The following is a 72,089-nucleotide window of genomic DNA, read 5'->3' as shown; positions in this document are numbered from 1 at the left end:
AATTTAAAAATTAAAAATTTTTTAAAAATTTTTTTTTAAAAAAAAAAAAAAACAAGGAAAAAAGGGGGTTTTTTTTTTAAAAAACCCAAACCTTTTGTTTTTTTGGGCCCCGGGGAAAAAATTAAAAAAAAAAAAATTAAAAAAAAAAATTTAAAAAAGATAACCCCGGGAAAAAAATGGTTTTTAAAAAAAAATTTTGGGGAAATTTTAAAATTTTTTTTTTTGTTTAAAAAAATTTTTTTTTTTTAAAAAAAAAGGCTTTAAAAAAAAAAAAAAAAAATTTTAAAAAAAAAAAAAGGGGGGGAAAAAAAAAAAAAATTTTAAAAAAAAGGAAAAGGGGGGGTTTACTTTTAAAAATTTCCCTGGGGAAAAAAAATTTTTTTTTTCCCCCCCCTTTTTTTTAATTTTTAAAAAAAAGGGGGGGGCCCCCAAAAATTGGGGGGAAAAAAAAGGGGGGAAAAAAGGGGGGGGGGGGGGGGCCCCCCCCCTTTTTTTCCCAAAAAAACCGGGGGCCGGGAAAAAGGGGGGGGGTTTTTTAAAAAAGGGGGGGGGAAAAAAAGGGGGGGGGGGTTTTGGGGGGGGGGGAAAAAAAAGGGGGGGGCCCCCCCGGGGGGGAAAAAGGGGTTGGGGGAAAAATTTTTGGGGTTTTTTTTGGGGGGGTTTGGGGGGGGGAAAAGGGGGGGGAAATTTTTGGGGGGGGGGGGGAAAAAAAAAGGGGGGGGGGGGGGGGAAAGGGGGGGGGGGCCCAAAAAAAAGGGTTTTAAAAAAAACCCCAAAATTTTTGGGGGGGGGGGGGGGAAAAAAAAAGGGGGGGGGGGGGGTTTTTTTAAAAAAAATTTTTTTTTTTGGGGGGGGGGGGGGGCTTGGGGGGGTTTTTTTAAAAAAAAAACCCCCGGGGGGGGGGGGGTTTTTTAAAAAAGGGGGGGGAAAAAAAATTGGGGAAAGGTTTTTTGGTTTTTTTGGGGGTTTTTTTTTTTTGGGGGGGGGGGGGGGAGGTTTTTTTGGGGGGGGGGGGGGTTTTTTTTAAAAAAAAAAAAAAAGGGGGGGGGGAAAAAAAGGGGGGGGGGGGAGGGGGAAAAAGGGGGGTGGGGGGTTTTTTTTTTTTGGGGGGGGGAACCCCCTTTTTTCCCTTTTGTAATTTTTTTTCCCCCGGGGGGTTTTTTTTTTTTCCCTTCCCCCCCAAACCCCTTTTTTTTCGGGGTTTTTTTTTTTTTCCCCTTTTAAAAAAAACCCCCCTTTTTCCCGGGGGGGGGGCGGCCCCAAAAAGGGGTTTCCCCGGGAAAAATTGGGGGGCCCCCCGGGGGGGGCTTAAAATTTTTAATTTCCTTTTTTTAAAAAAGGGGGGGGGCCGGGGGTTTTGGGGGGGGGGGGGATTTAAAGGAAACCCCCCGGGGGGGGGGAAAAAGGGGGGGGAAAAAGGTTTAAAAACCCTTTGGGATTTGGGGGGAAAAAGGGGGGGGGGGGTTTTTTTGGGGGGGGGGGTTTTTGAATATGCAAATAAAACTGACCTATGTATATGAGCATGTCTTATTTGGACTCAAGCCTGACTAAGGTATATTGTCAACTTACAAAGGAATTTCTTTCAGTAACACAATTCTGGACATATATACTCTCGCCTGTATTTCTATCCACGTATATCACAATGATAACAATAGCCGAAGAGCTGAGTGAATAAGTATCTTAGCTGATACTATTATAGTATTATGATAAAAACATATAGCTAGGATTTATTGGTGAGATTGGTTTTGGTTACTTGTACATGTTCTTGTTATCTATTATCTACATGTGAGAGGCTTACAACATGGAGGTTTTTTTCCCTACGATATCAAATCTCCTTTTTATCATACAAATGCCAAAACAAAGGTTACAAAGGTTTTGTGGTACAATTACATTTGTATATCGAATTCTTTCTATCAGCATGTTTTAATCATAGAGAGGCAATGATGTGGACTATTTTTTGCGAAAATTACATCAGTTGAAAGGTTGCGAAAGTTTATACGTTTGTGTATATTCACATGTATGTATATTTCTATCCTACAACATTCCGCAACCCGGATATTACTTTTTTTTATTCCTTACAGAGAATACTTGCAGGTGACGCTTAGATGTCAAGGTAAGATTTTTTCTAAAATTAGATTTCCTATTAAAATGCAATCTTAGTGCAAACATCATTCTGCCTTGCAGACGTTAAATATGTAGAATGCTAACTATAGTAAGAGCTATGATTGTAGCATGTATTAGAAACTGTTGCCGGCGGTCGGGCTTTACTTCGACACCTACCTTCGGTAGTAGTCAGTTTGTGGATATCAAAGCTGGCTATGTGAGAAGGAACCGGTGCTTGGGACTGTTGATGACGGTAGGATTTAAATCTGTACAGCTCGTCAACACACGAGTTCGGCAAACGAGAGGTGTCTGGCAATCGGTGCTACTCCCATATCCGAATGAGCTGGGCATTGATGAGCGCGGATACGATTCTGGTAGCGTTTGCACTGTCGATAACCTCTGGGGTTGTGAGGTGGTCATTGTTATCGAGCATATGCCGAGTATGGACCGGACGGTCTGCACTGATTACCATTCGTTAGTTGTAAGGCCGATGTTGAAATTGTTCAGAAGTTTGTCGTGGAACATTCCAAGTGTGTCATTGCTGATGCGGGGGCCAACTGCCTTTCAACTTATTCGCTCTTTAGGGTGGTGTTGCCCGCGTACTTTGCACTGAATGTTGGCGAGCTCAGTTAGGGTTAGGATTAAAACTTCTTTAACAACACATGGATAAGGAAATTTATTTGAATTACTGTTGTGCTTGTTTTATCGCAAAGTAAACAGCCCTGGTCATTTTGAGGCGGAATCCTCAGGCAGTAGTTGGTGACTACTTCACTGAACAAAATACAGGAGGACTGTCTTTGGCCAACTATATCAATAAGTGATCAAATGTCTTGCCGGCCAATGACACATCCAATGGCAAAATTTATTTCCTTTCAAAAAAATCCAGAGCCATTTCTGGAACTAGCATCATTTTAGAAATAAAACAAGTTGTTTATCCATTTGTCTGAAAGGAACTGCTATCAATATTTACCTGAGTATTGATTATAAATATCCAAAAAATAATTGACACATGTACCCACCCCCTTAAATGGTCTATTGTTACATAGGGTAGGTGAGTTTGCAACACTGAAAGTTAAATTCTAAGATGTATTTTTAGAATACAAGCAGAGTACATTTGTAAATGTCGTCTGGTTATCCATAAAAAAAGTATAATTTCGTACTTGTTACCCGTTTTGAGATAGATTTAAAAAAAAAAAAGGTTTCTACTTATTCTCGCTGTAAACGAACCAACCGGTTTGGTTTATTAGGAAGAGTTGGTAGGCTTTTGTGAATACAAGAGTGTTCCATTTTCAAAAGAAATACAGGTAAAACCATAGCAAATCTCGGAAACACTCTGGTGTTTGTACAAACTATTTCAATAGCAAGTAATATTTACTCAAAGTCTGGCCATGAACCTAAGAGCAGCGTCTGATACCAAGGTGATCACACCCGCTATTGATTTGGATCAGAAAACAGCGTACCCTTGTTTGAACGGTATTCACGCAAACAGTCTGTGATTGAACAACAAAATCATCAAATTATATTCAGTAATGGTGACATAACCGAGAAACCAACACATGAACATATCACCAAAGAGTATCCGATATAAGTTCGCGTTTCTTTTTCCCGTATTTATTTAGTTTATGTAAAGCAACCAAAACAATTATAGCTTTTCCTTACACCCAATGGAAGTCTTAAATATGAAAGTGTGCGCCAAGGTCATGTCATAAGTCCTTCACTTTTGAACTTTTAACAGAGGGAAATTGTGCATTGGACATGTTGGACATGCTAAAAAAATGCTAACTGACTGGTTTTGACATTTTCTCTAATTGATTCTGTAAAAAGAATATGTATATTGAAAGTGTTAAAAGAAGTGAAAAATATAGACTGAGATTAAAACTTTTTTAGTTCAGGTTGACAAGGTTTGATGCATTTTAGTGTTTGTGATATTTCTAAATGAATCACTGTGAAATTGGACATAATGCAAAATACTTGTCCCTTAAGTGAAATTCTTTTCATCTTAAGGTAAATAAAACTGACCATATGTTCATAAAGTCACTCTGTCCTCCTATCCACCCCATGGTATAATGGAATGAACCCTCCCCTTCGACCTGTCTCCAAACCGGTTTTATACCACATTTGTATATCCACAACCATAACTTGAAGATACTTTTTTTATCATCATGAAAGTAAAGTGAAACAGATATCAATATAGGTTATGTTTCATTTCCATTCAGTTTTATTTTCTCCAAGGTCAAAAAAACATTTATTTCCATTATGTTTTATTTCACTTAGGGTTTATTTCCATTATGTTCTATTTTCATTATGTTTTATTTCACTTATGATTTATACCTTTAGTGTAAACCTTTTGCTTATACATACTAATAACTATGAACAGATTTTTTCCTAAAATACTGAAATATTGGAATTAATTAGAAATCATGTTTAAGAAACGCTTTCATTTTTAATTTCTAAAAGTAAATAAAATAAAATAACCGATTTTGACAAAGAAGATGTTGTTAAAACCATTAAACACTAATCCAATGCTATGTCAACTAAGAACCAGCGTGAGTAAACTTTAACTTTGACACTCAGCAGCAGCGTTTGCATTATGTTTTATTTCACTTAAGTGAAAAAGATTTTCCCTTAAGATGAATAAAATTTATTTCACTTAAGTGAAATTCTTTTTCACTTAAGTGAAATAAAACATACTGCAAAATAAAGTCTTTTAACCTTAAGGTAAAAAGTATTTCACTTAAGTGAAATAAATTTGAAGCATATTTTACCTTAAGAGGAAATAGGATTAAATGTTAAAACGGCTTGCCATAATGCAGGTTGTCCCCATTGACCACTGCAGGGGTTGGAATGACCAGCAACGCCTGAATAGGGAACGACATTGGATCAACCAACTACAAACCGGCTACCCACTCGGCATGAATGAGAGATAATCCTCCACATGTTACGTAGTTGAGGGACTCTCACAATAGAAACTCCTCACTATATGTCAAAACTGCAGATTTATTCGCCTCTCTCATTCACTTGGAGTTAAAATGACGGAATAAATATCTATTCTCGCCACACACAACAAATATTGTGCACAGATTCATAGCATATAGGAGCACATGTGTTATCAAAGGACCTTACAACGGACGGGGAAACCCCCATCTGGGGAATTCCCGCCTTTTTTCCACCTGTAGTCCTACGCCATCCTATTTTTAGTATGTTCTTCAAACCTTATTCCTATAATCTCTATTCTCGCTTATAGGAAGTACCCAATCCATATTTTAATTGATCAGACCAACCCCTACAGGCCCCACAGACACACCTTCCTTAGGGACTTGGTTTACATGAAACAGCAGCTGATTGGCTGAATAAGTTGGGCGAGTACATGTTGTCGGTTTGTGACGAGTCGTCCTGACATTCGGTTTTCGTCACGATAATAGGATCTTTCGACCACCTTTTTGTTTGGTTTCTATTGTCTAAATTTTACCTTTCTACACAATTACATCTATATGTTTTGAATACTTGTTCCATTTCATTTAAACGAACTAATTTTAATATGGGATTGGCCACCCGATATTGTCACTGCAACCCGCTGTTTGGGCCGAGTTTTGCGGGACGAAATGTACATATCGAGGGAGGGGAAAAAACAATAACAAAAACATTCATGACATAACACGCGCTGCCATCACATCGAATCGACCCGCGATGCTTTTCTGTTAAACCTTTAAGTTATATCATTTATCTATTTACTTATTTATTTGTTCATTCATTCATTCATTCATTTACTTTTAGCATCTGTACACCACCAACGATGTTTCCTTATTAATCATAATAGGCCCTCGGCGAATTTAGTATCGGCCGAGGGGGATCATTTTTACAACATTATGATACTTTTTGTTGTTTATACCTACTATATTTGTGTAACTGTTCCATGTTCTATGTCTGTATGTGATCGTATGTAATTTACCTGTGTCTTGATAAAGGGGCGGGTTGCCTCGAAAATTATATATATATTCCTTTTAACTTATTAATATCGGTTTAATCATACAGTCACAATTTTCTTTTAAAATAATGTTTGATTTTAACAGGAATATTTATAATTGCGAAAACGGCATGATGTTCACTTATAGTTCGCTCAATGTCAATAAAATCGGAAACAATTACATTTACAGTATCACTAACAATGATAAGAATGTCGTAAATGATTAGTAAAAGTATTACGTAATTTAATTTGAAACCATATCATTTCATCATGACCAATTCCGAGATCAATTCTCCGTTTAGCTACAAGTGTTTCAGAAAAGTATAGGGCAACACCTCCCCCAAACATGTTACGATCTTTGCGAAAGGGTTCCGTGAACCCATCGATTTGTATTGCAGAGTTGGGGATAGAATTGTCGAGATGGGTCTCAGTTATACATACTATATCAATATCGTCTATCAAAGAGCTCAAATGTTGAACCTTGTTACGCAAACTTCGAATGTTTAGATGGAGCAAACTAAGGACACTGGAAACCAAACTTTCAGAATTGGGTCCTGGGTTTGGGTGGATATCCCCAGCTATCAATAAAATTATCAAGGTTGCGTTAAATGGAAGATGGATGTAGTGGGACAACTGCAGTAATAAAATATAGATCCTATGAAGACAGTTGAGATTGCAGATAGCTCTCTTAAAAACTCTGAAGAAGTCATTGTTGAAAATAAAGGTGACTGGAATACAAGACAGCTTACAATAGAAGCATCCTATGGCAGCCCTTCAAGCGCAAACATCATTACCCTTCATGGAGGGTCAAAGGTGAAAATCTCAAAGAAGATAAGGAGGTCTGCCGTAGATGATAGCTGGTGTGCGCACATACATTTTGGGAGGGAAGGGGAGTCGGGAAAGGAGAAGATATAGAGGAGAAAGAACATAATGAATGCTTTAAAAAGAGGAAAACAGAAAACAGGATAAAATGATACAGGTAAATTACAGCTTGTTATCTGCATATACTCGATTGAGTATCGGAATTGAGTGGTGGGTATTTATATTATATGTATTGATACAGATGTAATATGGATATTGTAGATTAGTTTATTATGTTCTGAGGCATTTCTAGAACACTAGTGGCTCCCGACAGATAACCGTACATCGTTTACTTTCTTTACTTTTATTTCCTTAGACGATGCCGCCATGTGCGTGCGGTAAAAAACTACAACATACAAAACATAAACCTTACATATAGGTCTATGACATCGAAAACATACCTTAGCATGCACAGATTGCTTCAACGTAGCACGTCCACACATTTTAACGTATTATCACTAGGGATTAGAAAAGTGGAAATTCGCTCGCCAAAGTGGAAATTCCTACCACTTTTGGCTTAACCTACCAGAGGTTTTTAGTAGTTTCCACTGTATTTTTTATATTTCCGCAAAATGTTTCCTATTACCACTGCTTTAATAGTCTTTCCACGGATTTATCACTCTTACCACTAGCTGTTTATTCTTTCCAGTACAATTTAGTAATTACCACTAATTATATATAATTTGGTTTAATTGGTAAAAGTAGACCGCTAGTAACTATAAATCGTTCATCTGTTTCAGAATACTTGCCGATGGCCTCGTCACGGCTGAGCGCGTTCACCTGTGTGTCAAACGTGCCCCGTGACGATGGCAAGTAAAGGCTTCATACAGTGAACGCGCTGTAAGTTTAGCTGAACCATAGCTCTTGACGACCATGGAATTATTAAATGTATATGAACCAACTGATTTATGGTTGTTTTGTTTTCATTTCCATCCACTATTTTTACAGTTGAAATCAAAATCCTTTGATGATACAGCGCTGCGTACATATCTGACGGTAGGTATCTAGATGTGCTGCTAAGTGAATCAAAATTACCATGTAAAACCATATGACTATCTTCTGAGAGATGTATTTACCGAAATTATTAAAATGTCCCACACAAAGTTGTATTACGGTGTTTGTTTTCACTTCCAACGGAGAGATCTCGACATATGTGTCTGTGTGTTGATAGCAGATCGAGAGCACCAACACTGTTACGTAGGTGTGACACGTGGGAACACACTAAGTTTAGCTGAGCCATAGCTCTTGACGACCATGGAATTATTAAATGTATATGAACCAACTGATTTATGGTTGTTTTGTTTTCATTTCCATCCATTATTTTTTTAGTTGAAATCAAAATCCTTTGATGTGCAGCCGGGGACGTCGTCCCCGATTCAGCGCTGCGTTTGCTGTGGGTACATATCGGTAGGTATCTAGATGTGCTGCTAAGTGAATTAAAATCACCTTGTAAAACCGTATGATTATCTTCTGAGAGATGTATTTACCGGAATTATTAAAATGTCCCACACAAAGTTTTATTACGGTTTTTGTTTTCACTTACAACGGAGAAATCTCGGCATATGTGTCTGTGTATTGATAGCAGATCGAGAGCACCAAAACTGTTACGTAGGTGTGACACGTGAATCTCGGCCGAGTTGTGTGCGCTAGACTTTATATTTTGCTGAAACTGTAATAGATTCTACTGGATTATTCGATTTTAAACGACAATACATTGTAGATATCATTTTACTGTTTTGCATGACTTCTGCATGTACGGACTATCCGCGTTGTCTTGGATGACCTTTCACCTTCAATAGATGGCGCTGTGATTGGGAACGTTTGTGTGCTTTTTTCTCGAGTTATATTTTGTGAAATAGTGCGGTAGCGCGATATTGTATTGACATTTGTTTGGTACAACAATCAGACTACTACATTAACGGTATTGTAAAGAATTCCATGATAAAAGTGAACTAAATTCTACGTCCCGGATTGAGGTAAATGTGGTTAGCAGTAACTACAGATTGGTACTTTTATTGTAGGTTAGTCTACATCATCCTCTCGGATACAATGAAGTGTACGGGTAATAGGATTATCTGCGACGGACATGCAATCCAATGATTATTGATAGTTTCTTATTATTATTTTGAATGAAATATGCCACCGGGGAAAAAAAGGTATGGTTGATAATCAGAAGTGTCATAGATTTTACTTCAGGAACTGGAAATTGGATGACGACGGGTCCATAGTTTCATTTTATTTTGGTATGTCCATTATATACAGATCTGAGGGTAAAATATATAAAGCAATGTTACTACAAAAGACCACCGGTTTTATTAATTAATCCAACTCTTATCTGTTAATAATGTTAGAGAGTTGTCAAAAGGTAAATATCTCTACTTGGCTAGCAAAAGACAAAATTGATTAGTGTTGATTATATATCGAACAATTTTCATGTACATGTATGCAACACTCTCCTGTACACCTCAGTATTTGTTTAATGTTATATATCTTGTATACCTGAAGGCCTTGGGGCTTTTGGTAAATAAAAAAAACGGGACGGCACCATCCGCATTCATAAAGACAATTGTTTTATAGATCATTCGATTGGGAATTTTAACTGGTCGGATTGGGAAAAATATCCAATTTTACCATGGGAAATGGGGCCAAAATTCTACCCCAAATCGGCCCCCAAAAACATGTTAGTGTGTTACTGTCGTGGGAGGGCGATCAGGGCTAAGAAGATCAACAAGATGTAGTATAGAAATATATTTTGTGCATATTAAAAAAAAATAAAAGGAGTGAGAGAAAAAAAATTGTGTAAACAGTTTAATTTCTGTTGGTGTATGTGTTGATATGTGTTCCTATGGTTGTCCGTTTACTGCCCCGGGTCTAAGAAACCGGTTACACTGGACAGACAGTAAAGGATGTCACTGTTCCCACGAGGTACAGTATACAGTATTTGTAAGGTTTTGTCGGAAGATTTGACCGTCCGGGGAGTCTCTATGGTGTGTGCTACTTCATGTATTGTCCAATAGTGTACATGCACACACAGTGATAGAGATTGAAAAACCAAAAATACAACAACAAAAAAAAAAAAAAAATATTCACAAGATGTTATGTCAGATATAGATTAATTTGCAAAAGAAGTTGCCAAAATTCAGGTTTTGTAATAAGTATGCGTTAATAGGTATCAAGATTCTAGTTAAAATATCTTCATTAAGAGAAAAACACTTTCCCTTTCGACTTTTATGCTAAGTTATCGTGTGAATAAAATCAATGGATCCCATTTTGCCACTATTTTCAATCAGGGTACAGTGGACCCGCGATAATCCGGACGCCGATAGTCTGGAAAACTCACAGTCCGGACGGAATAGCACGGGAACGGATTTCCGTAACGTTATTTGTACTCACCAGTCTGGAAATTCGGATTCCGTTTCCGGAACCCTACTTTGGGAATGGAACGTACTTTTCATTAGTAAATTCACCCAGTAATCCGGACGATGCCCGGTTAAGTCAACCGTGTCGACAGCTGTACAGACTATCGCTTGACACTGTGCGTAGTCATAGCGACCGCTGCCAGGTCATAGCCCCGAAGCCCCGTTCGATTTGCACTCTTCTGATTCTAGAAGATATCTTCCGGTCACTCGATTTGAAGCTCTTCTGCTTCTGGAAGATCTTCTACTCTTCCGTCTCAAAGCTGGAAGATTTATCTTCCAAGATGGCGGCGACCATGTTTTAAGTGTGCGAGTGATGAGTTTCACTAGAGAAGGATTTATAACACATACATGCACATGTTTGTGTCATCGTGTTTGAGAAAACTTAAAAACTTGCTTATTTTTTGTTTTATTCTCCCGGTTTACTCGATTTACATATAACGGAATACGATCTTCTTAGAAGGCTTCTCTTCTTAGAAGAGTGCAAATCGAACGGGGCTCGGGTGTTTACCTGTGTGACAATGTTAGCTTCTTTACCGGGTCTTTTATTTCAGGTTTTTAACTTACGTAAGAATCATAAAATCATGGACTGATCGTAAGTAAACTAATGTAAACAAAATCAACAACAACAAAACGAGAAAAAAAACACGGACTGATTCGGTGACATTACATCAGAGACGCCATATAGGAAAATATAGAAACGCGTGAACACGTACCTGCAATAAATGCGAAATAGACAACAATAATGTAAGTGCTGAATAAACTTTTGTGAATTAACAAGTGCTACCGAAACCAGGGACATATATAAGTTTCTATTATAACGGGCCATATTAATATAACATGTAACATCTTACTAATATTCTATTATAACGGGCCAAATACAACGAGTATCATCTTACTAATTTCTTATCATAACAGGTTGTTTATAACTTGTAACATTTGATTCTACTATGTTTGCTATGCAACGCCAGTTTTGATTCGTTTAAAACCATGTATTATTTTCAACTAATACAAGCTCGAAAGTCAAGGCTGTAATATTCACCCAATATTGGTAATACGGTTACTTTAGCTGAGTGTGCTAACGGGTTAGTCTCTCAATGACTTTTTATCAGGAAGTGTATGATAGATGTTCTTGATCATGGTACTGTAGTGTCTGTACAAAGACATGCATATTTTATAAAAAAAAAAAAAAAAAAAAAATTCGTTTGATTTCATCAACCTGAATTCCCTATAGTATAAACGCAATTCTTAACAGAATTCAAGTTAAATTTACGCACAACCTGTATAAGCATATTTTCGGAATTTTTTGAAGTGCACGGAAACCAAACGCGTCAACTTAAAAGTAATTATCGGCGCGTGCCAATTAGAACGCCAGAAATCACAGACACCTGTGGTGTAAGAGACAGGTGTGACGAGCGTAATCTCACACCTGGCAATTGTTTCTCTGAGCATGTTTGTTTATTTATTAAAGTCTGTTGACTTGCGACACACGAATTGAAAGTAAAATTACAAGGATCTCAATCAATTCACGATTATTACACAATTACAAAAAGTCATACACTTTAACCATTGCGAATTCATAGATTATATCTTTCTCAAGCATTTAATCGTCGATAATCCATGAGACCGTGACATGTAAAATAAGGGATAAAATCTGTATAATTATTTAGAAGTGTGTTGGAGGCTTCAACACGGGTTTTCATTCGGGAGAGATTTAGTCTATTGTAGATCATGATCTATACAATGTATTACTCTCTGAATGAAGTATCCTTCATGACTAAAAGAGGGTTTTGTATAGAATACAACGCATAAGTTTACTGTATCTTTGTATTTCGTCTTTTCTCACAAACCAGAGTATCCAGAACTGTTGTATTTTTGTGGTATGCTTATTTGAATATTAATTTGCGAATAAAATAGCACATTATTTTATTAAAAGAAATATTGATGCCGTGTTCCTTTTATAGTAACGAGGAAGAAATGGTAAACACATAACTAATATACCTTTATTGGTGATTGACCGATTATTGGGTCGTGCATGGCATCTGTTTGCCCCTGGTATAATACATTATTCTTTGTTACCCAAGCGGTCATTTTGAGAGTCGATTTCACTAAAATCTTCTTTTTTTTGAACGCTCAAACTGATATTGCTGGATTTCGACTTCTTGTCGCAATATTCGCCGAAATCATCAACCTCAAATCTCATGTCCAGATCGTATTCAGACATGCTGTGTTGTTTCTGTTCACACTGTCGTCTATACTGCTGGCCACCATTTCAGTTACTGTTAAACCTGTGGCGTCATAGACTTCAAAATCAGCGTGACTGACCGATACGCTGATTAGCAGTCGACCGACAGCGCTGTAATAAACAAATGAACTAACAACCGAAGGCAATCGTCATTTTAATGGCCACGTGTTTCATTGACAATCATTCATCCTTATGATATCAACCTAGGAGGTTCTTAAAAGTTTTTTTTTCTTTCTCAAATCAATCCACCGCAACTGAGGGACCTACATAAGTTGCGATGTCGTAGCTCAAGACGACGGGTGCATGCTTAGTGCAAGGATATAAGTACTTCAATGTAATTTGGCTATCTAGGATATGAATCATTTGATAAATCTTTCTGCCATTATCGCATCACAATGAATGGTACAATATATTAAAATTGCGAAATGCGCTGATGAATGATCTACACGTGACGTTATGGACACATTTACGTTTCTGGGCATGACGATATGACAACTGATTGTAGTTTTTTAATATATGCTGGAGTATTAATCACGTACCCGTCCTTCTAGTACATGTTTTGTTTTAAGTACAGCAATTTAAATATTGCTACAGAATGACAGTTTAGAACAAAAAAATACTGATAAACACATGGGACCAATTCAAATCCGATCACTCAAGCCTTTCCAATAGAAACAATATAGGTCAAATCATCTTACCTTAGTTGGTCACCGAACAATTCTTTGCTTGCAATAATTGATAAAAGTGGGTACCAATGATAATAAGCCTCTTGATTATCCCATTTTGATTGCGGACTCTGTCTTTCGTTGTAATTCATTGTGATTAGACGGTTCTTCTGGAGATCTTTTTTATTAACAGGTGACGGTGGGTCCACGCGAGATTTGTATACTGGTCATAGTATAAGTTGTTGAAATCGACAGGCGTTAAACAAGTGAATACATTTCTACGTCTATGGACCTGGTACAAATGATGGTGTTTACTTTTAAAGTTAAATGAATGTTAATAAAACCAAAAATATCAATTCCAGCGGTATTTACAAATCAGTGTCACTTCAGTTCATTTAATTTCGTAGACCTATCTGCCCACAAGTCGCTACCAGACATCTTGTGAAAACAGAAAGGTAAGAACTCATTGTTATCTTTCGTGGGATGATGAAAATGACTGACGTCGCCATTTTTTTGTACCCTATAATGGTAAGTAATAACATCATGAAATTACTAGAAAAGTTCCGTTGCGTTAATTATAATAGGTCGTTTATGTATACCCTGGTACCAGGGACCTATATATTTAGTATATAGGTCTCTGCTGGTACTGTACATTAAATCCAATGGAGAGATCATTTTTAAACCAATGATAAAATTTAAGACGATGCATTTTGAAAATTAGAAAAAAAAAAAAAAATGAAATCCACTAAAGCAGCCGACTATTTTTTAATGGCGGGAACCTTGCAATATAACGTGGACAACAGAATGCATGTGTTTGGATATCTGATTTCCTAGGTATGTCCGATAATTATTAAACCCGTATTCACTTAACAATGTGACGCTTAGTTAAGTATCAGACGACTTTTGACTAATTTGTGTGTAATCAACCCAGTTCTTGTGATCACTGCTTAATACGTAAATTTGTATGTAATTAATAACATGCATCTTTCAATGAGTCGTCGTTTCACGTAACGGTGTTACAAAGCCGATATCCGTGTTTAATTTCCGATCATAAATTTATTACATGTATTTGAGATTAATCAATTATCGTATCACGTAATGTATGATTGTGCATAAATTCTGTAACATTTAGGTCGTAGAGAAAAAGCAATGTACCGTTATAAAAACAAAAGCTACACATTGTAGCACAGGTAAACACCCGGGGCTATGACCTGGCAGCGGTCGCTATGACTACGCACAGTGTCAAGCGATAGTTTGTACAGCTGTCGACACGGGTGACTTGGCCCGACATTTTTTTCTCCTCATGGTGAAAAAATCGTCCGGATTATTGAGGGAAATTTACTAATGAAAAGTACGTTCCCTTCCCACTGGTGAGTACAAATAACGTTACGGAAATCCGTTCCCGTGCATTTCCGTCCGGGCTGTGAGTTTTCCGGACTATCGGCGTCCGGATTATCGCGGGTCCACTGTAATGTGATTTAAATCGTGTTTTTATTTTTTGACGAGTTTATGGTCACTGGTTACTTCGGTGAATCCAAATTTCAACAATCAAATTATTTTGTCACATGTAAACAGATTGCAATAATACTATCTTTGAAAATATGTCTGTCAACCCACCGTAATAGTTAATTTGGTAGACTTACGAATCTTGGTTCATAACGGACTATCACACGTTTATCAGTTAACTTGATTGACAGCTGACACTTTTATAAGACGAGTCCGTACCCGACCGAGCAAGATACGTGTGTAATAGGACTATAGCAGGGTTATACCAGGGACATAGATATAGAATACTTCTGGAGAAAACTTGCTAAAAACCGACTATACATTATTTGATACACAATTTATTTCAAATATTTAATGAGTGAATGAGGAATGTATTCCGCTTTTTACATAGTTAAAACGCTAAAAGAGAACAAACAAAAACAATAATCGTTTTGTTATTAAAACAAAAAATTTCTTGATAATAACTTATAACCCATCTTGAAAATCGAGTCGCCGCGGGTAAACTTTCAGACGCCTACTTTTACCAAAATCATCACATGTGATATAGGACCTATATACACTTTAGGTCCGACACCCATATGATCTACGAAATGACTTAACCCATGGATGTAATGAAGACTAACTATTGTTTTCACTTATTTGACCATCGACGTGCATATATCAGTTAATCACGTGTAATAACAGGTCTCTGGTTTGACGATCCTTCTGAAATGAATTGAGAACAAATATCGTAAGATATCCCATCCTCGCTGTCGCTGGCCGTATTTTTCAAGGACTAAATACCAAGTCCGTGGTTGGAGGCCTAGCAGTCGAATTGCTGTAATCTACAAATATCAAAAAACAAAATCTTGCCTTATAAACGTGACCGTTGTGTAGACTTCCTGAAGTTATTAAACAGCGCCGTCTATTGAAGGTGAAAGGTCATCAAAGACAACGCGGATAGTCCGTACATGCAGAAGTCATGCAAAACGGTAAAAACATATCTACAATGTATTGTCGTTTAAAATCGAATAATCCAGTAGAATCTATTACAGTTTCAGCAAAATATAAAGTCTAGCGCACACAACTCGGCCGAGATTCACGTGTCACACCTACGTAACAGTTTTGGTGCTCTCGATCTGCTATCAATACACAGACACATATGTCGAGATTTCTCCGTTGTAAGTGAAAACAAAAACCGTAATAAAACTTTGTGTGGGACATTTAATAATTCCAGTAAATACATCTCTCAGAAGATAGTCATACGGTTTTACAAGGTGATTTTAATTCACTTAGCAGCACATCTAGATACCTACCGATATGTACCCACAGCAAACGCAGCGCAGAATCGGGGACGACGTCCCCGGCTGTACATCAATGGATTTTGATTTCAACTAAAATAATAATGGATGGAAATGAAAACAAAACAGCCATAAATCAGTTGGTTCATGTACATTTAATAATTCCATGGTCGTCAAGAGCTATGGTTCAGCTAAACTTACAGTGTGTTCCCACGTGTCACACCTACGTAACAGTGGTGCTCTCGATCTGCTATCAATACACAGACACATATGTCGAGATCTCTCCGTTGGAAGTGAAAACAAACACCGTAATACAACTTTGTGTTGACATTTTAATAATTCAGGTAAATACATCTCTCAGAAGATAGTCATATGGTTTTACAAGGTGATTTTAATTCACTTAGCAGCACATCTAGATACCTACCGTCAAATATGTACGCAGCGCTGTATCATCAAAGGATTTTGATTTCAACTGTAAAAATAGTGGATGGAAATGAAAACAAAACAACCATAAATCAGTTGGTTCATATACATTTAATAATTCCATGGTCGTCAAGAGCTATGGTTCAGCTAAACTTACAGCGCGTTCACTGTATGAAGCCTTTACTTGCCATCGTCACGGGGCACGTTTGACACACAGGTGAACGCGCTCAGCCGTGACGAGGCCATCGGCAAGTATTCTGAAACAGATGAACGATTTATAGTTACTAGCGGTCTACTTTTACCAATTAAACCAAATTATATATAATTAGTGGTAATTACTAAATTGTACTGGAAAGAATAAACAGCTAGTGGTAAGAGTGATAAATCCGTGGAAAGACTATTAAAGCAGTGGTAATAGGAAACATTTTGCGGAAATATAAAAAATACAGTGGAAACTACTAAAAACCTCTGGTAGGTTAAGCCAAAAGTGGTAGGAATTTCCACTTTGGCGAGCGAATTTCCACTTTTCTAATCCCTAGTGTATATTACTGATAAATGACATATGAATAGCAGAAATTACTCCTACTGAACTTCATGTAAAAGCCCGCGAACATACATGTACATGTGAATCATGAATATTGTAAAATACTTAACATTCTTTTAATAGAGAGCGCAGCTCGAACGGGCGAAGCCCGTTCGCGTAGCGAACTTAATGGTAGAGATGTCTCGGAAACCTCCCCTTTTCCCCCAATATACTTAGAGTTCAAAAACTTTCTCAGTAACCGGAAACAGGAAGTCACGACAAGATCCAGTGTTGCGCAAGACTGTATTCAAAGTCACATTCTCGGGAGATAACAAAATATCAACATTTTAAAAATATGCAAATGTAATTTATCTCGAACAATTGCTTAATTTTTATATTCAAAACGTAACGGTATAATTTTCAACGAAAATATTTCCGGTGTTTTACGAGTGCAGCTCCGGTCCGTTCGAGTTGCATACAAGTTTACCAAATATAGCACAGAAAATAAAGAGGACTTCCGATTTTTTTTGTTGTCGTCTGCTGCTCGTCTGCTTTTTTGTAGTAAGTTATCTAAATCATAATTCTTGTTGATATATACTTTAATAATATATATATTATATATATCTTACGCTAAATAAAGCATGTATTTAAATTCACATGATATTTGAGGCAGTGATACGACCAGTCTGTTTTACATTTCACACCATCGGAAACTGTACTACGTTCCGCATATATGAAACAAATCACGTGGGATTTACTATTCCAGTAGACTAGATTATGTGTGATTCAATGGGCACCGGGATTGCTGCGCTCTCACATATGCCATGCCTAAAATTATATTACTGTCAAATTATCTATCAAGTAAACATTTATGAGAAATATGAACTTAATCAAGTTAATCACTAATATAAACTTACACCATGCTCTTCTCTTCATTGAAACAGCACTGAAACAGCTTAAACTTGTGCCTTACTTAAGCTTGTTACCTTGTTTTTCTCTTAAATGGGTCACGTAACCCCTTACATCATTACAAACAAAAACATTGCCGCTTAAGCAAATGCAAAAAAAGATATTACACACTGAATCACATCAACTCAGCTACATGTTCAAGGAAAGACAACTCTTATGAAATTCATGAACATGACATATTATGTATAGGTTTTAAGCCTCTACAAGTCCAATATATTGGTAGAAAGAACACTTGGAGGCCTTTAGGTCGACAAGTGTTCTTTCTACCAACATATTGGACTTGTAGAGGCTTATAACATACATGTACTTAAAACATAGTCCGTCTTTGTGTTTATATTGGATTCTTGGCAATTCCTTTTGATAAAATATTGGATACCAATAGGTAACATGCAACACCCCTGTTATTAAAATAGATTGTTCCATTCATGCACACATAATCTTTTGTTATATTCTTATTCACTTCGTTCAAACAAACATAAAACATTTATCATATATAACTCAACACCAATGTATGGGCGTGGCCTTCAATGGTCCAATAGTTTATTTTCCAAAGTACAATTTAAAATAACACAAGCGTTAACCGCGAACTTCCTTTCCTTCCCCGTCTGTTACGTCAGAATCCCGAGGTACTATGATCTGTAATAACAATACACATTTTTACTACTTCATATTAGATTTTTAGAAAATTTAGTGTGTTCACTTGGACCGTCAAGACTCATATGATCACTACTATCATTTTACTCATCCATTACAACTCCTGACACGCAAGTAATGCGCAACTCACGTGCAGTCATGTACGCACGTTCGTTTCAATTACCTGTGTTACCTTGCTCTACATACAGGACACCCGTACGTGTCACCACAATGTTTACGAACATCGGAGTCACGTGACTATGATAAATTCATTTAACTTATTGGACTCCTACAGGTAAGATATTTACATCCCTGATTTTAGAACGAACTGTTCCATTCATGCAAACTATTTACCTGCTATACAATATTATTTCATTCAACACCATGTCTTCAGACATTGACAACAGTGTATTTGTTACCCAGTCAAGTTTTAAGGAAAATAGTCCAAAGGCTGATAGTGATGGGATTCTACGTGATATTCTCGATATGCAAAATGAGGTAAATAACCAAAATTTCAGCATTAAAAGTGACCTTTTCCCCGATATCTCTGAAGATGAAATGGTTAAAGTAACCCAGAGGCCGAGACGGCTGAATACAGATTTCCCGCTCCACTTAGGGAATGTCATTTGATTGGCCTTGTTGACAAAATAAGTATCAAAACACTGAAAACAAGACAAAATGGGTGGTACAGATTTTCGAAACATGGAAAAAAACGAATTCAATGCTAAAGTAACTCCAATATTGGCTCAGACTTGCTTGAAATGACCAAAACTGAACTTTTGGCACTTTCCTTTTTTGTGCCGGAAGTCAGGCTGGAAAAGAATATCGCCCCAATACTCAATATGAACTGATTATTGCCATCCAACACTATTTGAGACAAAATGGAAAGTTTGTGAACATTTTAGAAGACAATGAGTTTGGAAAATTGCGTCAGGTTTTAGATGCTAGAATGAAGTGTTTATCTAGACAAGGCCATGGAAATGAAAGAAAACAGGCAGAAGTTATAACTGCAGACCAGGAAAATGAATTTCGGCAAAAGGATATCCTAGGAACTGACACTCCGCATAAACTGTTGGATACCCTTGAGTATGTTCTAGGACTGAATTTTGCATTGCGTGCAAGCAAAGAGCACCGAAATTTGAGATTTGGCACAAACCAACACATTTCACATAAAACTGATTCATCAGGAAAGCGATTTTTAGAATACCAGGAGGACAGTTCCAAAACAAATGCTGGTGGATTGCCTCATAGGAAAGTAACTCCAAAAATTACAAGGGCCTACGAAAATGACAAACAACCAGACCGATGTCCTGTGAGGATTTATGAGAAATACATTAATCTCAGGTATTTATTTGTTTTATATTACAGTATTTATAAGAACAAATCTTTAAATATTCACCTGCATTTATTCAATTTCAGTGGTCCAAAAATATACATATTGATACTTACAAATATAATATGTAATGCTATACTTTTTATGAAGAATATGTTGAATAGGATAAAAAAAAAATTAATTCTATACTACAGGCCACAAAAAGGAACAACCGATGCATTTTACCTCAGACCACGGAAATATATCACAAACATTCATATGTGCTGGTTTTGTGACGTTCCGATAGGTATCCATACACTGCAACAAACCGTAGGGAAACTATGCAAGGAAGCTGGATTTAAAGGATTTTATTCAAATCATTCTATGGGCGCTACCGCTGCTACCAGACTGTATAATGCAGGACTAGATGGACAACTAGTGTAAACAAATAGACATCGTTCTCTAGCAGTACGATCCTACAAACGCACAGGTGATCCAGATGGAAAATGTCAGTGAAATTGTGCAAGGAAATATGTGTGCATCTGCAGGTGGCTTTGTTTGTAAGAAACTATATAAAAGGAGACAAAGCAAGGGAGATAAGTGTTACAGCTGATAATGTGTCATTCGACTTAAAGGGACAATTTAGTCAAGCATGCTTTTTATAATTCAGACAGAAACGATAAAACATAAATCCAGACAAAACATTTGCGTTCAATAATTATCTCTACATAGCCAATGTCCATTATGGTCAGTTTAAGTTTTGGGAAAGCCCACGTCAAATATAGTTATACTGTACTCCAAATATAGTGCAACTTGTTACGCCCTCTGGCGGGAACAGAGTTGGTTGTAAGTGACGACACAGTAGATCCGATGTATACTTATTTCTTTAGGTTTCGATTTAACAACATGCGTGGCAAACAGTTGTTACATGTATCCTAATTGGGAGATTCAATAATGATTTATTGTTTTGACAATTCAAATCGACCAAACACAGGTTTATTCCAGGGTCACCGAACGGGAATTCGTGTTCATGTAATTGTGTACACAAATGCATGTATACGGCCGATACGTATGCAGAAAAAGATTGTATTAACGCTAATACCAATCTAGGTGATTTATTTCATCCATGATGTAATCAGAACAATACTTATAACAAGTACGGATGGAATTATGATAATGGAAGTTGTACAGAACAAAAACATCGCACCTCAACATTACTCCGTAGGCCGATCTAGGTCAAGTCTCAGCAAACTCGCTCGCAACTGTATTAACTTCTAAATCGTTGTCGCAACCGTTCGAAAAACTGACATTTGTTATATTCATGACCTAACAGTAATTCGCCATATAGTTTGTTTATCCATTCGCTGTCTACGTTTGGTACGAGACCCGCAACCTATAGTTAAAATATCCGCTAACAGCTTCAAATGCAAACCAATGTTGTTCACAGTCACGAGACGGGGCTGTGCTTGCACACATGTATACAAAGTGTGAAGAGACGACTTGCTCCTTTGCATATAAATCGTAGGGGTATACGGTTATGATCCCCCTTACAATTAATTAAAAAACGCATGGAAAACATAAACTTGTGTCAATATATGACCAAGGATAAATTGTTCATAAGGAGAACTGAAGTACACTTTCATGAAATAATTTGTGAAATGATAAAAAAGTAAACAAACAAACTTGACTAAATTGTCCCTTTAAAATTCTATGGATGACAATTTCTTCTTGTGCAAGTGTTTAGAAATTCTATGTATCGATGTTCAGTGTATTTTTTGATGGATTTACCTCACTATTTGTTGATTAATTTTCACACTAAATAAATATTCATTTTGATTGAACACTAATCTGTGGCTATGCTATTTTTAACAGTTACCTTTAGCTGTTCAATATTACAGTCCAATCATTTTATATTGGACTTTTACAGGTACATGTAACTTATTGGACTGGTACAGGTCATATAGGATTCCCATGGTACATACCGTCATATATTGGATTTCAAACACAAAAAGGTTATGTAACAGCTACGTTTTAATTATACAGAATATATTGAATACAACAATCACTTGTATACTAAATATATATGATGAATCATACGAATAATGAATAAGATATTATATAAATAGTGCCCTTGTCTGAGGGGAACATAGAGGATTGTTTCACCGAGGGAACATTATCTTCCCGAGCCGATAGGCGAGGGAAGATAATGTTCTCGAGGGGAAACAATCCTCCATATTCCCCTCAGACAAGGGTCCTATTTATTCTATTATACCGAAATTCTAGTAATTTTTTTTTTATCTGTTACAGTTCTCTTTATCTATTTAAAACTACACTGTTGCGTTTGTAAGAATTGTCTCCCTTCTCAATGTTCGGGATTTTCTGTAAGAAACAATCGTGCGTTTTCGGGCGGAGCGGGGAACATTGCAATATCCCACGGCAATGTTGACCGTTGTTTCTGACACTGCATATTGTTTTAGGTCATGTCATTAGAAATTGACCAATAATAAGGCGAGAATCTTACATAAGGTAGAATAAATATATATATTATGTGAAAGGTGTAAGCTCCGAAACAGTTACAAAGTAAAAGATTATTATATATACATGTATGTAGGGAACATAATGGTCTCATGTCTACTATATTGTGGTTTATATGTTATAAGTACTGATTTTGGTTAACAGTATGCTTCTTTTGAAAGGTTTACACTGCAGATAGAATGTAACCATGAATAATTGGTTGGAGTGAAAGATCCAAATAACAAAACTATCAAGATTTCGAACTACATGTAATCTTACCTTTACAAAAATAAAAATAAAAATAAAATATCCAGTCTGATATCTACATTGATTACTACATAAATGTATTTACACAGTCGGAATTTACCCAAAAAATTGTATCCATATACATGTAAGCATGGAGACAAAATTTGTACACGTGTGGACATTATGCAAAAATATATGCGCTCACACACAACATCACATACCCCTATATACATGTACCATTTACAATTGAACACAAGCTACAACGTAACAGTCACTAGTACTGTAAGCGGGAAACAATATATTAACTTGAAAAAATAACCATATTTAAGACATATTTCATATGAGGATTCGATACTTTACATCGGGTAGGTATCAAACAATGCAGGTAGGGTATGCATGGGTTGCACTAAATATAACGCATCGTATAGCACACGCTATTTATTACGCTGTGTGAAGTTAGCTCAACATACGACATACGACATTCGAAACATTCATATCTTGTGTTTTCACCAGCCAACGAAAGAACTTTTAAATGTTCGGCGGCTCGAAATACGACATACAACATTCATATTTTGAATGTTCAGCCGCTCAACATAAGACATTCGACATTCAGATTTTGAATGTTCAGCCGCTCAATATACGACATACGACATTCAAATTTTGAATGTGCAGCCGCTCAACATACGGCATACAACATTCAGATTGTCAATGTTCAGCGGCTCAACATACGACATTCAACATTCAAAAAAATCATATCTTGTGTTTTCACCAGCCAACGAGGGAACTTTTGAAAGTTCAGCGGCTCGACATACGACATTCAAATTTTGAATGTTCAGCCGATCAACATACCACATACGACATTCAGATTTTAAATGTTCAGCCCCCCAACATACGACAAACGACATTAAGATTTTGAATGATCATCCGCTCAACATACCACATACGACATTCAGATTTTAAATGTTCAGCCTCTCAACATACGACATACGACATTCAGATTTTGATTTTGAATGTTCAGCGGCTCGACCTACGACATTCTAATTTTGAATGTTCAGCCGTTCAACATACGACATACGACATTCAGATTTTGATTTTGAATGTTCAGCGGCTCAACATACCACATACGACATTCAGATTTTGATTTTGAATGTTCAGCGGCTCGACCTACGACATTCTAATTTTGAATGTTCAGCCGTTCAACATACGACATACGACATTCAGATTTTGATTTTGAATGTTCAGCGGCTCGACATACGACATACGACATTCAAATTTTGAATGTTCAGCGGCTCAACATACCGCATACAACATTCAGATTTCTATTTTGAATGTTCAGCGGCTCGACCTACGACATTCTAATTTTGAATGTTCAGCGTCTCGACATACGACATACAACATTCAAATTTTCAATGTTCAGCGGCTCAACATACGACATTCAACATAAAAAAAATTCATATCTTGTGTTTTCACCAGCCAACGAGGGAGCTTTTGAAAGTTCAGCGGCTCAACATACGACATACTACATGTACATCCATATTTTGAATGTTCAGCCGCGGTGGCCGAGTGGTTAAGGTGTCCCGACACTTTAACACTAGCCCTCCACCTCTGTGTTGCGAGTTCGAAAACTACGTGGGGCAGTTGCCAGGTACTGACCGTAGACCGGTGGTTTTTCTCCGGGTACTCCGGCTTTCCTCCACCTCCAAAACATGGCACGTCCTTAAATGACCCTGGCTGTTAATAGGACGTTAAACAAAAATAAACCAAACAAACCAAAATGTTCAGCCGCTCAACATACGACATACAACATTCAGCCAGTTTCGAGTTCTGTTTAACATAAACGGAATTAGGAACCTGTTCCGAGTTCCGTTGAAAAAGTATTCTACGTACTTTATCTCAATATGAGACCCGAATCTGAAAAGAAATGAGTGTCAATGAGTGTAAGGACACTTATCAGTCAAGTATAAACGTAACGGGACTTACAGTTCCGTTTTAAATAAATGAAACTAGAAACCATTTCTGATTTTTGTTTAAGTAAAACGGAACTAGGTACGAGTTTTGGTCTCAGTTCCGGGTTCTGTTTAAGAGAAACTGAAACACTATGTATTAGCTTTATTGGTTTTGGTCCCAGTTCCGAGTTGCGTTTAAGAAAAACGAACTACTATGTATAAGCTTTACGGGTTTTGGTCCAAGTTCAGTTTAACATAAACGTCTAAGATAAACGGAACTAAGAACCAGTTTTACGGGACTTGGTCCTAGTTTTCAGTTCCGTGTAAGAAAACCGAAACTCGGAACCAGTTATGTATGTCTGTCCTGTTACATGTTTGTCTATCCTGTTTCATGTATGACTGTCCTGTTACATGTATGTCTGTCGTGTTACATATATGTCTGTCCTGTTACATGTATGTCTGTCCTGTTACATGTATGTCTGTCCTGTTACATGTATGTATGTCCTGTTACATATATGTCTGTCCTCTTACATATATGTATGTCCTGTTACATGTATGTCTGTCCTGTTACATGCATGTCTGTCATGTTACATATATGTCTGTCCTGTTACATGTATGTCTGCCCTGTTACATGTATGTCTGTCCTGTTACATGAATGTCTGTCCTGTTACATGTATGTCTGTCCTGTTACATGTATGTCTGTCCTGTTACATATATGTCTGTCCTGTTACATGTATGTCTGTCATGTTACATATATGTCTGTCCTGTTACATGTATGTATGTCCTGTTACATATATGTATGTCCTGTTACATTCGTGTCCATCATGTTACATGGGTATCCATCATGTTGTAGTTGTTAATTAACATGTACTTGTAGGATAATTAACATATTTTTGTAGGATAATTAACATGTTTTTGTAGGATAATAATAACATGTACATGTACATTGTACTTGTAGGGTTATTAATTAGGAAACCTTAGAATACGAAAATTATCTTCAACAGCTAGGTGACAGCTACTGGATTACACTTCGTAGAGAAGTATGGTCGTTTTCGACTGATCCTGACCTAGGCCACGTACAGCGATAGCCTGGGTTAAAAATACAGGTAAAATATCACGTGACCCCAGTGATTCCCACACAACCAAACTAGATCGCCACGGTCTATTGGCGCGCTGGGTGTTGTGAAGGATTATGTAGTCAATCAATACCATATGAAATAAAGTAAAATTTTCATTTTAAATAGGAAGTTTACACTACTCATCCATGTATGACTGTTTTCAATGCTGCAATTAATTTACATTGTATTTGAATCAACATGGAGTTAATCGCTTATTTTACTTTTTGCTTTATCTAAGTTAATTTTTTTCTGTCTCAACATTTTTGTCTTGTTGATATGAAATACTTCCTATTAAAATATGTATTTAATGTTATCTTTCAAATATGATCAAGAACAATTAAATGGTAATTAGAAATATAACAAAATATGAAAAAAAAAATGCATATCGGTGATTCGAACTCCGAACCTTCGAGTAAATGCGTAATACGGTGGTTTTACCATACGAGCTATGCGAAGTTTATATATATTATTCATTGAAGTCAGTCTAGTATATGCTAAATTAAAATATTTCATCAACTACTCCAGCTCAACGGAGGACTACTTTTAAAGATTAGGATTTTAGTTGTCTTTCGATACACAGAATGAAATAAGATATTGTAAAAGTTGGTCGTCCGATACGTTCTATGGTAAATAATGGTTTATAATCTACTTGTATAGGTATAGTGTTATTAATCAGCTTATATCATATTGGCCCAGTTACTAGACCTAGGTCAATGATATTGGCCCAGTTACTAGACTTAGGCCAATGATATTGGCCCAGTTACTAGACCTAGGTCAATGATATTGGCCCAGTTACTAGACCTAGGCCAATGATATTGGCCAAGTTACTAGACCTTGGCCAATGATATTGGCCCAGTTACTAGACCTAGGTCAATGATATTGGTCCAGTTACTTTATTGTACTTCAAATATCTACCCTGAAAATAGTTGGAACAGAATGACCTTCTCTTTAACGAATTTTATATCAAAGAGTTATATGATACTGATACATTACTTATAAACCCTAGTTACCATATTATATATATATGCAGACAAGAAATGATGTGTTTAGTTGATACAATGGCATTTGTCCAAATTTCCAAAAACAGCTGTTTTGTCGATCATTTTCCCCAATTAGACCCCAGGGTCCATTTCCCAAAAGCCCCTGATAAAGCCCTGCTCCCTTACCATCAAGATCTTCTTCTTCGTCAAAATCTTTCTGAACAAAGTACTCATCGTAGGACCCGACCTCTGTCACTTTGCCGTTATCCAGGACCACGATAGTATCAACGTGGGGCATGCAGCCAGTGGACACCATGGGTTATCAGTACCCTCGTCTGGATTTACGGCACGAGCCAAACTGACCCTCTGTTTCTGACCGCCACTCAGATAGATACCCTTTAAAGAATATGAAAAACTTACATGCACATCAGATGATTTCTCGTGCCTAAACGTAACTCTCTACTGAAACATTAATACAAACTGTACTTTAGTTGTTTACCATATTCATCCTCAAAATAGTCCAATTCCCTGTTGTAAAAGTTAAGTATTATAGCAAAAAGGAGGCTTCTTATTGTGGGGTTGGGGGTGTTAGCGCTTATGAATTATAAAAACTTATATATAAAATATGAAGAAAAACGGGCTAATTTGTAGACAGGGATGTATTTGCTGATAAATACAATTCACTTTTAAGGAATGTCATCAACAAAACCATTGACATCGACTTCATAGAAGATTTTTACTGACCTTGACATTGAGTATATAATGTAACTATCACTTTTACCGCGAGTCACGAGATGTTATTAGCGATCGTAAGGCAAGAGTACCATCTGCTGTGTCTTGCCTCTTCTACAGCACACTGTTCAAATGAAAGATATCGTAGCGTTAAGTTTCATTCATAGGATCTGGTAGATGACGGTGTCCTTCCCGGAAAATACGGCGGTTCTCATCCTGTATATTTCTTCTGCGGTGGGTGATAGATCCAGTACCAAGTAACCATAAGGGCGTGACGTAGAATACAAGAAGGCTTCCATCACAAGAGCGCCTGACATTGCAACTGCGTCTTTCTGATTCTTCATTAACATCAATATGTGGGTTTTCAGATTAGTGGTTCGAGCGTATTTCCTTTTACAATAGAGGTTTAGATTCAGATAGAGAACACTTAAATTCCGATGGTGCATTTCTTTCACGAAGGGGCTTCTATGTCAGGCGATGTCGTCACCACGTTCATCAAATCGTAAAAAAATCACCATGTTACAATGTCGACCTTCGGATAGCGACGTTAATCTTCTTCGGAAGGGAGACATTGTTTAAACTTGAGATAGGGTAACTCCCTTTCCATCTATTAGAATAGGGGTTTGTCCATGCCGTAACAGTAGAGCACCCTTTATGGAAGGATACCGAAACATATTTAATACTACAACAGTGATCGTCCCACTAAGATTGGTTTAAATGTCTTATCATGAGCAACAGTAATTCAACGAGCTGTGAGCTATGGGGTCACTCGGGTATAAAGTAGACCATCAACATCGTTTGCTGAGTATTCTCCTTGGGGCCATTCATTCATCGGGAGAGGAGTCTCGAAGCACAATGGGTAATAATCCCTAGAGGCAATCTTGCTGAGTTCCGTAGTAGCATTGGGGATATTGTGATTAGGGAGGCTTCCCCTTTAGAAGCACACGCTTGCGGGGTTGGTGATACCCGAGGGGCAGGGGCATACCTCCAAAGGATACTGTGAAAATGAATTCGGCCAATAAATTGTAGATTGATAATATTGTCTGGTTTGCTGATTATTAATTTTGTTGCTTTCATGGATTGACGAACCACGTGCAATGATATGAAGTCTATGAAGTCAATGTCAATGTCAGTAATGTTCTAGAAATTGAACGCAAGATCACGACATAAAGTCGCAAGACCCATCCACTAAGCTGCGATGAAGTTTTAAAATCCGTTCCGGTCATGCTTAAGTCCATGGCCAGAGTTTTGTTAAAATATCGGAAGAATCATACGGATCTGGTCTGGAAAGACAGAGAGGAAATAGTCATCAGGGAAAAAACCCTCCCTAGTTCCAATATCGTGGATCTAATCAAAGTACATTTTAGAGAGGTCCTACCCGTTGGCTAAACAACCAAATTCCTCTTGGACAGTAACATTCCCCACAGCGTCTTCAAAGAGGCTAAGAGAGGACAGACCCGCGGATACACGATACCGTTACATTCCAGAACCCCAGTGTTCAAACCCGTTAAGTGGATCGAACTCTGATGGCAAAGTACCAGGACAATCTGGCAAAGATTTGTTACAATCCCGAACATCTTGTTGTCTATGCTGGCACCGATAAATTGTATAGAACCGTCAGAAAAGAACGTACATTCGTTTTGGGAAGGACAGAAATAAGATAAAAGTAAGGAGCATATGCAATGAACAGTGAAGAAATGGGCAAAATTTAGCGCAGTGATTCGGTGATTCAGTGGAAGATAAAATACGAACCAAAGTCTACGTTCGTCTTGAAGACCGAGCGTAAAAGGCCAATTTACACTCGACTGTACAAGTATAAAGTGGGTAATTTAGTGGGAGTTTCTTTTCTACGCTGTCATTTCCAACGCAAATATGATGATTACTAGAGTCGAAAAAAAGTGATACATGTACGTACAAAGACAAGAGCGGGGAAAACTGAATATCTGGTGAGTTGGAAAGGTTGGACACCAAAATATGATACTTGGATTTCCAAAGATTCCTTCAAAAATCTTTAAAATAGACGATTAAACTACTGCCATCGACATTATCGCACTGGATGAGCTTGTGCATAGTTATCACGTCTACAGAGGTTCACTCCGACAACAGAGTTCATCTTCCGAAATCGTTGACTCTGCTCGGGAACTTGAATGCCGCTGAAACAGTCGGAGACCGTTACAGATCCAGAATTATGCGTGTGTTCCGATATGTGTGATGTTGTTGGAGAGAGGGAATTGGCACTATTGAGACGCGTGTACATTGAAGAGGGATATAACGTCATTAATCCATCACCATACGCCGTGCCCTTGAGAATTGGGCTGTTTGGTGACGTTTAATTCTATATCAGAGACGGTAACAACGAACCCGCATCATTTATCAAAGGTGAAGTGACCGTGTCGGATCCTAACACCGTGGGAAACTTTTATAAGAACGTGATGATAGGACGTTTCGATCCAAGGCAATACAAGGGCCGTCAGACCGGAGGAGGCATTTCAAAAAGTGCACCTGGCGACAGACGATTATCTAAACGCATGACCTTTCAACTCCGTATGTAAATGATGAATTTGGACAGGCTGAGGGAGCAGTTTGAGAAAGTGTATTGTGTTGGAGGAAGTCGGCGATGTTTCCACGGAGTATTGTGCTTCGGGTGTAACAATTAGTATTGAATGACACGGTAGGTTAAAGATGAATGTTTCTAGATGACGGTAGTATTATTATAGTATGCGCCGTGTCAGTGTGAATAAATGGAGTTTTAGTCTTTTAATTCTGAATTTCTATGCAAGCGCCTGTGGCTATTATACCTGGAAAGCTAACCTAAAAGTGTTGCTGTCTAATGGAGGTGAAACATTGAATTCACAGTTGCAGTCACAATTGTTTGACGTGGCCGATCCAGATTCCACTGTTACAGGTAGCAACGCAGGATTAAAGAAGATATCCCTACACAGAAAAGAGTAAAACATTTGAATTGGAAGGGCCATTGTAAGAAGATATCTCATGATGAAAACATAACTTCTAAACGGAGTGGACATTCATCTGAAGCTGTTTAGAAACCGTAATCCGTTCGTTCTGATGAGTGATGAAGCATCTCCCGATTACAGACGCAAACTCCTCGACGTCGCTTTCAAGGCGTGTTGATCAACGTGGACAACACTGACGTCTTGATCAATCATGATTGAATTTTGAAGAACAGGACTGCAATGAACCCCCTATCGAGAACGAAATGGTTGATGAGCAGAACGTGTGGACCAACAGTCTCCCCAAGAAACCTTTCTTATCATTCGTAAAACAGAGTGCATTGAATGGAAACTTCGCCGAAAATTCCGTTCAATTTTGTAAATTTGACTTAAGAAGTGGCGCTGTACATCAAAGGGGAAAGCGTTCCTGCCCGACCAATGAAAATGGATGCTGGCGACAATAGGAGTTACTTGACTCCTTTCGTTAATCTGTTCGAGCTGCAGGAAAATGGAACAAAGAGGCAGGGCTATTTATAGACCGAGACAATTTCGTGACGGGTAATGCGATTTACGACTGTAACAGTGACCTAGGAGAGGAGTATTTAAATCTGATGCGGCAATGGAACGTCAGACCAGAGATAAAGCTTGCCGCGAACACAACTCAGACGTTGAATTGCGTAGCTTACTCGGAATTCTTTGTTAGAGATAGATCAGTCCAGAGACATCAAATACACAAATATGAACAGTGAGTAATCGGCCTGTGCCATTCGAGAAACAATTGGTGGTATTTTGGTTCAAATGAAAACAGTCTTGGTCGGTCGCCGGATCACTACGGTTCACATTTTAACGCCATTAACCTATAACGACAAACAGATACAATCAGATACTTCGGATACCAGTGGATTTCGCGTTTTATTTTACTTATTTTACTTGTGTAAACCCATGGTAGTGTAATGTAAAACTCCAGGCGTTTTAAGGTTCAGAATATTTATTGCCCAAGCATAAAGCCTGCAACACAATATACATGCAGTATTACGTACAGTATATATGATGACACATTTACAATGAGAATGAACTTACGAATAAATGAGAAGACATTTACGTATATACTTAAATATGTGACTTACCAGGGCTAAGCTGTATGTTGCCGGTGCAATGGTCAGCTGTGGAGTGAAGGGGAGGGGTTTGTGAACCGGGTACCAACGTTCTCGCGCATGCGTTCCTCACATACACACTTGTACACACTTATCTCTCACAGCCCGTGCAACATACGTGCGTGCTGGTGACATTGCATAACAAGTTCACCTGGTTCCCCCCCTTTGATGAAATGGCTCCTGTCATTTCCCAGGTACTCCTATCCCTTTATTTCTATGAGGAAAAAGGCAATAAAAGGTGGGAAACCTGTTACTGGGCTAGCTCTAGTGACTATAGCTGTTATAGCACGGTACATATAACGAAATGAACCAATCATTCCACAGGCACCTTTAGGGAGTTCGGAATCCCTCTTGACCTTGAGCACTCCAGACTATAGCTGTAGCTACGTCCTCCCAACACCACAATATATCATATTGCCACTTTCACAAGTGTTAGTAGGTACTGTGGGATTTGGAGGTCAACACCTAGGTATAAATGTCCAAATGGTCACGCATACATAGTGTAAAATTAAAAAAACAAAGAGTTGGTATTAAAATGTTCACAGGGAAAAGTAAATATCACATGATCCTGTGTCAAACCGGTTCCCAATCCCTTACTGGCGGTTGAGGAGAGCCCTACCTTACCAGCTACACTGGCTAGGAAACGGAGTAAAACAATGAATGTAATAAAACAATGGATAAAATAGTTATTACCAATACGTCTCATACTGATGTTTCCTTATATCCAGACCACCTTGCCTGTTGAGCATAAGCCCAGTCACCATACCGTGTCGGAGGTCTGTGGCTCCTGGCGGTACGCCTCACGGTAATGGGTGAGGATAAATCATCCCTGCTTGCTCCCTCCGGATCAAGCAGGTTGTCTTCCTGTGCAGATGTATCAGCAACTGGTACCTCCAAGTCCGTATCACTTGGAGCATCATCACTCACCGTGATCTGGGTATCGTCCAGGTCAATAAACTCGTGGATATGGTCCACAGGTTCTGAACTCTGTTGGTTCCTTAACCGCCTCTTTGGATGTGGAGGTGGAATTGGTGCTACATCATCACTGCTGTCTGTTTCTTCAGCAGATGATGTTACCTCGCTCTCATATGTCTGAGTTGGGCATGGCTTAGATGGTTTCGCTTTGCAACGATCCACCCTCCTGGGAACATCTACGGGTATAGCGTTAAAAGGCAGCAGCATGTTCCGGTGAAGGGTCCGTCTGGCCCCTTTTCCCGACTCAGGCTTCACCTCGTATACCGGAATATCACTATTTGGTATATTGACAACCAGATAGGGTTCCTGTTCCCATTTATCAGCCAGTTTGTGTTTGCCCTGGAGACCAACTTTCCGAACAAGGACACGGTTTCCAATCTCTAGCCGAGTTTCATGTATGGACCGGTCATAGCGGCCCTTATTGCGGTCAGCACTTTTAGAGGCTTCCGCTTGCGCAGCTTTGTAGGCATATTCCATCCTATCTTTAAGCTTGCTGACATATGAGGTTGGTTCAGCTGCACCCACTTCCCTTGGTTCTGTACCAAAGAAAGCGTCAACTGACAGGCGGGAGTGCCACCCAAACATTAAGTAATGGGGTGAATATCCGGTGGAATCGTTCTTGGTGGCATTATAGGCTTGGACCAGTGGTGAGACGTACGACTTCCAGTCAGCCTTCTGGTCCTCCTCAAGAGTACCAAGCATTCCCAACAGTGTACGGTTAAACCGTTCTACCTGACCATTTCCCATCGGGTGATAAGGAGTGGTACTTGATTTGGTAACTCTGGCGAGTCTACAAAGTTCTTTGATAACCTTGCTCTCGAAGTTACGACCCTGGTCACTATGCAGACGCTCAGGGAAACTGTAAAAGGCTATGAAGTGCTCATATAAAGCCTTAGCTGTGACATATGCTGTCTGGTTCCGACAGGGCACAGCTTGAGCATATCTGGTGAAGTGATCTGTAATGACCAGAATATTCTCGTACCCACCCTTAGACCTTTCTAAACCGAGAAAATATATGCAGACTATCTCTAATGGACGGGTACTTTGAATGGGAACTAATTTGGCTCGGGGTTTGACTGGTGTTTTCCGTCTTTGACAACGACCACAGGTCTCCACTCTTTCATTTACATCCTTCTCAAGACTAGGCCAGTAAAACCGTTGCCTTGCCAACCAAAGCGTTTTCTCCTTACCCTGATGACTCACATCATCATGGACCCCCTTGAGGGCCAAGGTATGGCACTTCTTTGGCAGAACAAGCTGGTTTGTCTCTTGACCTTCGAGAGAAACGGTTCGATATAAAACACCGTTAAGTAAACGAAATCTCTTCCATGATCTCAAAAGTTTTTGTACATACGGGGATTCATCCTTGAGTGTTTCCCCCCTGGGATGAAAACCGGTTATGAGGAGGTCAACTACTCTCGATATATCTGTATCCTCTGATTGTTGCCTTTGCCAGTCTACTGACCCCAAGCTGTCAACAGTTTGTGCTAACTCAGTGGCCACATGAGTAGCATCATCAGTGACAACACCTTCTGGAAAGGGGAAATCAGCAACGACGGACTGACAAACAGCCTTGACAACATCAGTATTGGCAAATAACCGAGAAAGACCATCCGCATCGGCATTGTTCTTCCCAGCTCGGTATCTCAGAGTGAAATTATAATTGGCCAAAGCGGCTACCCACCTATGTCCGGTGGCATCCAACTTAGCTTTACCAAGCACATACGTAAGCGGGTTATTGTCAGTGACAACCTCAAATGTATTACCATAGAGATAATCATGAAGTTTATCTGTAACGGCCCACTTAAGTGCCAAAAACTCAAGCTTATGTGCTGGATAGTTACGCTCGCTAGATCTAAGACCACGGCTAGCATATGCTATGACTCTTTCCTTTCCATCCTGTATCTGGTAAAGAACAGCACCCAATCCAGATGCTGAAGCATCGGTATGAAGGATGGATGGTTTGGTATAGTCAGCATAAGCTAACACTGGTGGCTGCGTCAGTTTAGACTTTATAGAATCGAAAGCCTCTTGTTGTGAATCACCCCAGATCCACTCCATCTTATATAGTATTTTACGCGCGTGCAGTAATCTAAATTTAAGGGGGGGGGGGGGGGGGGGGGGGGGGGGGGGGGGGGGGGGCAACTCTTGTAACGTCTTCATGCTGGTATTCACACCTGTCAGCCGTCATCGCAGGTGTCGGTTTTAAATATGGTGGAATTAAGTATATATATACGTATTCAGTAATTGCGTGTATCAGCAATAAACCGATAAGGTACAGGTAAATAAGAATATCACAGGCTTTCTATAAAAATACAGTATGCTTGTCCAACCTGCAGGTTTGTTATTTGTCATTAAAAAGAATACAAAAACACATATTTGGCAATAAAAGGACGTTGAATTAAAACCATAAGTATACCTTTTTATCAAAATATACCATCTAAAAAAAAGCAAAAAATCACAAAAAAATCAATAAATAATTGCTCGTCTGGTAGACTAAACACTTCCTGTTAAGATGGTTCATGCATGAATGTTGAAGATTCGACATAGAGTAGTAAAGGATTTAAGGGAATAGAGGAACAAAATGTAGAGGGGAAAATGTTGTTTTCTAATGGTGGAAAGGCAAATGTTTATCAGGGGTAACACTAGATGCATCAATAGCATATATCTATCCCTCTGATAGACAAGTGTTATATAAAACCTTTCTTCTTTATTTGAATTCAACCTTCTCCGAAAGTGCTCTATTTGATGACAATATGGCACAATTTTTATTTATGATTATTTTTGAAGGCTTTAACTTACGTCGATGGTACAACCCTTGAAAGATACATTTGTTATCATATCAAATTAGGACAATTACGTACGGTTCATAAATTAGCAGTGATAAACAGGTATTCTGAAATTGAATTTAATTACTGACAACTGAACATTTGTTAAGGAATATGGTCAAAAGGTATGCATGTATCGTTTGCATGAATTTCTGTTGCAAGTCTTACATTTACGACACATATAATTTACGTCACACATTAACCACTGGAACATAACTCGTGTCAAATTGGTCTTTATAATTGACGCTTATTATGTACATAGTATCCTCAAATGTTTGGTAAATTGCACTGATTACTAGCATTGACCTTGGAGATAAATAACTAAAATATGACATTTCAAACAATCTCAAGGTTATTTGCGTAATATTACCGTCAGTATTTTTCATGCGACTTCAATAACATAAAGAAGTGGCACAGACCTCTTGCTTTTTAACCAAAACATATAATGACCAGTTATCCTATTTTAGGAAGTGCCAGCATTTAATGTGTGCTCTGCTTAGAGATGATTACACAGATCATACCCTATATGAAAGCCTTTGAAATCGTCACACTTGCTTGCTCTCCAACAACGACCGTCCACACAAACACACCTGTTATAAATACTCTATGCCGTATAACCCGATCGATTACGTAAATATATACAGTGGAACTTCGTTAACACGAACTCGGATAACTCGAATACCCCGCTTAACTCGAAGTACATCGTCGGTCCCGGCCAAATTCTCTCTTTATCTTATTAAAAAAAACTCGGAAAACTCGAACTCGAACTTGTATATTTAGTCAATTATCTAAAGCCATAAAATAGTAGTTAATCTGGTCAATACCTCTCCTCTATCCACCAAATTTCTCGCAAAATAAATTTTGGACCAAAATGCAGCTGAAAATAATGTATACATTAATATAGTGTATCTTTTCCCGAACGAAGACATATCTCGGCTGCGCACGGGTTAAGTGATTAAAAGACCTAGTCAGGAGCATTTGTCGTATTTGTTATAATTTTCAAGTATTTTTTCTTTATATATTACAACCGTTTCCCGAAAATGGCTTTTAAATTTTTTATCTATGTTTATTATGTAAAAAAAAATATAGAGGGGAAGGGGGGAGGGGGGGGGGGGGGGGGGGGGGGGGGGGACGCTGAAAGTGTTAGATAAGTCGCTTTGCGTTTTGCGTATTGAAGAAGAAATACTGCTTTGACAACTGAAGCGCCGGAATATTTTATTTTTGGCAAACAGAGCACAAATTTTACATTTAAAAAAAAATCTCAACTGGAAACCTTTTAACTGTCACTGTCAACTTTAATGTCCTTTTTGTTTCCACACGGAACAAATCGTTATCATATCATTTTCAATTTCAACCTGGCTTGCTAAATAAGTTTTAGTTTAGTAAGCCCACTAGATTGTGGTGTAATTTGTTAAGATAATATGTTACAAACATGATAAGTCGACACATGTTTATACACACACACATACATGTAGTATGCATATCAAACTATGTAACAAAGGATTAAGGTAAATCCATAAATAGCAGTAAAAACACATATCATCAGTTTGTCTGGCTATACAATGTATGTATATCTGTTTATGGCGATATAAGATTCACTTGAAGTTGTCATGTTATTTGCAATCTTTTAGCAGCTTTTTCGTTATTAAATACGTCTATGTAAACCTCATTCTGGCCAGCCGGTCTGAATAATATGTCAGTAATACACACACCTAATTGTCGGGCTATTTAGGATAGCTAAAATGAATACTGTACCACCTATATGATATTGTCTCCTTAAACAATGGGTATAGATGTGCATTGTTCTGTTTGTTTTGTTTGAATCCGTCAGCAATAACACCAAATGAATAAAACTAATCTATTAACACAATACAATATAATGATTGGGTTGGGAGTAACATATATATCCTGGGCAGTCTGACTTGCGAGGTAGTACAACAGTAATACTGCAATATTTAAATTCCTACATACCGCAAATAAGCTATATCATGATTCTCTAATCATGCAAAATAATATCCGAGATATGTCAACCTGGACATGGTTGCTTTTTTTTGCACATATAAAAATCTTCATTATATACAGACTTATTACTCATGTGAAACCAGACATTGAAGGTCGATTCAACAAGGAAGTAATCTGTAGTTTTAACTGCTGTCTAGGCCGACTATTGAAGCATTAACGTCTAGAACACTACTCGTGCAGTGAGGAACACTGAGCGTCAATCATGATAAAATTATTTATGCTACTTTTGCAAATAATGATATCAACTGGTAAGTATTTTTTTTTTGTATTTCTATTAGAATTAAGTAAAATTAAAAACAAAATATTTGAAATTAAGCAATACTAATAAAACCACTCCATGTATTTGACATAATTTATAGATTTGTTGAAAATTGGTATTTACTGTATATTGATTAGAAACATTAGAAACAATCTTCAATTTCTACTTTCTAACAAGCAGCTGAGTGCGATCGAATTGAGTATATGCGCACATTATCATTTAACTTAGATTTGTAAATTAAAATCCAGAGGCGGTAACACTGAATGGATCGTCCAAATACGCCATTCCTGGGAAAGATTTTACCCTGATATGTGACGTAACGGATGAGGCCACCAGCGTCAGTTTTTATCGCCGTCCCTTGCAGACTCAATCTCCACAGGAAGTACAAGTTATAGGAGATCAATGTTACATAACGGTCAATGGAAATCCAGTACTCTGTACACCGGATGTATGTTCGTGTCAATCGTCATCCTTTCAGTACGCCAGTCTTTTTCGGTTGGTGATAAATCCTATCCCTGGAGACCATCACTCAATCTGGTTCTGTAGACGTCAGAATGCTAATCTGACGAATGAATTTGAGGACAGTCCTGACTATCAACTGCTTGTTTTAGGTGAGTGATGATTATAGTATGCCATACTGCTGCAGCTGAATTCAGTCAGCATGGAATATATGGGAAATAATTTACTCGTTGGAGCATGAAGCTAATTTATATAAATAAAAAAAACTATGAAATCAAATATCTGGATACATTGGTATTATTCGTGTACGTCATGTTGCACAAGAACTGACCAATCCAGAGTTTTTGACATAATAGAGTCTCAATAAGGATGGATCAATCCATTGTTTTAGACATACTAAACCCCTCAGAAGGACTGGTCAATTAATTGTTTTTGACATACCAGAGTCTCAAAAGGAGTGACCAATCCATTGTTTTCAACATACTTGACCACTCAGAATGACCGACCGATCCATTGATTTCTATGTTAGTCATTAAGGTCGCACTTGTTATTTCAGGATAATCATTCTTGCTGAAATACAGAGATTTTTATAGATAATTAGCAATCTGTGTTGTTACGATATCATAGCAGATGATTCACATATGTATACAACATTTCGCAAAAATGATCTTGTTTTGGTAACAAATCAAAACATTCCATAGGAAAAGAGTACATAAAACTCATTATCACAAGAATGTTGAAACAAAATAACAGTTCCTGAGCGCCACCAGTGAAATTCCCTATTATTATTCTTTCGTAGTTGTGTCAATTGTTCAATCGAATGGTTGCTGGTATGAACGGCTCATCCAAAAAAATTCTACTGACAAGAGATTGAATAACACTGCGTTCTAAATAATTAAATAAATTTGAATGTATTTAACCATCAGGCATGATTTTCAATTATATGTTGATCTTGAAAAAAACATGTAACTCTGGTTAGCATCATAACTACATCTTTCCTTAATCACATTTGTACAGAACAAGTGACCAGCGTTAGTCTACAGATCCAACCCCCACCTTTAACAGAACACCAGACCATCCCCTTGAGGTGTGTAACCAGTTCCTGTCGACCAGCCGCCAGTGTGCTGTGGTCAGTTGGAGGGGTAAACTTTACATCATCCAGTACATCTTCTATATCTCCTGCGTTCCTGTCCTACGTAACAGTGAGTAGGCTGACCCTGACACTGACCAAAGCTATGGACGGACAATATGTGGTTTGTTCTGCTTACAACACGGTTAGCAGCATTGTCTCGGACACGACTACGCTTGCTGTAGAGTGTAAGTACATGGATGATGATTAATGTAACAAAACTATAGTTCAACAAACCAACTGGTCTGATATTTTTGTATACAAATAAAAATCAATAAAACTAATTTCGAGGAGAAGTTGATATTTTAATCTGTTATAGTGGGATTAGTAGATACGTCATCAGACAGATTTATGTCACAACACAAGAGACTTGAACAAAGGTTCACTTTAAAAACTTCTTCATAATTCATACAACTTTATGCATTCATTTCAATACATTTTCTGTAGATGGTCCTGACACATCCGTGTCTCTGTCTGCGACTGAGGATACCTACACGGGAAATGAAGGGGACACGTTACCAGACATCACCTGTGCAGCGGACTGTAAACCTGGCTGTACCTTTGTCTGGACACGACCGGACAACACCAACTTTACTGCCTCACCTGTGTTGTCACTTGGACAACTGGACAGATCAGAACGAGGAGCATACGTCTGTACTGCTCGAAATGATATTGGCGAGTCAAACAAAACATACAGTCTCTATGTACGCTGTAAGTATTCTTTCTTAATTAATTGAGCTAAAACAGTACAACTGTTATTTTTAGGAATATAAATTTATCTGGTAAAGGGGGGGGGGGGGGGGGGGGGGGGGGGGGCAAGGGGGTACAAGGGGGTACAAGGGGTGGCGGGCCGGGGTAATATAGCTTGGTAAACAAACGGTTTGGTCTCCTTTCTCCCACTTTTTTGGGATCAAAAGAATTATATAAACAATTGAGAACAAAGGCACGCCAACTATAGTCTGTTCTGGGAATGTGCATATATACAGGTAGATATTTACCTGTATTGTCACATTATCAAGTCTTACTACATGCACTTTATAGATCACAATAATATTATATCTATTTATTATATTAAAGGTGGCTGTCAATGTTTCGGAATTGTGTATAGCTTTTAGTTTACTTTTTATATTTTATCATTTATTTTATTATTTCTATTTTCTATTTATTTATTTTTGCAGTTATGATATTTTCCAGATTCCACTAACCAAGTTCAATTTCAGAACATAATACATAATATAGAAATTCTGAAGCATGTGGCAATTAATGTTAGGAAATGAAAGATAATACATTACAATACTTGCATGTATACAGAGAATACACTAGTACAGAACATGTACATCATTGTACGTGATATGTGCCGGAAGTGAAAATGCTAAATTAAAAAGCACACTTAGAATAGTTAACACTAGACATTGGCTGATTAAAAATTAAATGAAACACACAATTATCTAATAGCAATTAGCAGTTAATAGTAATTGTTTACATGCATACGAGGAATAGTTGGCATATACACTTAGCACTGGACAATGGATGATAGATTATTCATAAAATTTAAACATACACAACTTATAAAATAGCCGTAGTTATTTTGTCCTGGGGTTCTGTTTTATTCATTGTAGGCCAAGAAATTTCATCTGAATCTGCATTTATGAATGCATACTTACCAACCACACAGCTTAAACACTGATCTCAATAGTTTAATCCAACAATAATATTTATCAAATGTAATGACGAAGTATGATATTAATGAAAACTTTCTTTTATGGGGTGATCAATTGCTAAACACAAAGGAAAATGAAGAAATATTAATTTCTGTTCATAATTTCATTTGTAACAGTAAAGGATTTTGATATTGTCCACATCTTGATTAGTTTTCAAACACTACTGAGGCTATATCAATTTTTCAAGAATTTAAAGTATTAATTATGTAATCAAGTGAAGTATTTTGTAGAGACGTTAATTTGTCGATCTGATTATTGTGTGTAAATATCCATAATTTAACGCCGTGATCGTATTTTAGGAAATGAATTAGCATAAGCTTTTAGCTTTGTTTTCCGATCCTATATGCTTATATGATTTGCAATCAGTAAAGTTAATTAGTATCAAGAAAAATATCAGCGATACTTGTTGATAAGGGTTATCGGATAGTAGTAAATGGCCTCATGTGATTTTGTTTCGCATTTTTAATCATTTCAAACAGTGAAATATCTATAATATATAAAGTCGTTGTACTATAGCTGTCTTCTGCAAATCTAGTTGATGAAAATGGTATATGGTATGTAAAAATTGATACAATAGTAACGAACTGAGATGAATTCAAAGTTTGTGTAAAATAGAGGTAAAATCCATGTAATGTGGGAGATTGCAGGTAGATTCCAGGTAATGTGGGAGAACACAGGTAAAATCTAGGTAAGGTATATATGAATCAGACTATAATGACTGTCACAACATACCTGTCCCTATATGTTATTTTTGTGGGAGAAAGGAGAACACACCAAACAAACGTATCTCGCGATTCCGGATTGTTTAGCTACAATTACTACATAATAATACCTTTATCAATACATTATGCATTATAACTTATTGTATTTTCGACAATCTTTACTATCTTCATTCTCAGATAGCCACATACGGTTGTTTATCCCAACTACATGTGTAACTTGCAATAGTAATTAAAAAGTTCTCAATGATAATTGCTATATAATACAAATTTATGCGACCCGATCTTGTGGCCATAATCGGAAGGTGGGTTTTTTTCAATCGAAAGAACAGATATCTCTAAATCACATTATCCTTACATATGTATTTAAACAGACGCAGGCTCACTAACTTTTTTTCCATTTAGGTTTTTTTCTCTTTTTTTTTCTAGCGAGAGTCAGTGCGACACCAGGCCGAGCTAGAATAAACTCGCGTTTTCATATAGAAAGGCTTATATTTTCTATTAATTTACTCCAAAAATGTCAAAACGATAAAGATGAAAATAATATGTGGCGATTATTAAATGCCCGGTTTGGAGGATGTGATATGTCACGGTTAAATGCATAACTAGAATAGTTAAACATCACCGACACCTGCATATGTAAGGTAATTTAAGACCGAAATACGCGAAAAAAAAATTTCCCGACCAGGAAGTATTTGATTGCATCAGTAACAATATCACGATAACTGTATAATGACAGGGCGAACGAGTATAGATACACGAACGGCATTTACATATGATATACTAGTATATATATATCAAAGAGGTGTGAGAACTTATATGGGATATCGGGATATCAATTTATTAATGACGTTCATACCTGAGTGACTGATACTTTTACAGAGTAATCGTGTTGCTGTAGGAACTCTCGGGAAGATCTCGAAGCTTAATCACAGATACAATCTGTAATATATGTATATAACTTCAGCAAACAGATAAGTTTATCACAGATATTGTCTATACATAACTTCAGCAAACAGTTAACAGTTTATCACGAATATTATCTACACATGACTTTAGCAAACTCATAACAGTTTATCACGGATGCTATCTACACATAACTTTAGCAAACTCATTTAAGCATTGATGTCATTTTTTTTTAGTTTCATACCCCGATGAAACTAAAAAAAATGACATCAACGCTTATAATTAATTTTTGAACATGATTTTCTAATTTAAAACATGTTTTATATACAATTTTACTGGTTTTAAATGTGATTCTTTTTCTCAAATCAATACGCAACGTCAATTGTCGTATTGTGAGTTCAGATTTTTCGCGCCATTCTCGGAATTTCTTTCATAGAAGAATGAAAAGAATTTTTCGACCAATCACATTTGAGTATTTACCATGAAAACAAAGAAAATGAATTATAACAATTAATCACGAATGTTATCTACACATAACTTTAGCAAACTCATAACAGTTTTTTTTTACGAATGCTATCTATACATAACTTAAGCATCCCTTCAGCAATTCTTAGTGAATTACATTGAATACTTGTAATTTAAGAGTGATTTTGTTTGGTTATTCTGAAAGGCATTGGAAACAATTTACCTGAACTTATCTGTGTACAGCTTCCAAAGACTGCCAGCGCAACTGTTTTGATAAAAAAAAAAAAACTCTAAACTCTTTTTCTTGTGCTGGTAGAGGGTCGAGTGACATGTTTGTTACCGGTTATCGGCAGAGCGACATGTTCGTTAAGCTTTGGTTTTAATGATACACATGCTGTTTTAAGTCCTTTGTATTGAATTGCCTGATAATATGATAACACCCTGTTTTGTCTTAAAAGTTTTCCACAGCCCTAAATATCATGTTTCTAGGTTCATATAATGTGACATAAATCGTTTAATGGTGAATATTCAATATAACAAACGTATTAAACTAAGATCCAGCGTGAGTGTTAAAGTTCTATCAATTCATCTTCTGATAATATTTTATAACATTGCATTTTTTTTCTAGATCCTCCAAGTCAGCCATTGATCACTCCGTTGTCCGCCAGCTATCGGCAAGGAGTCGACGAATACTCAGTTCTGCTGTGTAGTTTCACCGAAGGTTTCCCCGCTCCAGCGAGAGTTGAATGGGTCGCTCGAGGTGTAGATACCGGGGTGACGACACCAGCGGTTATACTCTGGCCACTTCGTCAATCAGCCAATGGAGAGGAGTATTTTTGTCACGTGAGGAATGAATTTACGGACATCAAAGGGATTCAACTCATCTCACCTACGTATTATTTCAACGTTACATGTAAGTATTAATATAAAAGCATATAAAGAAATATGCATTGTAATGGATTGTATGCTTTAGCTTTAAATAATGATTAGCATTGTTATAATCTATTTGACATTATGGTAATATATTAAGCAATTGGGTAAAGGTAAATCTTCATTAATTTTACCTGCATTTGATACAAAGTATTGTTTCATTTAAATTACAGCTTTCATCATCGTATGAAGCAATCGTATAATGAAATTACAAATTTTATTGAAATCGATAATCACATTCATATTGTTTTATTTCAGATCGCACTAGTGTTTTTATTCACAATTAATCTCTGCATCATATTTTACACATCTATTTAAAGAACAAAATGTATACAGACACATTCGTGTGTTTACCTTTGTCATTGTCTCGTTTTGTGTCGTCTCTGTCCAAATCGTACAATGTTTGTCTTTGTTTTTGCTGTTTGTCTTTAATCAATTTTACAGCATAACGTCAGTGTAATTTGTCAGAAACGTTGGTCTCGTGTTATTGAGAGTGTGGGACAGTGAGCGAGTGTATATGCATTTGATGAACTGCGTTGGGTTGGGGTTTGTTTTTGTTTTTTTTTTTTCTTCTAAGATTAGGAGAACTGATCAATGAATGGCGATGACTACCACAATTAGAAAGTCATGATAATATCCAGCACGGGTCGTACAGCAACGAGGTAAGAATCTTGCGTATTTGGCAAACATCTAAATACAAGAAATCAACCAAAAGCCTGCTAAGGCAAGTCCAAAACAAAGTTGTCCTACCTTACACCTTAAGTGTTTACACTGCACTCTAAAAGACTTTATTCAATGCAATTTGGTATGCATTTTTATCCGTATTGTGTGTACAGGTGAATTATTATTCCGCTACAGATATCAGGAAACTTTTTTTTTGACGTGAAAAAAAATTAATACCTGTATATCGCAGGGATATTTGTTTTACGCTCAATGATTTGTGTATATGACATGTATAGTGTGTATATTTTAGGGGTTTAAATATTCCATTAAGAAGTGTCTCTAGAGATCTTGGGGAAAGAGAAACATATTACAAAATGTTTAATTAAACATGTATACTAATAATTATGATGACTTTGTCTAGTATTATAGGGAAAGTACCCGCATACCAAATTAACCAGTTAATGTGTACAGAGTGATTTCCCCTATCGCTATCTCGTTAGAAGTCTTTATAAGCTGAGAGCTTTGACAGAATACCCGGTTCGTTACTTGTCACAAATATCTTTAAACATTGATGGAGAATTGCCAAATTCACTTCAAAAGCAGAAAGTTGAGAAATTATCCGATTGCTGAAACTTATTTGCATGCAGGCAAATTAAAAAGGGAACTGAAAGTGTCGCATCCAAATTGGCAATCTTTACAGAATCATATCCAATATACTTAACTAACTTGCGTCAGAATTTCCCTGTCCCCTGTTTAGTTATAACGAACTCTTTAGAGTGAATAATACTATCGTAGATTGCTTTTTTATTGGTCTTTACTTCAGATAAAAAGTAGCGTCCACAAAATCCATAAACGCAATCACGTGTTTAACAAAATGTGAAATTAACTGTGAATAAACAACATCATGTTAAAACATGTGAAGTGAAATATTGTCTTATATTTCGGGTATATATTATTAAGTAAATAGCGATCAGTCAGACTTAAAGTAAAATCCAAATGCTTAAACTAATACGTGTAACACTGAGTGATATTTATATTTGAAGCTGATCGGGCATTGCAAGATCTCAATTATCCTATCGGGCGGTTTACTTGCAGTTTCCAGGGTATTCTGAGATAAAGAAGTTACCTAACAAAAGAAAATATACGAGGCCCGTCCCGATGAAACGAAGAGGAAAGGGTAATTCTCAGACTAGAGGGCGTCACAACCTTGTTTTTATAGGAAACACGACCCAGCTTGGTAGGGACCTGGTCATTTAATTAGATTTATTCCTGTAAATAAATGCTATGAAAAACGGTATACATACAAATTACGTTATCAATACACTGGTTCACAATGTACTAGGTAATATGACATTTCCAGACATGTTTGATGGGTCATTCTTCTCTTAGATATTCAATTAATCTAGTCAGCGTTATAAATGTGGACATTTTACCAGTTAAATCATGTTTTAGATATCATTTTAGGATGTTTGATATGGGATCATGGTTACGTTACGTCAAAAATAAGAAATCGATGTGTGCGTGTTAATGTTTAATTTGAAATACTTGGCATTTTCAATTCTTTAATTCTTATCTCTAACGTGGTTTTATTTCCATTTAGATGATGGTGAATTAAATCAGGATGGAAGCATCTCCCCATCCATCGGTGTTTCAGCGGCATCAATGTGGACATCACTGAAATGAAAAAAAAAACAAAAATGCGACGGATTATTTTCAGATATGATATACAACTCATATTGTTGGAGTAAAACATAAAACTATATTTTAACATATATCAAATGACTTTACTGTAAATAAATACAATTAATATCAACATATAAGACTGTGAAATAAGACGCTACAGGGAATCATTGAACATCGATATGCCGGCCCTTTATCGTCTATAAAAGGCAGAGAATTGTCAGAAAATTGAAGTGAATGTTGATTTCATGTTCCTTATATCAATCTTACAATAACTGTCTCTATGGTATTACATTGTATAAAGAGATGTATCAAAGATAATAAAGGAATATGATATGAATATTTGTTTATTTTTTATCAAACTGGGGGTCTGTAAGTTGATGTAACTATTGTGTTTTGACATATTCTTTCAAGCCAAGTTTAGCTGAATGGAGACACGTGGTCTTACAAAGTACCCACATATATTATGTTTCGTTATCTAATTAACAAAGTGACCATTTACAATGTATTGTAAAAAGAAAGTATATATGTGTCTATAGATATCAATATATTTTTAAGAGCCAGGCACGAGATAAATGCATGTGTACTGATGCATTCGTTATTTTTCGTATTCGGTGTCTTCAAGCAAATGTTATTGATATATGAAAATGACTTACCGAGACACCGCGGTAGATGTAGAATATGTTTTGTATACGAACATAATGGAGCTGGCTACGGTAATCAAAGGGAGGTAACCACAATTTATTACAGGAACTACTTTACAAATATAATGTATTATTTTATTAGAATAAATACATATCTATAAAAATCTTTTTTGTTTTTGTACAAATAATACATGATAATAATCAGATGACAATAATTAGTTGACAATAATGATCAAGTTACAATGATAATCAGGTGACAATGATGATCAGGTGACAATTACAATCAGGTCACAATGATAATCATGTTACAATAATGCTCAGGTGACAATGATGATCAGGTGACAATGATAATCAGGTCACAATGATAATCATGTTACAATAATGATCAGATGACAATAATAATCAGGTCACAATGATAATCATGTTACAATAATGATCAGGTGACAATGATGATCAGGTGACAATGATAATCAGGTGATAATGATACATCATAAGAAATCTGTTTTGAATTCATAATGCTTTAAAGAGTATGAAAACAAATTACTACGCCTATTGTCTTTGGAGTTTTTCGAAAGTCCCGAACAGGGAGCCTGAATTGGTTCCGAGTTCCGAGTTCCGAGTTCCGTTTAAGAAAAACGGAACTGGGACCCAGTTCCTAGTCCGTTTAAGAAAAAACGGAACTTCTATGTATAAGCTTTACGGGACTTTGTCCAAGTTCCGAATTCCGTTTAAGAAAAACAGAACTAGGAGCCAGTTCCGAGTTTCATTTAAAATAGTCTATCTATGAATCAGTTCCGAGGTCCGTTTACGAATTGGATGTAGTTCCCTGTTCCGTTTAAGCTTCAAGGGATTAGGATAAGTCCCTAGTTCCTTTTAAGAAAATGCCGTATGTACGTCATCTCAATATGTACCTCGAGTCTGGATTACAATAAGTTTAAGAAAATATTGTTTGTAGTTCCGAGTTCCGTTTTAAGTGTATTATAATAGCATCCAATTCCAGTTCCGTTCAAGTTATACGGAACTAGGAACCAGTTTGAGTCGTGGAAGGGACCGGAGTACCAGAGACAATTACCTACATCAGACAAATTAAATGACAACTTCCTAATGATATGCATAAGAATATGCTTCAAGACAAATATATTTGATTGAATTTGAATCAGAACTCGGTTACACAACGAATCTGATAAAATGTCTCTAAGTTTAAGAAGGCAATGTTTAGTACTTTCTCCTTAAAACCAATTCATTTCAACAACAATGCTTTATAACTTAGGTATTAATTCAAATTCAAGTTAACATTCTATTCACATGTATTTTGTGTCCATTTGCCTCCTGAAGATTGAGGAAATCTTAAGTTCAATTGTGAAACTTTACATAGTGCTGTTTAGCCTACCACTGCGTCGGAATCTTAACTGGACTAAATGGACCAGTTCAATGCTCATTTCAAATGCAAAAGTTGTAAAACACTGTAACAACATGTGATGTTTCTATTCTAAAAACAAAGATAATGTCTTGTCACTAGTCGAGGCCTTGTGACAGCTTCCATCACCAAAACAATATTGACATCATCGCAATACTATAAGTGATAATTGATTTGAATACCGGGATGATCTAGAAATACACATGTTCAAATTGTTATTATCTCTAAGTATTCGCATTAAGAATATGAATGAATCGAATTAATATATTATAAAATTATATGGGATTGATTGTGCATGTGTTTTGCCATGGGTGGATATGAGCTATAATATATATGAGGTAGATTGTGTATGTGTTTTGACATGGGTGGATACGAGTTATAATGTATATGAGATAGATTGTGCATGTGTTTTGACATGGGTGGATATGAGTTATAATATATATGAGGTAGATTGTGTATGTGTTTTGACATGGGTGGATATGAGTTATACTGTATGTGGGATTGATTGTGTTTGTGTTTTGACATGGGTGGATAAGAGTGTTATTGCATTTTTGCCAGTGAAATATAGAAATTGATCAAATTAATAAAACTTATATTTTCACTGCAGCTATGCGCAGTGAAAATATAAGATTTTGCATTAAAAATAAGATTTTGCAGTGAAAATAATAGTTTCCAGTGAAAATTAAAGTTTTTTTCTGTTTTTGACCAATCAGAGCGGACCTTCGTATTCACCTCGTTGAAAATTACTGATTTTTCCAGTCGAAGTGGGAAAAATAAATTGGTTACTTTGCTGTATTTCTGAAATATACTGATTAGTTTTTGACAAAATACTCACTTACATGGAGGAAATGATTTGTTGCAAGATTGAAATTTAAGAATTTGTCAAGTCACTCAGATATACATCGCTAACTCAAATAGGTCTGATTTTTCTTCCACACCCATTATAGCTTTGGAAAGTGCTTTGTGTATACTTCTGTTGTCGGCGTCGGTGACGATTGGCTCTTATCTATATAAGTTGTATAACTTGTGCCCAATCCCATTGTCAAGTTCAGTTACAAATAAAAATATGTTTAAATCAATTAAAAACTCACTTGACGTTAGCTATTCATGCACAGATTCTCCGATAACAGCAGAAAACGCAGTCATTTCAAAATATTTACATTTACACTGCAGCCCCACTATATAACTTTACCAATCTCACTTGGAAGTTATGAGTCCATAACTTCCAAATCTTTCTTATGACGCCATTATTATAGTGACGTCATAATTGTCACGCCGGCGATAACGAAAGATGGCTGTAGAAAAGGCTGTTCCGTCTTTGACGATAATAATTTGTTCATTCATCGTCGGAGCAAAATTCCTGGATATAGTCTTTAAAAATCGTTGTCAAATGTAAATGTAAGCATTGAACTGCTTTCATTTGGAAGTTATGGGCTGATGAATGCCAACTTGACAAAGGCCAATTCAAAATTTGCCTTTGTCCAGTCGCAATCGTGAAAATGTCGATATTCTGTCATACTCGTAAAATATATGTTATATTAATCGGGGAACCATTCAATATATTCTATATACTGTATATCAGGTAGATTGTACATAGTGTGACGTCACTCTATACGCTCGGATTGTACGTAGTGTGACGTCACTCTGTACGCCCTCATTGCACGTAGTGTGACGTCAATTAATATGCTCTGATTGCACGTATATAAACAATAGAGTGTACATTGTAGACGGTTCATATCCACTTACCCTCCTCCTCCTCCTCCTCCTCATTCTACCATTTTATACCAAAGAAAATTGATGTTTCAAGGTGTGCATATTTCTTACACTCATGTCTTATGTCACTGCAAATATTTCATGTTCAGAAAATTTGATTAAAAAATGTTTTCGGGTATTCTAATCTTTTACATATTAATTTTGTTTCAAGAGGTTTTTATGTAAAGTACTGGAATATCTTAAATTTTATTTAATTCCAAGGTAAGTATGTAGGAGGTAACTCTTACTTTGTCTCCTCAGGTAGACTAAGTACAGTTCACACCTCCCCAATACAGTTACTAATCCCTGCCCAAGTCAGTACCTCTATACACTAATCCCGGCAATCAATCCCCGCCGACACACCTACCGTCCAGGTAAACGATGACGAACTACTGTCAGCACCCTGTTTTACATTTTATTTCATATCGACGTGAATGTTCACGCCACGTTAAAATGTCAATTAGTCAATAAAGACAAGCTAAAAACCGCAAAGACCAATTCCTTGGTAATTTCTAAAGCTGGGGCCCAATTTAAGGGTTAGGAAATAAAAGATAAACATTACCAATACTTGCATGTATACAGAAAATTTACACTAGTACAGAACTTTGACATCATTGTACGTGAATGGCCGGAAGTGAAAATGCAAAATTTAAAAAAGCACACTTAGAAAGTTAACATAACTTTGGGGTTGTTTAAAAAATTTAAAAATGAAACACACAATATCTAATAGAAATTTAAGCAGTTAATGTAATTTTTTACTGCATACGGGAAAGTTGGCAAACATTTAGACGGGCCCCCAATGGATGATAGTTTTATTCATAAAAAAAAACAACAAAAATTTATAAAATACCGTAGTTATTTGCCCTGGGGTTCTGTTTTTTCCCATTGTAGGCCAAAAAATTTTTTGGAATCTCCCATTTATGAATGCAACTTACCCCCCCCACACATTTAAAAAAGGGACCCAAATAGTTTAATCCAACATAATTTTTATCAAATGTAATGAGAAGTATAAATTAATAAAAAAACTTTCTTTTATGGGGGGATCAATTGCTAAAACAAAAAAGGGAAAAAATGAAAAAAAAAATTTAATTTTTTTCATAATTTCTTTTGGAACCCAAGTAAAGGATTTTGATATTGCCCACATCTTGTTTTATTTTTCAAACATTTACTGAGGTATATCAATTTTTCAAAAATTTTAAAGTAAATTTATGTAATCAAGTGAAGTTTTTTGGAGAGCCCTTTAAATTTGGTTTCGATTATTGGGGGAAAATATCCAAAATTTAAACGCCCGTGATCGTATTTTGGGAAAAAGGAAATTTAAGCAAAAAGCTTTTATTTTGTTTTCCGTTTCCATTGCTTATATGATTTGCAACCGAAAATTTAATTAGTACAAAAAAAAAAAATATCACGATACTTTTTTTGAAAAGGGGTTATCGGATAGTGAAAAAGGGCCTCATGTGTTTTTGTTTCCCCATTTTTAATCATTTAAAACCAGTTAAAAAATTATCTATAAATAAAAAGTCTTTTGTCTATAGCTGCTTTTGAAATCTATTTGTTTGGAAAAGGGTTTTATAGGGTAGAAAAAATTTGTTTTACAATGGAACGAATGGGGAAAATTCAAAGTTTGGAAAAATAGAGGAAAAAATCCATGAAAGTGGGAGTTTAAAAAGGAAAATTTCCAGGTAATGGGGAGACCCCGGGGTTAAAATTGGGTAGGTATATATAAATTTCGGGACTATAATGACTGTCACACTTTACCGGCCCTTTATATGTTATTTTTGTGGGAAAAAAGGGAGAAAACACAAAAAAAAGATCTCGCGTTTTTTTCCCCCGGATTTTTTAGTAAAATTTACTACTAAAAATCCCTTTATAAATTCCCCCTTATGCTTTTATAACTCATGTATTTTCGCCCAATCTTTACTATCTTCATTTCAGATACCCAAAACATAGGGTTTGTTATAAAAACCCTTTTTGGGGGTAACTTGCAATAGTAATTAAAAAGTTTAAATTTGATAATGCATATAAAAAAAAAATTTACCCGACCCCGTTTCTTGGGGCCCAAAATAAACCCGGAAGGGGGTTTTTTTCAAATCGAAAGAAAAGATACCCCTCAAAATCAATTACCCTTTACAAGGTTTTTAAACAGACGCAGGCTCACTAACTTTTTTTCCACTTGGGGTTTTTTTCTTTCTTTTCTAGCGAGATTTCTTTGCACCCCAGGCCGGGGCTAGAATAAACCTCGCTTTTTCATATAAAAAGGGGCTTAATTTTCTATAAATTTCCTCCAAAAAATGTCAAAAACAAAAAAAGAGAAAATTTTAAAAAATGTGGGATTAAAAAATGCCCGGTTTGGGGGATGGATAGCCACGGTTAAATGAAAACCCAAAAAAGGGGGTTTAAACACCCCAAAACCCCTGCATAGAAAAGGAAATTTTAAGACCGAAAAAAGTAAAAAAAAAAAATTTCCCGCCGGGAGTATTTGATTGCACCAGAACAATAACACTTTAACTGTAAAATTTAAGGGGGGGAACGAGTGGAAGTTCCCGAACGCATTTAAAAGGGATATGATTTTAATGAGGGGGAAGAGAACTTAAGGGGGGATATGGGATATAAATTTAAAAAAACGTTCTTACCTGAGTGACTGAACTTTTACAGAGTAATCGTTGTTTTTTGGGGGAACCCCCGGGGAAAGATCTCAAAGTTTACACAGATAAAAATCTGAAATTTATTTTTAATAACTTCGGCAAACAGATAAGGGTTTACACAGATATTGTCTAACTTTCCCTTCAGCAAACATTTAAACAGTTTATCACAAATATTTTTTCCACATGCCCTTAGAAAACTCATAAAAAGTTTTTTCACGGGTACCCACACAAAAATTTAAAAAACTCATTTTAAGCATTGATGTCATTTTTTTTTAGTTTCATACCCCGATGAAACTAAAAAAATGACCATCAACGCTTATAATTAATTTTTGAACATGATTTTCTAATTTAAAACATGTTTTATATACAATTTTACTGGTTTTAAATGTGATTCTTTTTCTCAAATCAATACGCAACGTCAATTGTCGTATTGTGAGCTTCACATTTTTCGCGCTATTCTCGGAATTTCTTTCATAGAAGAAAGAAAATAATGTTTCGGCCAATCACATTTGAGTCTTTACCCTGAAAACAAAGAAAATGAATTATAACAATTAATCACGAATGTTATCTACACATTAACTTTAGCAAACTCATAACAGTTTTTTTTTACGAATGCTATCTATACATAACTAAGCATCCCTTCAGCAATTCTTAGTGAATTACATTGAATACTTGTAATTTAAGAGTGATTTTGTTTGGTTATTCTGAAAGGCATTGGAAACAATTTACCTGAACTTATCTGTGTACAGCTTCCAAAGGACTGCCAGCGCAACTGTTTTGATAAAAAAAAAAAAACTCTAAACTCTTTTTCTTGTGCTGGTAGAGGGTCGAGTGACATGTTTGTTACGGTTTATCGGCCAGAGCGACATGTTCGTTAAGCTTTGGTTTTAATGATACACATGCTGTTTTAAGTCCTTTGTATTGAATTGCCTGATAATATGATAACACCCTGTTTTGTCTTAAAGTTTTCCACAGCCCTAAATATCATGTTTCTAGGTTCATATAATGTGATATTCATCGTTTAATGGTGAATATTCAATATAACAAACGTATTAAACTAAGATCCAGCGTGAGTGTTAAAGTTCTATCAATTCATCTTCTGATAAATTTTATAACATTGCATTTTTTTTCTAGATCCTCCAAGTCAGCCATTGATCACTCCGTTGTCCGCCAGCTATCGGCAAGGAGTCGACGAATACTCAGTTCTGCTGTGTAGTTTCACCGAAGGTTCCCCGCTCCAGCGAGAGTTGAATGGGTCGCTCGAGGTGTAGATACCGGGGGTGACGACACCAGCGGTTATTACTCTGGCCACTTCGTCAATCAGCCAATGGAGAGGAGTATTTTGTCACGTGAGGAATGAATTACGGACATCAAAGGGATTCAACTCATCTCACCTACGTATTATTTCAACGTTACATGTAAGTATTAATATAAAAGCATATAAAGAAATATGCATTGTAATGGATTGTATGCTTTAGCTTTAAATAATGATTAGCATTGTTATAATCTATTTGACATTTTGGTAATATATTAAGCAATTGGGTAAAAGTAAATCTTCATTAATTTTACCTGCATTTTATACAAAGTATTGTTTCATTTAAATTACAGCTTTCATCATCGTATGAAGCAATCGTATAATGAAATTACAAATTTTATTGAAATCGATAATCACATTCATATGTTTTATTTCAGATCGCACTAGTGTTTTTATTCACAATTAATCTCTGCAGCATATTTACACATCTATTTAAAGAACAAAATGTATACAGACACATTCGTGTGTTTACCTTTGTCATTGTCTCGTTTTGTGTCGTCTCTGTCCAAATCGTACAATGTTTGTCTTTTTGCTGTTTGTCTTTAATCAATTTTACAGCATAACGTCAGTGTAATGTGTCAGAAACGTTGGTCTCGTGTTAGTGAGAGTGTGGGACGGTGAGCGAGTGTATATGAATTTGATGAACTGCGTTGGGTTGGGGTTTGTTTTTGTTTTTGTTTTTTCTAAGATTAGGAGAACTGATCAAATGAATGGCGATGACTACCACAATTAAAAAAGTCATGACAATACCAAGCACGGGTCGTACAGCAACGAGGTAAGAATCTCGCGTATTTGGCAAACATCTAAATACAGGAAATCAACCAAAAGCCAGCTAAGGCAGGTCCAAAACAAAGTTGTCCTACCTTACATATAAGTGTTTACACTGCACTCTAAAAGACTTTATTCAATGCAATTTGGTATGCATTTTTATCCGTATTGTGTGTACAGGTGAATTATTATTCCGCTGCAGATATCAGGAAACTTTTTTTTGACGTAAACAAAAATTGAATACCTGTATATCGCAGGGATATTTGTTTTACGCTCAATGCTTTGTGTATATGACATGTATAGTGTGTATATTTTAGGGGTTTAAATATTCCATTAAGAAGTGTCTCTAGAGATCTTGGGGAAAGAGAAACATATTACAAAATGTTTAATTAAACATGTATACTAATAATTACGATGACTTTGTCTAGTATTATAGGGAAAGTACCCGCATACCAAATAAACCAGTTAATGTGTACAGAGTGATTTCCCCTATCGCTATCTCGTTAGAAGTCTTTATAAGCTGAGAGCTTTGACAGAATACCCGGTTCGTTACTTGTCACAAATATTTTTAAACATTGATGGAGAATTGCCAAATTCACCTCAAAAGCAGAAAGTTGAGAAACTATCCGATTGCTGAAACTTATTTGTATGCAGGCAAATTAAAAAGGGAACTGAAAGTGTCGCATCCAAATTGGCAATCTTTACAGAATCATATCCAATATACTTAACTAACTTGCGTCAGAATTTCCCTGTCCCCTGTTTAGTTATAACGAACTCTTTAGAGTGAATAATACTATCGTAGATTGCTTTTTTATTGGTCTTTACTTCAGATAAAAAGTAGCGTCCACAAAATCCATAAACGCAATCACGTGTTGAACAAAATGTGAAATTAACTGTGAATAAACAACATCATGTTAAAACACGTGAAGTGAAATCTTGTCTTATCTCTCTGGTATATATCATTAAGTAAATAGCGATCAGTCAGACTTAAAGTAAAATCCAAATGCTTAAACTAATACGTGTAACACTGAGTGATATTTATATTTGAAGCTGATCGGGCATTGCAAGATCTCAATTATCCTATCGAGCGGTTTACTTGCAGTTTCCAGGGTATTCTGAGATAAAGAAGTTACCTAACAAAAGAAAATATACGAGGCCCGTCCCGATGAAACGAAGAGGAAAGGGCAATTCTCAGGGACAAGGACTAGAGGGCGTCACAACCTTGTTTCTTTATAGGAAACACGACCCAGCTTGGTAGGGACCTGGTCATTTAATTAGATTTATTCCTGTAAATAAATGCTATGAAAAACGGTATACATACAAATTACGTTATCAATACACTGGTTCACAATGTACTAGGTAATATGACATTTCCAGAAATGTTTGATGGGCCATTCTTCTCGTAGATATTCAATTAATCTAGTCAGCGATATAAATGTGGACATTTCCCCAGTTAAATCATGTCTTAGATATCAGTTTAGGATGTTTGATATAGGATCATGGTTACGTTACGTCAAAAATAAGAAATCGATGTGTGCGTGTTAATGTTTAATTTGAAATACTTGGCATTTTCAATTCTTTAATTCTTATCTCTAACGAGGTTTTATTTCCATTTAGATGACGGTGAATTAAATCAGGATGGAAGCATCTCCCCATCCGACGGTGTTTCAGCGGTATCAATGTGGACATCACTGAAATGAAAAAAAAAATAAAAAAAAATGCGACGGATTATTTTCAGATATGATATACAACTCATATTGTTGGAGTAAAACATAAAACTATATTTTAACATATATCAAATGACTTTACTATAAATAAATATAACAAGACTGTGAAATAAGACGCTACAGTGAATCATTGAACATCAATATGCCGGCCCTTTATCGTCTATAAAAGGCACAGAATTGTCAGAAAATTGAAGTGAATGTTGATTTCATGTTCCTTATATCAATCTTATAATAACTGTCTCTATGGTATTACATTGCATAAAGAGATGTATCAAAGATAATAAAGGAATATGATATGAATATTTGTTTATTTTTGATCAAACTGGGGGTCTGTAAGTTGATGTAACTATTGTGATTTGACATATTCTTTCAAGCCAAGTTTAGCTGAATGGAGACACGGAGCCTCATAAAGTACCCACATATATCATATTTCGTTATCTAATTAACAAAGTGACCATTTACAATGTATTGTAAAAAGAAAGTATATATGTGTCTATAGATATCAATATATTTTTAAGAGCCAGGCACGAGATAAATGCATGTGTACTGATGCATTCGTTATTTTTCGTATTCGGTGTCTTCAAGCAAATGTTATTGATATATGAAAATGACTTACCGAGACACCGCGGTAGATGTAGAATATGTTTTGTATACGAAAATAATGGAGCTGGCTACGGTAATCAAAGGGAGGTAACCACAATTTATTACAGGAACTACTTTACAAATTGTTTTATAATGTATTATTTTATTAGAATAAATACATATCTATAAAAATCTTTTTTTGTTTTTGTACAAATAATACATGATAATAATCAGATGACAATAATTAGTTGACAATAATGATCAGGTTACAATGATAATCAGGTGACAATGATGATCAGGTGACAATAACAATCAGGTCACAATGATAATCATGTTACAATAATGTTCAGGTGACAATGATGATCAGGTGACAATGATAATCAGGTCACAATGATAATCATGTTACAATAATGATCAGGTGACAATAATAATCAGGTCACAATGATAATCATGTTACAATAATGACCAGGTGACAATGATGATCAGGTGACAATGATAATCAGGTGACAATGATAATCAGGTGATAATGATACATCATAAGAAATCTGTTTTGAATTTAAAGAGTATGAAAACAAATTACTACGCCTATTGTCTTTGGAGTTTTTCGAAAGTCCCGAACAGGGAGCCTGAATTGGTTCCGAGTTCCGAGTTCCGAGTTCCGTTTAAGAAAAACGGAACTGGGACCCAGTTCCTAGTTCCGTTTAAGAAAAAACGGAACTACTACATATAAGCTTTACGGGTTTTTGTCCCAGTTCCGAGTTCCGTTTAAGAAAATATTCTATGTACTTTATCTCAATATGAGACCCGAATCTGAAGAAGAAAAACTATATGTGTCAATGGGTGCAAAGTCAGTATAAATTTTACGGGACATGGTCCTAGTTTTCAGTTCCGTTTAAGAAAAACGAAACTAGTAACCAGTTCCTAATTCCGTTTAAGAAAAAACGGAACTTCTATGTATAAGTTTTACGGGACTTTGTCCAAGTTCCGAATTCCGTTTAAGAAAAACAGAACTAGGAGCCAGTTCCGAGTTTCATTTAAAATAGTCTATCTATGAATCAGTTCCGAGGTCCGTTTACGAATTGGATGTAGTTCCCTGTTCCGTTTAAGCTTCAAGGGATTAGGATAAGTTCCTAGTTCCGTTTAAGAAAATGCCGTATGTACGTCATCTCAATATGTACCTCGAGTCTGGATTACAATAAGTTTAAGAAAATATTGTTTGTAGTTCCGAGTTCCGTTTTAAGTGTATTATAATAGCATCCAATTCCAGTTCCGTTCAAGCTATACGAAACTAGGAACCAGTTTGAGTCGTGGAAGGGACCGGAGTACCAGAGACAATTTCCTACATCAGACACAGTAAATGACATCTTTATAATGATATGCATAAGAATATGCTTCAAGACAAATATATTTGATTGAATTTGAATCAGAGCTCGGTTACACAACAAATCTGATAAAATGTCTCTAAGTTTAAGAAGGCAATGTTTAGTACTTCTCCTTAAAACCGATTCATTTCAACAACAATGCTTTATAATTAAGGTATTAATTCAAATTCAAGTTAACATTCTATTCACATGTATTTTGTGTCCATTTGCCTCCTGAAGATTGAGGAAATCTTAAGTTCAATTGTGAAACTTTACATAGTGCTGTTTAGCCTACCACTGCGTCGGAATCTTAACTGGACTAAATGGACCAGTTCAATGCTCATTTCAAATACAAAAGTTGTAAAACACGGTAATAACATTTTACTTTTCTATTCTAAAAACAAAGTCTTGTCACTAGTCGAGGCCTTGCGACCGCTTCCATCACAAAAACAATATTGACATCATTAATCAATATATTGACATCATTTAATCGTAATACTATAAGTGATAATTGATTTGAATACCGGGACGATCTAGAAATACAAATGTTCAAATTGTTATTATCTCTAAGCATTCGCATTAAGAATATGAATGAATCGAATTAATATATTATAAAATTATATGGGATAGATTGTGCATGTGTTTTGTCATGGGTGGATATGAGCTATAATATATATGAGGTAGATTGTGTATGTGTTTTGACATGGGTGGATACGAGTTATAATGTATATGAGATAGATTGTGTATGTGTTTTGACATGGGTGGATATGAGTTATAATATATATGAGGTAGATTGTGTATGTGTTTTGACATGGGTGGATATGAGTTATACTGTATGTGGGATTGATTGTGTTTGTGTTTTGACATGGGTGGATAAGAGCGTTAATGCATTTTTGCCAGTGAAATATAGAAATTGATCAAATTAATAAAACTTATATTTTCACTGCAGCTATGCGCAGTGAAAATATAAGATTTTGCATTAAAAAATAAGATTTTGCAGTGAAAATAATAGTTTCCAGTGAAAATTAAAGTTTTTTCTGTTTTTGACCAATCAGAGCGGACCTTTGTATTCACCTCGTTGAAAATTACTGATTTTTCCAGTCGAAGTGGAGAAAAATAAATTGGTTACTTTGCTGTATTTCTGAAATATACTGATTAGTTTTTGACAAAATACTCACTTACATGGAGGAAATGATTTGTTGCAAGATTGAAATTTAAGAATTTGTCAAGTCACTCAGATATACATCGCTAACTCAAATAGGTCTGATTTTTCTTCCACACCCATTATAGCTTTGGAATGTGCTTTGTGTATACTTCTGTTGTCGGCGTCGGTGACGATTGGCTCTTATCTATATAAGTTGTATAACTTGTGCCCAATCCCATTGTCAAGTTCAGTTACAAATAAAAATATGTTTAAATCAATTAAAAACTCACTTGACGTTAGCTATTCATGCACAGATTCTCCGATAACAGCAGAAAACGCAGTCATTTCAAAATATTTACATTTACACTGCAGCCCCACTATATAACTTTACCAAGCTCACTTGGAAGTTATGAGTCCATAACTTCCAAATCTTTATTATGACGTCATTATTATAGTGACGTCATAATTGTCACGCCGACGATAACGAAAGATGGCTGTAGAAAAGGCTGTTCCGTCTTTGACGATAATAATTTGTTCATTCATCGTCGGAGCAAAATTCCTGAATATAGTCTTTAAAAATCGTTGTCAAATGTAAATATAAGCATTGAACTGCTTTCATTTGGAAGTTATGGGCTGATGAATGCCAACTTGACAAAGGCAAATTCAAAATGAAGCGCTAGCGCGCTTCATTAAATTTGTCTTTGTCCAGTCGCAATCGTGAAAATGTCGATATTCTGTCATACTCGTAAAATATATGTTATATTAATCGGGGAACCATTCAATATATTCTATATACTGTATATCAGGTAGATTGTACATAGTGTGACGTCACTCTATACGCTCGGATTGTACGTAGTGTGACGTCACTCTGTACGCCCTCATTGCACGTAGTGTGACGTCAATTAATATGCTCTGATTGCACGTATATAAACCTACCATTTTATACCAAAGAAAATTGATGTTTCAAGGTGTGCATATTTCTTACACTCATGTCTTATGTCACTGCAAATATTTCATGTTCAACAAATTTGATTAAAAAATGTTTTCGGGTATTCTAATCATTTACATATTAATTTTGTTTCAAGAGGTTTTTATGTAAAGTACTGGAATATCTTAAATTTTATTTAATTCCAAGGTAAGTATGTAGGAGGTAACTCTTACTTTGTCTCCTCAGGTAGACTAAGTACAGTTCACACCTCCCCAATACAGTTACTAATCCCTGCCCAAGTCAGTACCTCTATACACTAATCCCGGCAATCAATCCCCGCCGACACACCTACCGTCCAGGTAAACGATGACGAACTACTGTCAGCACCCTGTTTTACATTTTATTTCATATCAACGTGAATGTTCACGCCACGTTAAAATGTCAATTAGTCAATAAAGACAAGACATGTACAAAACCTGCAACGACACAATCTCTCTTGGTATATTGTAACGTTTACGGGGTGTCGTACCCGGTTAATTCCGGGATAAGGCGTGTTAACAAATAACTAAATAGAGCACGAGCTGCTTTCCTAGCAGCTGACAACACTATCTCAATTTACAATACTTAATTAGTAATATATACAATGATTATATGATTCGTTTATATACAATGCATGCGTCTAGCCTGACGCATGAGCCCTAACTGTAGCGAATCAAAGTTATACAAGTTAGAAGGCTCAGATAGCCTTACCTTTATTGTTGTAACTGTAAATACTTCCGTGTTTGTCAATGTCAATTCGGAGCTCGAATGACTGTGATTTATGTACCTTACTGTTTCAAACGCTCTGTGTACCAGGATTGGGATTAATTAGAACGAGGCTTCTCGTTCAGAGCAAGACTTCCTGCTCTGACAGGGTATAAAATGCCGAGAAAATTCTCATTCACGGGCCAGTTCTGAAGACGTGTTCTAGACGACCGGTTGTTACTACTAACAGCGGAGGCTTGGAGTGATACGTGCTAGTATCAGTCTTGGCTCGTGCGTCGCTCTTTTCGACCTGTGCAGGGTTTGGCGAGTGGCGCATGAGCGTACACAAGACGTACGTGTAGTAGGCTTTACAGGTGTGTGTATACTGCGCAGCAGCCGTAGGGGTCTTGGCTGGTTAACACCAGCGTACACAGGACGCGGTGCGCAGTGACACAGTTGTCTCCAGGGCAATTAGTACGACCTGCTCGTGCGTAGTTAGGGTACACTACCGTGCGGAAAATAACGCACAAGCAATAAAAACATACTCTCTATATATGTTGTTAGGGCTCATGCGTCGGCTCATGCGTATGTTTAGGGCTCATGCGCCAGGCTAGACGCATGCGTTGTATATAAACGAATCATATAATCATTGTATATATTACTAAGAAAGTATTATAAATTGAGAGAGTGTTGTTAGCTGCTAGGAAAGCAGCTCGTGCTCTATTTAGTTATTTGTTAACACACCTTATCCCGGAATCAACCGGGTACGACACCCCGTAAACGTTACAGATTCTGGTGGCAGCGGTGGGATAAGGCAACTGTTTACAAATAACCACACGCTTTCAATTAAATATTATGATGGAAGCCGATATAGACCAGGAGATTTGTGAGCTAGACAAGCGGCTAGAGCGAATGCGGGAGGAGAGTTTTAGAATCCGCCAACAGCTCGCCCAGTCGACCCCACTAACGTCCGGCCCAGAGGGGCGCATGAGCACCCGGGACTCTGGGATCGGGTCAAGACCGTTTAGTAGTGTAAACGATACTACAACGAGGGACACCGCAACGGGGACCAAGCCAAAGGTACGACTAGACCTAGGGAGTGATCTGGACCATGAATATCAAGTGGACACACCTGATATTGACAGGGATTACAGAGGGACGCATACGGCCGATGTAAGTTATGCGGCGGATACGCATGCGGCAAGTCCTAATGTGCCAATTACGCATGCGGCCGATTTGAGTTATACACCAAATGCGCATGCGGCAGATACGCATGAGGATGATTTAGCTCGTGCGGCGAATACGCATGTGGGCAATTCCTTTCTGAGAGGCCAGTCTGCTAGTAGGATTACGACACGCAGAAGGCAGCTCCCGAGCTTGGCAGTAGCGCGAGAACAATATACAGGGCAAGACTCACCTGTTACACGGAGGCAGCTACCTAGAAATATCAAACCTGCTACTTATGACGGAACCGGCTCATGGATAGATTACCGCACGCACTTTGACGCATGCGCCAAACTTAACCGCTGGTCACAGGAGGAAAAGGGTTTATATCTTGCCGTGTCATTACGTGACCAAGCACAAGGTGTATTGGGTAACCTTCCTGCCGACTCCAGAGACCACTATGACGAGCTCGTACGTTCACTGGAACAACGCTTTGCTCCCCCAAACCAGACCGACTTGTACAGAGCGCAGTTAAAGGAGAAGAGGCAAAAGGCGTCCGAATCCTTACCTGAGTTGGGGCAAGCTATAAGAAGATTGACCTATTTAGCTTACCCGACGGCGCCAAACGATTTACAGGAAACGTTGGCGAAGGAGCATTTTATAGACGCTTTACATGACTCTGAGATGCGCGTGCGCATTAAATAGTCGAGGCCTCGCACTTTCAATGAAACTGTACAGCTTGCTGTGGAGTTAGAAGCGTATAATATATCGGAGAAAAAGCACCATACGAGAGCAGCCGTCGTTGATGATGAGAACAAACAGGATCAGAACGACAATATAACGGCGCTCAGTAAGTCCCTAAAAAAGCTCCAGGAGGATATGGAAACTTTGATGGCGACGATGAAGGCCAAACCACAGAGTCAGAAAACAAAGCTGGGCCGAATCGTAACACAGACATTCAATGCTTTTTCTGTAAGAAAAATGGCCACATAGCCAGAAACTGCCCGAAAAAGAAACAGAATAAGGAACAGAAAAAGGCGGACGGTAAAACCAATGCACTGCATGGGAAACCTACGCATAAGACAGATGCTGTGAGCCACAGCGCAGGAGTTAGCGCAGCTTGCGACGCCGGCATATACATACAGACAACTATGAAGGGTATGGAAGTGAAGCTTTTAGTAGACACTGGATCTACGGTAACAATAGTTTCAAGAGATGTGTTTGACAGGATTAGGGAGGACGATAGACCTAGCCTGGAAAACATGGGTAAGCTGATTAAGACAGCGAATGGCAGCAGATTGGAGGTGGTCGGTGCAGGAGTATTACCATTCTCTCTGGGAGCACGCACTGTAGAAATGACGACCGTGATTGCTGACCTAACTATTGATGGTTTGCTGGGAATGGACTTCATGATAGAGCAGGGTTGTATGGTTGACATTGCTCAGGGGTTACTGAGAATGCGCGACATCAACATCCCTTTGCTATTCGAAGGTTCCTACGGCTGTTACCGGGTCGCTGTCTCTGAAAATATCTGTCTTCCCCCAGCCAGTGAAATGATTGTCGTAGGGAATGTTATCGCCGAGAAAAGATCACGTATACCAGGCACATGTGTACTGGAGCCGACAGATAGATTTATCAGCGCGGATAGGGCATTGGTGGATCGTGCTGCAGTTTCTCCTGCGGCTAATTGTGTTCCTGTAAGACTAATGAATGTTACAGAGGAGCCACAAATGATATACGGAGGAACAATAGTTGGACAGCCCTCACCAGTGGAGCGTATAACCCATAAAACCACTGATCGGACAGCAATGGCGGACACAGCGTACCTGGATGAACAGCTACATCAACTACTTGAGAGGTCTCGTGAGCATTTGACAGGGGATCAGATACAGAAGGCTAAAGCGGTTTTAGCTAAACGAAGAAATCTGTTTGCGTCATCTGACTTGGACCTCGGACGAACACAGTTGGTAAAACACCAGATAAAAACTGGAGATGCGCAGCCGATAAAACAACCATGGCGCAAAGTACCAGTCCATATGACCGGTGAAGTGGACAAGCATGTAGAGGATATGCTACAGAAAAAGGTGATTGAGCCATCTACAGGGCCGTGGTCGTCTGGTATTGTGCTAGTACAAAAGAAAGATAAGACAACACGGTTTTGTATAGATTACCGCAAACTCAATGCCGTTACCTCCAAGGACGCATATCCACTGCCGAGAATCCAGGAATCGCTTGACCATCTATCGGGTAACGCATGGTTTTCAACACTAGACCTGTTCTCTGGGTACTGGCAAGTGGAACTCGACAAACAAGATAGACCGAAGACAGCCTTCTCTACATGTAAAGGCCTTTTTCAATTCTGCGTCATGCCGTTCGGTCTCTGCAATGCGCCTGCCACGTTCGAGCGTCTAATGGAACGTGTGCTCGCTGGCCTGCATTATGAGATTTGTCTGATCTAACACTAACACATTTATCAAGCAAAGTGTTTAATTGAATAAGACATCAGCGGACTAGAGAATTATTACTTTTACGTGTATATAATTTATTCTTTATTTTCATATAAAAGATATATAAACACAAATGTTGACAAATTCTTAAGTAGCATCTCCACTCTCACATGTACAACCAACAATCTCATCATCACCATCATCATCATGTGAATGTACTATCCTGACATATACTGTTAAGATACCTTATTGTAACATCCTCACCCTCATCATCAGTCTCATTAACACTCTTTTTCATTACAAACTGAATATAAGCATAAAAACAACATGTCATTGATTGTGTATTTATCAAAATATACATCAGCAAGTTTTATTACCACGGCATACATACTTGCAAACAAAACAAAAAATAGGGGGGGGGGGGGGGGGGGGGGGGGCGCAGTTCTTACAGTCTCATTCTTCCACATCACATACTATGACCCACAACCTTTCACAGCCAAACATCATTCACATCTGCTTGTGGGCACAGTATCAGAACATATAAACATATACATATTATATAAATATATCTAGAAAAATATCATGTTTGAAGGTGCTCATGATGTTCTGGAAATCTTGCGATTGATACAAATGTGGCTGTTATAATGAGATGGCAGGAATGATCTGTTTATAGATATCTTACTATTAACCAAATTTGGTATAAACATATGTATACATTGTATATATATATTGATGTACATATATTTTATCAGATCTGCCATGACAAATATATATATACACTGTATATCTTAAAAGATAAAAGAATCAAAGGTGAGATCTGTCGAAACCATTTAAGAAAATTAGGGAACCTATATGTATTGAGTAACAGAAATACCCTACTCGACACTCGAACCAACGTTGACAAAACATAACATTACCATTTGAGAATGTTAGAAAAATATTTACTTGGAGGTAAATCAGCGACTTCCTAATGATCGAAATATGAGAAATATAACGATATACTACAATCGTTATGTGGAAAACTTTTGACATCCCATTAACTACCGTTTTCACATCATGTCGATTTATGATGATCGCTGAATCTCGCCGTTTAATGAAACATGGGGACCGCCATTTTTTGTGTCATGTGATCAAAAGTAGTCCAAAATGGTTACTACTTTGGTCCGAGTCTAGTTTCGACGAAATGACGAGGAGTTCCGATTGCTCCATAATTTGTACAGGTGCGTTATGTACTCGATGAACTGAGACATTTATTAACAGGTTTACATGCCTACTGTAGTATCACCTTCTTTGAATATTCAAGCAGGTCAACTCAACAGGTCAATCTTGTCGGACTACACCATTAGCGTCCTGTATTAGTGTTACAAGGTTGTAGCATATATTGCATACTTAGTTGATCGCTACCATATATCCATTAAGGGACCCAAACGTTACATAAGCCTAACAGACGACACGCCCATATTTAAAAATATTGTTTACTATCATGATTTTATTTTTATACGCATGTATGTAAGTTAGCCAATCGTGTACAAACAGCTTCAGCTTTGTCTGAATACCCAATCAGTAGGAATGACACATAACTAGCTGGCAAGTTAGCTTCCGAACCAATACATTAAAACGAGATACTTTACTAAAAGGTTTCATTTCAAGAAATAATCCAGATTAATATGTGCGTGGTGCTTATCAATCACACTATATGGAGTACTGAAAAGTTTATGACGATTGAAATTTATTTCCAGTCATATTGAGACTATTACAAATCAAATTTGGGGGCGAGTTTTCCATATTAAGAATCTGTACTAGGAGGAAAAAACTGTGATAAGGAGATTGTGGAATAACTTTTTGCTAGATTCCATGAAGGGTTTGCGACTAAAGGTAAGCATTTCTTTGTCTGCTAAATTGACAAGCAAACATTTATTTTTCGGGCTTCAATGCCACCGGGGTGCTTATAAAGACACTTTTGTTTGTAGATCCTTAATAATATTCACAGTAAACTTTATATACATATTTGTCTTTATGTATTATGTAAGATGACATTTGTCTATTTTATAACAATCAGCTGATTTAGATAGTCAGCAGATTATATAGTTTCATTGCCTGATTTATAGATATTTCATCCATTTCAGGGTGGCTGTTTTTCTTCTTTCCTTTCTACCGTCTCCTTGACATTTGTCGTCAAATCACTGATTGTTGGTGTCTCCTTGACACTTGTCGTCAAATGACTTATTGTTAGTGTCTATTGGCACTTGTCGTCAAATGACTTATTGTAAGTGTCTCCCTGACACTTGTCGTCAAATCACTGTCCTCTTGACATCCTTGTCGTCACATGACTCTGGCTATTTTTATCTCTCTTTCAGAATGAAAAAATCAATCATATTCCGCGTACTATTGAAGCGTGGCTTAATTCTTCCACTGACCGCCGTTCTGGCTTTTTGGTATTTTGGTGTAAATACCAACGTCATGAATACGCGCAAATTCTTGGGTATGTTTAAGCTAATTAATGATGCAGAAACATACGGTACGGATAAAAAACTGTATATGTTAATTTATGTCAATTCTACAAAGATAAACGTCGTCAATATGACTACAGCAAAGGCAAAATAAGTGTGAATGAAATATCTTTTGATAAAATCGATTCATATTAAATTGTTAAATTTTGTTAAATTGTAAATTTGATATCAATTAATAATCCATAAATTCACGAAATACGAAATTCACTATACTGTCCAAGGCGATGATTTAAAAACAATTGTAAGGCATTACTATTTTTTCTTCAGCGACAGGGAATCACATCACACACTCGTATTCAAGTGAAAAGGTTTGTTTGAATTCATCATCATCATCATCATCATAGTTGCAACATACATGAATTTTGGAAATTGTCGTGTTTTGAAAACCATTATCCATATACATATATACCAACAGCTTTACAAAAAAAAAACAAAAAAAAAAACAAGGTAACCAGATCTGAAATTCTATTAGCTTCTACAGCTTGTCTGAAAGGTTACACAGAGCTCATAGAGGACCGTTGCACAGTGTACAATCTAGAATATGCATACATTGTTATCAGATTTTGTAGTTCGCATATAGATAATACAATGCCATTGGCGCTGCTACTTTTATCTCCCGGTCTGGTTATTCCAGAAAAATGTCTAATAAACCAATTGATAATTTCCTTTTCTATATTATCCTGCTGACTCAATAATTGCTCTGTTGTAATTGGTTAATCAAAATAAATCAAATCATTATGACTTTTTGAAAATTAAATTAATCAAAGTATGATACAACGTATTGTAACTGCCTTATATAGCGTTATTTCTTTTGTCTTCTTCTTAGAAACAGATACGATGGGATAGTTTTGAGGACAGGCGAAACCATCTCAGGAAAACCTGCGACTCTATGCCCAAATTCAAGCAAAGCGGAACACTTGTATCCTTAAAAGGACAATATCTTCTCTACGATTCTAAACACGACTTTATTTTCTGTATGGTACAGAAGATAGGCTGCACATTTTGGCGACGGGTTTTCCATTTGTTAACGCATAATATTTCGGATTTGTATTCTATAGATAACTACAAAGTTCATCAGGAAACTTTACCATCATTGGAACGTCTCCACATCAACAAAACAAGACGTATTTTACAGTCAGCAACAACTGCTCTGTTTGTTCGAGAACCTTATGAGCGTGCTGTGTCTGGCTATTTAGACAAACTGTTTGCAATCAATAGTTATTACATGGAAACACTTGGACGACAAATCGTAAGAATGACCAGAAAAAACGCAAGTGTTGAAGCCTTAACTTGTGGCCATGATGTGACATTTACGGAATTCATCCAATACATTTTGGAAATGAAACGGAAGAATAAAATTGAAAGCATTGATCATCATTTTACACCCATATACATACACTGTTCGCCATGTGCGGTCAAATACGACTTCATAGGCAGAATGGAGAATTTCCAAGAAGATACCACAGCGATTTTTAAACAAACTGGTATATTTCGTAACAGAACAATCTCCATGGAAATCAAGGATTTCATGGGTGATGAGATGCGTATTACATTCAAAGAAGTGTTGGTGACTAGAAAGGCATTGTCACACTGCATGACGTTGCCGGAGATGTATGGTAGAGCGTGGAAAACTCTCCAACTTAGGGGCATTATTAACCCGGATGTTCCAATGCCTAGCTCTCAAAATGTTACCTTGGAGATGTTGCACCGAGAGGCGGTGGAGGCCAATGATCCGTCACGGGTATCTGAGTATAAACACGGGGCATTTGTCAATTTGTATAAGACCTTGGACAGAAAGCTTCTGGAAGAGTTTCGAGAATATCTTTTACCAGACTGCAAGCTGTTCGGTTATAACGATAGGCCTCCAGAATTATTTTCATGAGAAACGATACTTTGACTATACGGCTTGGCTCATGTATACTGTCGCATAGTATAGTTGATTGCTAAATGTTCGTATTTATCATCTTCAACACAAATATTGTAACCAAAATTAATGTAAAGTAAAGCCGAATGGAAATGACCTATTATTTGAAGTTGGGGGAATCATGTGAGATCCTATACGCTGTTTTAAAAACACGCATTTTTGAAATGGAAAGCAATATTTTCATAAGTTGATATCGTAACGTTTAACAGTTTCCTGTCTATATTAAGGCGTGGGTTAGTCTTTATTCGTCAAGAAATCTAGAAAGATTGTCTGATCAAGAAATATATATATAATATGCAAACATCACAATCATCATTTTCACTCCGGGGTGAAAATCTGTAAAATCACAACTTGACGTCCGGATCCAAATATTTAGTTTAGTACGAAGGATATAGCTATGCACAATCCTTAAAAACCTGGGCGTTGGAGTTAACCTCAGTGATAGGATCACTTTGTTAATTGCTACTGACAAAACCTAGCATCCAAACTCTTACTCTCGAATGAAGATATATCTGCCCACAGAAAAAAAAGCAATTTCAGATTGTTCTTTTGTTGTAAGACCTGTTGTTACAATTCTCTTGTCATAGACTTGGCCTATTGACGTACCTTGTTTATACTTCCGTCAAATTTGATGGTATTTTGTATTTCTGCATGCATCATACAATGAACTGCTGACGATAGACAGCTCCAGTATCAGTTCATAATGCAAGATGTTTTAATGAATTGATTTTCACTCAGTCTTTTTTAAAGTTATTTCACCCAGTTTCACTTGTATCATTTATTATATATCTTTACTTAATCATGACGTCCCCCACTTTATCTCATATTACACATTACTTTCATACTTCATCATCTTGTGTCTGCATAGCTGTGATGTAACTTTTTGTAATAGCTTTCTTTATTTTCGAACTGATTTTGGTATCCTGTTTTATATTGTTGTTTCACCTTTTAAATGTAATACAAAAGATTATTGACATTTGTTTGTTAATTTAACTCATGTTAAATCTAAGCAGGATTTTAAACAGGATGTTGTTAAGAAATTATTTTTGTATATACTTTTGAATTTGTTTACTTTCTACCAAGTCACATTCTATGTATAATTAAATATTATTATATATATATATTGCTTATATATTTCGGGGATTTCCCTTGTTTCTAAGTAAGTACTTTCTTTTTTATTGTATTTAAATGTTGATTTAGATGCTTCTTCATAATTCAAAAGATTGTTCCATCGGTTTTTTCTGCTGGAAGGCTAGAAGAAAATCTTATTTAAGGTAGACCGACCTTTCGGGTTTCCTCTGATAGATCTCCTTAATTTTATTTTTATTTCAATGTTAATTATGCTCTTATCACAAAAAGCACATAAAAAACATATGTCACCACGTTCGTTTTACTACCAGGGCCACATAAAGATACGTATTAATTAATAGCTGAACCATATTTTTAAGGATTTTGGTAGATTTTATCTTTCCCCGATAATATTCACCTCAAGCATAAAAAGGAGTTTATATCCTATTTATATCATCAGTATGAGCAATATCATTCATAATTATCAAAAAAAGAGAAGATTCTTTGGGTGGTTAACAAAATATGGCTATTTTTATACGAAAAACCTGTTATTTTTAGTGAAAAATTGATTTAAAAAAATACACGTTTATTTTTTTCCTGAAAAAATGAACAGAAAAATTACCCCCTTTTTTTTGCTTAATTAAAAATTTCATATGTATGCTTTAAGAGAAAAAAATAAAAATAACACCTCACAATATTACTTTTGACACTATGGCCCATTTACTTTGCTGGTACCCCAAAACTTTTGCTTCAAGTATAGCTCAAATTACCAAATTAGAGCAGTTATTTTGGAATCCGAGATTGATGAATTTTTTTGTTAAATCTTTACCATTTTCTTTCATAAATTATATTGTAATCTATGTTACTGGTGCTTTCTTTTTTTCTAAAAGAATTGTATTTGTTTGATTTCCCAAACGCAATTAACATTTTCCGGATATTTTCCTCTTTTCCGGATGAAAATTACAACATTACACTAACGGTCCTTCAGACGCTTTCTTCTAATACGCCATGTCAAACGAAGCGTATCGGTGATACAGAATGCCAGAATATGCACAATATGAGCTTCATTTGCAGCGCTAAACAAGGTTGCTCGAGTATCGAGCGTTCCAACCTATGTGATAATGTAATTTGAATTAAGGCAAAGCCTTAGAAGAGCGCAGCTATGACAGTAATCACTCACCGTAACATGTATATGTAGCAAGGGATGTTATCGTGTATGTACTGATAGGTTAAGCTTAACGCTAACTATATGCCATGCCTATATGTCGTGTCTGTACTATGTGTACCTGTGCCACCTTGACCTTTGCTAGTCCTCTGTTCACGTGTGCTGTCTCTGGTCGATGTTGTTGTCGTGCATTGTTCGTAGTCGCTTGCTTTTTCGTCAGTGTCTGTCGTGCCTGTGTATCCTCTGTCGTGATTGGTCCTTATAGTTTTGTATTGTTAAACAGTGGGATAAATTCAGGGTGGTGTATCGTATACTGGGCTAAAGATCCTCTGCTGGTATTCGAACAAGAGTAGGCTAATTGCTAGCCGCCACAGAGTATAGGTTCATATAGGTCTAGATTAGGATAACGTAGGGCATTAAGGCAATTCAGTGACAAGTCAAAATTTTTTTTTTTTTTTTTTTTTTTTTAGACATAGAGATAATCGTC

At 36.8% G+C, this 72,089-nt stretch overlaps 2 protein-coding genes across 9 annotated transcripts in view; both read left to right on the top strand.

The window, feature by feature from the left end:
* Nucleotides 1-37,489: 37,489 nt before the first annotated feature.
* LOC117341031 (V-set and immunoglobulin domain-containing protein 10-like 2) lies at nucleotides 37,490-56,865 on the top strand. Of its 4 annotated transcripts, none has more exons than XM_033902846.1 (7): nucleotides 37,490-37,614; nucleotides 37,874-38,236; nucleotides 39,102-39,401; nucleotides 39,661-39,924; nucleotides 43,653-44,616; nucleotides 45,713-45,854; nucleotides 56,456-56,865. In XM_033902846.1, the coding sequence occupies exons 1-5, from the start codon at nucleotides 37,569-37,571 to the stop codon at nucleotides 43,946-43,948; spliced, it is 1,269 nt and encodes a 422-aa protein (XP_033758737.1). In that variant the 5' UTR covers nucleotides 37,490-37,568; the 3' UTR covers nucleotides 43,949-44,616; nucleotides 45,713-45,854; nucleotides 56,456-56,865. The 4 variants fall into 4 exon arrangements, with proteins under 4 accessions (XP_033758737.1, XP_033758736.1, XP_033758738.1 ...); XM_033902845.1 differs by lacking the exon at nucleotides 56,456-56,865 and adding an exon at nucleotides 46,218-46,637; XM_033902847.1 differs by lacking the exon at nucleotides 56,456-56,865 and adding an exon at nucleotides 46,218-46,637 and having other exon boundaries at nucleotides 45,661-45,854.
* Nucleotides 56,866-66,448: 9,583 nt separating this feature from the next.
* LOC117341004 (carbohydrate sulfotransferase 8-like) overlaps nucleotides 66,449-72,089 on the top strand; it is a 13,082-nt gene continuing 7,441 nt past the window's right edge. Inside the window, exons 1-3 of one of the 5 annotated variants that reach the window (XM_033902798.1) lie at nucleotides 67,293-67,417; nucleotides 67,713-67,753; nucleotides 68,272-69,465. In XM_033902798.1, the coding sequence (XP_033758689.1) occupies nucleotides 67,294-67,417; nucleotides 67,713-67,753; nucleotides 68,272-69,327 (1,221 nt within the window). In that variant the 5' untranslated portion in view covers nucleotide 67,293 and the 3' untranslated portion in view covers nucleotides 69,328-69,465. Of the gene's footprint in view, nucleotides 66,811-67,292; nucleotides 67,418-67,712; nucleotides 67,754-68,271; nucleotides 69,466-72,089 lie in introns of those variants that run through there. The other 4 variants (XM_033902799.1, XM_033902800.1, XR_004535532.1 and 1 more) reach the window with 4 other exon arrangements.

The sequence above is a fragment of the Pecten maximus genome, chromosome 13 (assembly GCF_902652985.1).
Source record: "Pecten maximus chromosome 13, xPecMax1.1, whole genome shotgun sequence".
In the NCBI taxonomy this organism is placed as follows: Eukaryota; Metazoa; Mollusca; class Bivalvia; order Pectinida; family Pectinidae; genus Pecten; species Pecten maximus.
This window is presented reverse-complemented; position numbering and strand designations above follow the sequence as displayed.

Coding starts and splice junctions, on each gene's coding strand:
- LOC117341031 (XM_033902846.1), top strand. CDS start 37,569: ATGATAAAATTATTTATGCTACTTTTGCAAATAATGATATCAACTG. Junction 39,402..39,660: donor GACTACGCTTGCTGTAGAGT/GTAAGTACATGG, acceptor CATTTTCTGTAG/ATGGTCCTGACACATCCGTG. Junction 39,925..43,652: donor ATACAGTCTCTATGTACGCT/GTAAGTATTCTT, acceptor TTTTTTTTCTAG/ATCCTCCAAGTCAGCCATTG.